The sequence below is a fragment of the Amblyomma mixtum genome, chromosome 1, assembly GCF_055824585.1.
Source record: "Amblyomma mixtum isolate Tamu chromosome 1, ASM5582458v1, whole genome shotgun sequence".
Classification (NCBI taxonomy): Eukaryota; Metazoa; Arthropoda; class Arachnida; order Ixodida; family Ixodidae; genus Amblyomma; species Amblyomma mixtum.
The window spans coordinates 7,568,850-7,628,352 of NC_143012.1; the positions used below are offsets into that span (position 1 = coordinate 7,568,850).

Here is a 59,503-nt window from a genome sequence, read left to right on the forward strand (position 1 = left end):
CGCCATTATTTTCATAGCTAATGTCACAATTCCATATCTAGTACCATTAAATTTCATAATGAGGGTACTGGCAGACTAGTTGAAAATGTTTACATGAAAGTAAAGTTCTTTTCAGAAATGCAAAACATTTTGCATTCTGACTTGTGCCAGCTTACCTAAAATCCACGTGAGAAGGGTACCTGACCGTGGCAAATGGTAGACGTAAGCGCATATGTGTCTGTGCTTCCTCAAGAAATGCGCTTTGCTGATGCAAGTGGTAAAGTAAACCAGGTGCAGAGCTTAACCCAGTCTGTATTGCTTTCTTACCTAGTTGCGTGTATTGCAAATATTTGCTTTTGGATTAAGCTTGATTTTCATTGATTACGGCAGCCTGAGAGGGAGTTTTCAGAAAATTGTATTACACCCTATTATGTGCCGAAAAGCTTGTTTTTCAACAAATGTTTTGTCGCTGGCTGCAGCTAAACTAACCTACCGTGTGGGAACTCTAAAACCAGTTTACAAAAGCCTTCACAACCAAATATATTAGTGTTCTATCTCCTGTTGTCCCTTCTTTAATCCTCTTTTACTCCTCCACACGAAAAACTGGATGCCTATCCATTGCTCTTAGGTGAAAGTGGTCTTGACCTGTATTTTTAGGTTTTTTAAACGAAGCAAATGTTTTAAAGTATAGATTGAAAAAATGTTTTTAAGTAAACAAACAAACAAACAGACTTCTAACCTTGTGTTTGTCGCATGGCGGCATCAGTCACTTATGTGGCATAAAACCCAACACAGCACAGCACGCCTTTCCATTTTTCAGTAAAAAATAACGCCCGATTCTTGCCCCCTGAGTGCTGAAAAATGTAATACCTGGAAATGAAGGACCATATGCATATACAACAATCCTTGAGCATTTAACAGTCAATGTGTATCGCTTGAAGCCTTGCTGTACAGTGCTGTTCCTCGTAAACGGGGAGCACTCAGTCTGCATTCACACAACTAGTTGTATGAATGCGATCTTCTGCTGGTCTGTCAGTTTTTTTTGTATTGTTTGTGTAAGAGTCAGCCTTGCGGCATTTGCCTAGGCTCCATGTAAAAGCAAAAAAGCATTTTCTTGTACAGGTAAACTCATATAAATTAGACGTTTCCTGCCATATTGCACCAAGCCTCAGGAGTTGCTGATTGCAGGCAATTCTCTGCAGACATGTGCTGCCAGTTGTAGTGCTGTTCTTGTGCATGAGCAATCATGCCCCACCAGGTGCTGCCATTCTTGTACCGTCTGGGTGTAGATGCTGTCTGGGTGTATCAAGGAGTCTACTGTACTCATCAACAGCTTTTCTTGGCAATTTAGTGAAGTCTACTGGGGGAGAGCATTCATAATAATGTCAGTCTGCCAGATATTTGTGCTTCTGCGCAGCGGTGTGTCGGGCACATTGCTTTCCCCACGATGCCCTTTACTACGGCGTCTCTCGTAGCTTGAGTCGCTTTGGGACGTTAAACTCCGCAAACCAACCAACTTGTGTGCGTTGCTGTAGCAGCTGGCGCCATCTATTGAAGCTTCTTGTAACTAGATGTGCCTAGCAAATTTGTTGTAATCAAAAGAACTGCTTTTTCCTTGACTTCCAATATTGAAAGTTGTTATTTGTGTTAGAAATATACCTTAAATATGAATATTTGTAGTATACTATGTTTTAAAGAAGAAACTAGCCAGTCTATATTCCACTGCATAGTAAGAGAGGGCGTTTTGGCTGCATGGTTTCCGTTCCATTGCCAGAAAAAGTCGTGGAGTATATATTTTTGATAGTGGCTTGTTCCTAGAGCTAGGGAAAGCATGTTCAGGGTCTTTTGATGGCATTCTATTGACCACAGAACTTACCCTAAAGTTTCGTATAAGGACCGACCAAGCATGAGAGGCACTGTTATGAATAAAAGACCAACAAATTGCCGTCCTGCTAGTTTCCATCGTGATGGAACTTCCAGAAAAAAATTTTTTGGTCAGCATTCACAAACCAATCGCAGATAGAAAAGAACCAAGTGCAGAAACTTGCAACCTGAGCCATGTGAGCCGACTGCTGTGCGAGACGTAGCAGGGCTGTCTTGTGCATAGCATGAGACACATTTTGAGCATCCCATGTTAACCCTGAAATACCCAGCACACCATGCATGGTGCAGCCTGTACTAACGTTAATTTTTGCCTTAGAGCTTAAGATAATACTGTATAATCTCATGTAAGGGCCACACCCCATTTTGAATTAGATAATTGAGAAAAAAATACGGTTACACATTTTTTCTTAATTCATGTATGGGTCACATCTTCAAAATTCACTCAGATTTAAAAAAAAGAAGTGCGGCCCTTACACAAGTTTATAAAGTATGCTTCACAGCATGATGTATATGTTTTGTGTCTAGCAGGCAATTGCGGAAAGACCGTGGTGTATCTTAGCTTTGCTCAAGCACCACTGCATTCCATTTCGGTCAAACCACCCAGCTGGCCAGGAGGACAGGAATATCGGAAGCTATGGATTGGTTTCATATTTGACCTGCCTTGTGTATTCAAATTGTGAAATCGAATTCACATTGACATCCCCAAAATGGCAGCACCTTGTGGGACACTTCCCTCGCATTTCTTTGTTTAGGGAAGTTTAGGGAAAACGCTTTGCAGAAACCGTGTGTGCCTTCCGTAGCCTAGCAGTGTGCTTCATTGTATTTGCCACTTGTTGCAACTTCTGCATCATTCTTTTTTCGCATTGAATATTTTCACGTATCGCTTGACCACTCCTACAGCGTAGGTCATTGCAGTGCTCATGCCTTGTCAACTGTTTGTATGTTGAGTGTGTGTGAAAACTATTTTGACTGCGAATGAATGACAGTCTTGCATCTTTCCCAGTTCCAAGTGGTGAACTGTTGAAAGGGCGCAGCTTCAGATGCATGGTGATTGCAATATGGGACATTTTGGCACAGTGACCTGTGTGATGGCTACCCTTCTTACCGCTGTCTAGGAGATTGACAAGGTTGCGAAGGAATACAAGGCAACGCAAAACATTGGGAGCGTCGGGGTTATCTATGTTTCACAAGTGTGTTCCTGCGGTTGGCAATATTTAAGAGTGTCTTTTTCTGCTCAGTGCTTGCTGGGCTTCATGTCTTGTGAGTGGTAGAAGCTTTATGCAGTCCAGACGAATCCGTAGGTGAATAAGCTGCTGCAGACGACACCTGCTGTGCCAATGGGACCCCGCGTAGCAGCCGGGTTGCATTATGTACTTAGGTTTTTGTTACTGTTTTTAGTGCGTTTCCTCACTTGGAGTGTTCCCTCCTTTGGTTGTGTCCGCCACCTTGAAAGTTGTGAGAGCAGGCAAAAGCTTTTGTCATTGAGAAAAGGTTCTTATTTTTTTAAAGACTTTCGAGAAAAAGAAACTGTTTTAAACGAGTGCGGAATGTGATAAGAATAGCGTTTCCACAGTGTGCTGTATATTACCATAACATCACTCTGTGGAAATGTGAGCACCAAAGTTATTTCTTGGGCCGCCTTGTCGTGTCCAACCTGTACAGCAGCAGATGCTATGTGAGAGCACGAATCATCTGTGTGACGGCCATTAAGTGCAGATTACTTTGCATCTGAACTGTTTTGCAGGCCAAGCTCTCATGTTGCATAATCTCAGGTACCGTCTCATCCACTAGATGCCTGCCATATTGGTCTAAGCATGGCTTGCTTTCCTGTTGTGGCCGTCCTGCCACAAGTTGCCAGCGGGCACCAAGAGATGGCACTGATCGCCGTCGATGCCAATGCAGTTCAAAGCTTCAAAATTAGTGGCCTAGGGATAAGAACAGACATAACCATCGCTCAGAAGAAGAACCTGGAAAATGCAAAGTGAAAGCTGTATTTTGCTTTAGATTACTCATTGGTCCTCAACATTCTAGTTGCAAGTGTCTGCCATAGAAGAGGCTAGCAGCCTGTCATTAGCCAGTGTGGCAGGTATTTAGGAAAGCAAGCATTGCTTCAACATGAGATAATGCTTAACTTTGGAATTTGTTTTGCAAGTCTTGGCCGGAGCTTGGAGGTGCTGTCGACCGGCGCGGCGGCTAAGGTTATACAAGCACCACCACATTGTTTGGCAGTTAACGCTGCTAGTTCTAGGTGTATGCCACATTTTTTTGCCATATTTTCCTAATAAAGACAGCCCACTTGCGATTGTTACTGCGTGTTGCTCTTTACCTTCATGGTTTAGTTCTGATTGCGCATTGTTTGAGTGCATAGAGACTTGCATTGTGCGCAATCGTTGTGCAATGCATTTACTAGCAAAGCATGCCGTGTTCCTTTGCTAGCCATGTTGACTTGGATTGAAGTACAGTCGATACAGGATATACTGAAATCGAAGAGGATAGCAAAATAGAACCCCTTTATAGTAAAGTCATTTGGATCAGCAAAAATCTTTACTACTGTATCAGGTTCTGTGTGGTATCAGTTGGTGATATGGCATGGCTCTGAGGGTGCTGTCCGGCTACTTATTGACTACAGTGTTGGCTTATAAAAGAAACAGCCTTCCATCCTGTTTTTATCGACTCTTTATGTGATAATCATTTCATTTCAATTATCACATTTTATGTTATCATATTTTTGATTATGTCTATGTCTTGTGGAAGTACTGTATTTGCATGAAAACAGGTGGCTACGAATATAATGCCGGTTTGATTTCATGTAAAAACCAAAGCTTTGCATGAATACGGCGTCGTCTTCCACAGCCTCAGCGTCATTTAAGAGGCAATAGTTAAAGGTGCACTGAAGAGGAATCTGAACTCGTAATAAGGGAGTAATTACTCATTGGCATCCACCCAAGCGCAGCCATACGGCTACAAAGGAAAGCTATACAGCTTTCTCAGAAACTTCGTAGTTAAAGAAAAATTCGTCCTGGTCCGGGGTTCGAACCCGGAACCACCGCCACACCGGAGCAGTCGCTCTACCAATTGAGCTAACCGGGACGGCAAGCTTATGGTAGGGCGAGAGCGAATTGATCAGTAACTCGAAGTGGGAAGAGTGTTGGTCAAATGTTTAGGGGAATCCCCCAAGGTGGAGTAATTTTCTAATAAGGGAGTAATTACTCATTGGCATCCACCCAAGCGCAGCCATACGGCTACAAAGGAAAGCTATACAGCTTTCTCAGAAACTTCGTAGTTAAAGAAAAATTCGTCCTGGTCCGGGGTTCGAACCCGGAACCACCGCCACCGGAACCACCGCCACCACCGGAACCACCAGAAAATTACTCCACCTTGGGGGATTCCCCTAAACATTTGACCAATCTGAACTCGTCTTTTTGCCACGGGAACTCAATCTGCACGTTCCGAGCATTCTTAGAAACTTCGATTTATTGCCCTGTGTGGCTGATTTTCCTAATTAAATCTAATTAACATCCGGCTCCCGCCTTTTTTTTTTTTAATTCTCCCTCGTACGGTGGGCGGAGTCGACGAACGCGCAGTTTACTATAGCAGTTTCTTGTAGTAAAATCTTTGCTATGAACGGGAAAGAAAAATGCAGTCGTCTATCGAAGGAGAAATGGGACTGCAGTTTCACTCTACTATATCCGAGTTTACTACAGCGGGGTTCTACTGTATAGTTCTTTACTACTGGAAAATGGCATTAACTGGCAGCTCACTGCTTGCTAGGCGGAGCTTGCTTTGCATCGAATTTGCCGCGGACAATGCTTTGTAACTAGCCACCACCCATCATAACAGGCCTAGTCCTATTACCGGTACACTACAAGTAGAAGGATCTTGCATTAAACTTAACATACAGTTGGTTTGAGCAATGCCTTTGGCAGCGAAGTGTTCCAGGTGAGGGCCGCTCCTAGGGTCCACGCAGCAAGGATGGCATCACCAACATGATAGCGGTGCCGTGTGAAAAACGAGTACGAGATACCAAGGGCTACCCTCGAGCACCTCGTATCCAATGTGACCCTCAACGGAAGTTTGATAAATACAAACAGTAGTGCTATGATTTTGCATGAAATTTTCAAGGGGATGTTCTGTTTCGATATAAGCAATAATTCAATATACCTGGTATTAAATGTAATCCGTTTCCTAGTGTAAGTGACAAATAAAGGCATCTTTAATAAGGTCTGTGGGAAGCCACAACTTTACTGCCACTGGCCCAGCTTTCACTGGTCAATGCTCCGATAAGTCGGCCAGTACGCAAGTCTGTTTTTTTTTGTTTCGAGATAAAGAGGGCCTGGCATACCACCTACCAGCCTCTTAGCATGACTGAGACGCAGTACGATGTAACACATAAATCACTAGACATTTTATTCGTAATACATAAACCATTTCTCTTCCCCAGTGAAGTGTCTGCATGATCCATTACCTATATACATATCTGTACAGCACACATGCACACAGAATCTGCCAGAGAGAGAAAGAAAAAAAAAAAAGGCCAATACTAGAAATAAAGGAAGCAAGAGTACGAGAAGGAGGAGAGCTTCGCGTGTTGCTTCTAGTAGTGCGCGTCTGTCAATGACTCCCACCACTAGCAGCAGCAGCGCGGTATCTCACCACATACACTTCATTGCAAAAAATCTTCCGGCGATGCAAAACGAAACAATTTGGAATGTCGCGTATTTACAGCTGTCCTCGGTAGAAAAAAAAGAGAACAGGCCTTCCAGGTCAATGGTCTCTCTCGCGACAGAGAGAGAGAGAGAGAGGGGTAAGGAGGAAAGGACTATGCCAGAGGGCAGCTTGGCAACCACCGCGCTTGACCGTTCAGTCTTTGTCATTGCCGTAGCTGCTGCTGCGAATCCTTTCCGATGGCGCCCCAAGTGCCGCGGTAAGAAGATGGGAGCGGTGGGGAGAGGGCGACCGGAGATGTACACAGGGACTGTTTCCGACGAGCGCGGGGCTACTTGGCTGAGTCTCCCGCGGCTTGGTCTGCGTGTGCATTGGATGCCTGTTGCTGTTGTTGGATGGGCTTGCGGGTCTTCTCCCCTTTCCTCCAGAGCACGATTTCCTGAGAGATGGAACAAATGCGCGGATTGTGGTCGAAAGGCGTAACTTAATTCGCCTGCCTCCGTGAGCTCCACATATGAAAATTTAGTTTATTCCAAATGTGTAAGTGCTACATAAGTGTTCAAGTACTGACTGTTGCATCAATAACGGAGGCAGAAATAACTGTGTGCTGTAATGATACGGGGTTTTGGCCAATGTCTAATTACTCAACAGTGCTTCCTCTTCGTTCACGGTAACCACGCATGAATTGTTCATTACTGATGACTACCGCTGCAGCTGTGCACTACTTGACAATGCATTTTATGCAATATAACCAAGTTTTGCAAAGGCATGCGGCTAGTTCACACAAAAAAAGAAAAAAAAGTGAATGCATAAGCATGGTATTGAAAGCAAATGACTCCTGGGCCTTAAAACTGGTTTTTAAAAAATATCAAAATGCAACACTGTCTGCAAGTAGGCTTCACTTGTGCTGCACAATTTCAACAGGCAAACAGGATTTTATAAAAAGGTGAAAACGTGTCTGGAAAGGCAGCAGGTACTTAGCCATTTTACTGACTGACTGCACATTCCAGCTAGCGCTATACAAGGTATATAAAATATTCAATATCAAGGTAAAGCTTGAAGGCAGGCAAGCTGCTACATTAGAAAATGGAAAGCAGTTATACCTGTATATATTAGCAATGCAATGGTCAATATGTTGCAAGCCTGCGAGAGTGTGGCAACTTTTGTTAAGGTGTGTACCTGACAGTACTAGTCTGCAGTTGAAAGGTGTTTTCAGGGCTCCTGGCACAACCATACATGACACTACACGGCCACCGCGATGTTGAGATTTAAATTTTCCTCGATGCGTCGTGTGCGCACTGTACGAGATAGCCCACTCACCTGCTGCTTGAAGTAGCGACGCTCTTCTTCGTCGACCAGAACCAGGTTGAGATAATAGCGGACCGAGAACTTCTTGTTGATGTCCTTCATGGTGGGCGTCAGGTCGTAGCCCGCAAGGAACAGACGGATTGGTATGGACTCTCCTGCACAATGCATTAGTTAACAGTTGTGGGTTAATGGTTAAAAAGGGTTTTACGAGCCAAAGGAACACAACAGAAATTGTGCTTTTGCCACGGTGGAATTCACGAAAGTAGGCACGGTATCTGATCACTGGCAAATATTAGGGATATTCTCGAATATCAATTTCTCAAATGGAATATGAACTGAATATCAAACATAATTGATTCGCATTCGACATTTCAAATATTTTCACAGTTCTAATTATGTACTATAACTCCATACACCAGCGTGCTAAACTTTTAAGGCGCGCATTTAGGGCATGCCTTTAATGCCTCATCGTTGTAAGCAGGAGTTGTCGACAGAAATGTCACGCTTTTCATTTGGTTGAAATCGCCGTGACGGCACAGTACGCGAATTTCAAACGGGACCAATTGTACTTTGGATAGTAACCATGCAACCAATAAAAGGGATGGTATAGTGATGCTCCAAATAAGTGGGACTCAGTTTAGTTAATTAGTTAATTACCTTTATAGTCAGACCAGACAAATAAATAAAACCGAGTACGAAATTGGTCGAATTGGGGAATCGAACGAGGCTCTCTGGAGTGTGAGACGAGCACGCTAACCACTCCGCCATGCCAGTTCAATGGTTTGGAATGAACTAAGGCGGGGTGTCTTCGTTCACTGCCATCTTCCTGCCTTCCCTTACAGGGAGGTTCAGGTGTCCACCAAGATATGTGGACACCAAGATATGCCAGACAGATACATTTCCTTTCCTCAAAAACCAGGCTGGCCTTCTGTGGACTCCTGGCAGCCTCCCAAGATGCTGTCACATTCCACCCTTAGCGAAGTTTAACATCTGAACCACACATCAGTGACACAAGCAGCAACACCGCACTTAAGGCTTTCGCCTCACCGCACTTTAGGTCAACAAAGTGCCCCCACCCCTAAATTTTTTTCCAGCATTTCTTCAGAAATACTGAATTCATGGGCATTTAGCAAGTTGGATGCACTACAGAAAAAGTTTAAATTCACCAGCCCAGTAGGAAAGTTCAGGAAGCAAAACTGCTTTTTGCCATACGGTATGAAATGTTTACCACGCTAAAATGAAGCAAGGTTTTTGGAACAACTTCACCTAATCTGAGCAGTTCTCATCAGACTTTTCATTTTTATCAGATGGCAAACAAAACAGCTGCTGTATGCAATGAAGTGCTCAGTGGTTATCGGCACTCTCATCAGCACACTCCCCATCTCACCTACAATGAAAATAAAACCCCCACCACAGTTAACAATGCTCTGTGAAATTTCTTGAATATCTTAGCTTCATGAGGCCAGTTTGTACCGACCTCTTTAGCGTTATCAGCCAGTTGACACAATATGCACTGCACTGATAAAAATGATTAGCATCTCAAAGTCTGCGGACCAACCTCCTTGAATACTTTTATTTTTGGATTTTTGGTGTCAGTCCACGAGCAAAATATGTGCACTTGTCAGCGTTTATCACTTATCAGTGCTCTGATAAGGCATATGTGCCAAGACAAAACAAAGCCAAGACAAAACTAGAGCGGACAGCTCCACACACTATCATTTGAAAATCAAACGATACACCCACCTCGCACGGGTGCGCCGTCCATGATTTCATACTTGGCGATGGTCTCATTCTCGTTGAAGATGTTTGGTCCCGAGCCAGTGGTCTCGCGCTTGATGATGGCAATCTCCATGTGTTTGATCTTGATGCGAACCAACAGGAAATAAATCTTCCCCACAATCACGTCCTTGAGGTGATACCTGCAGGAGTAATATTCAGTGGAGTTATCTTCTTTGAAAATCAAACGTCACCTGCGGAAAACAAGAAACTCGCTACTCATAATACTCCCTGTTTTGCCAATACTGCAATCCCCACCCCTTATGAGTGTATGCATCAACGCTACCATTTAAGCATTTAAAATGGCAGTATAAATAGGTTTTAATGACCACCGAATATCCAGATAGATGCTGATTCATTTTCTCACCGGTGTTTGTCGCACATATTACATCACCGCATAGGTTGTATTAATCTCTAGCCTGTACTGTGTGTTCATGTGTTCCTTATATTTTATGTCTTATGTTGTACTGTTCACAGGAGGATTCCCTGCAAATGTATTTCAAAGTCAACTTCTGTCAACTTCAGACAGGAGATGAGGCCCTGTCAGGCTTCATCATCTTCCTCTTTCATTTGAAAGAAAAGTGAACTGAAGTGAAGTGCACTAACTTGGACTTGTTGTACTCGAACTCAATGTGTAGGCAATCCTCGATGCCCACTTCCATCTTGATTGAGGAGTTGATTTCGGGATAAGATGAAAGCGTGTGGACCACCATGTCAAGCTCCTTCACCAGATCGGTCAGGCGACGCACGATGGTCACTCTCAGGAAATACCTGGGCAAAACAAGGAGTGAAATGCAACTTAGCGTAGCTGACCTCTGAATGTTGTGTGCCAAGTAAAGGATGGACCTTTTCTCACAAAACAAAATGTTAACCAAGGTGTCAAAGAGAGTAATACAAAATTTATACGATTTCAGCAGCGCGAACACGGTTAGGAAAGACAGAAGGCGGACAGGCTGTCTTTTCCTAACCGTGTTCGCGCTGCTGAAATCGTATGGATTCCCACCGACTAGCCCGCCAGATAGTGTTAATACAAAATTTGCAGGCGATGACGTAATGTGACATGTCTCAGCGTCGCCCGTCGAGGGGATCATAAGTTTAGGGGGTGGGGGGGGGGCTATGCATGTGTGCTGGAATCATGGCCATGAGCAAGAGGTTTAACGGATGGCATTAACTGTCCATAGGCCATATTATCCACTGGTTATCATCCACATAAAAGAATGCAGTCACTGGGGCCCAGAAATCTAGGCATTAAAAAAAGAATAAAAAAAAAGAAATAGGTCAGTGTTTAGGCCCTAAAAAATATGCACTTAAAAATCAAAAAAGGGGTTACTGAGTAATACTTCTATCATTCGCAGCAGATTGGAACAGTAATAAGAACAAAAGTTCACTAATGTCAGCACCTTGATACTGCTACAATAAAACAACAGTACACAATTAATTATGTCAGTTTGGAACAGACAGCTCTCATGCTCTTTGCTACACGACACAACAGATGGCTTTGTGCCCACCCGACTGGTCACATGACTTTGCTTGAGATATCAGGGACATCGGGCTATAACAGATGGAAGATGTACACAGTTATGCAACTAATGCCCACCTTAACCTGACGTTGGAGCCAGTGTACGATTCGTAGGGCTTCTCCACATTGACAAATTCAAAACTGTAACTCGCATTCTGGACAAGCTCCCCAGGCCGTGCAAGTTCCTTGACCAACGATGCGAACTCGTGGTGGTTACCACGATCATAGTAAAGCTCTGAAACACAAAATCAGTGAAGGCCACATTGAAGGGTATTACATCAAGTGCATTTGAGGTCAGAAACATTAAATATACACAAACCTGGAAACGGCACCTCTCCGGTAAATGTAAAATGTAATTCATGAAACTAAGAAAGCGGTGCAAACCACCGCTGAAACAAGCTAGCTTGTTTATAGCATCCCCATCACAAGCTGTCCGAACAGTGACATTTGGATATGTACATGAAAGTATGCTTGTGTTCAATAAAGTGACTTAAGCTATGTAAACATCTTCATGTTAGCATGAAAATAAATTCATTCCTTGTTGTCAAGGCGCAACTTTGAAGCACTGGGAACGGTACAAGCGAAACATTGTCTGCACTGTTAAAGTGTCACAACTAAGAATCCTGATTTTCCACATTAGTTAAGAGTAATTCTGTAATGTCCATACAGTTAAACTGTGGGATTAAAGTGCAGAACTTTAAGCATTTCATCATTACTGACACAGAAACAAAAAAATGACAGTTTTACCAAGAAAAATACACTATAATTAGTAAATTAGGCTCATTTCTGGGCAACTAAAAGCAACAAAACTGCATACATACTGGTACACGTAGAATAAACCAATAGTGAAACTCTAAATCACTGCATCACCTGCCAATGCAACAGTATGCCTGTTTGTATTTCAGGTTGCTTAGCTTTGACAGTTTTTTTACTCATTTTACAGCAAGCCTTCTATATCTCGGGCAGCTGATTACCTTGACACAATGCTTTGAGAAATATGTAGGTAAATGTGGCTTATGCAAAAAGGCTATCGTATTCTATTCTGAGCTGAAAAGAAAAGTGACAATTTTACAGCCCGTATCGCATGTAATATACAGGACATTATGGAGTTGACCTTGTAATGCGCTAAAAAATGACACCTACTAACTAAGTAGTGCATACAGTCCGCCAAGTGGCACTGAAACGTCGCATTTTCGGAAAAAGAAACAACTCGCCTATCTGTCCGATGAACTCTATTTTGATGCCCTGGTGCTCGAGCTTGGAGCCCGGCTTTTTGAGCGTGATGTTCACTTTCCCCGAGACGGACTCTCCATCGTAGTAGAGCAGGTGTTTTTCTTTCTTCCCGTCTTCCGTCTTGATCTCTGCCATTTTGCGATTCTCTGTGCCATTGAGGATTATGTCGATGTCGGCACTCTGTCCGAGCCCAAAGAACGCCTGCGAAAAGAACACGCCGGATCCAAAGGTGCGGCTACGCAAAGCGACAGCTTCGCCAGTGATAAGATAACTCTAATGCGAGGAATTTCATTTGCGACATTCGCTCCCAGTGAATGATACCGCGGCAACATGGGAGCGCATGCGATCGGAATTTTTCTCTAGCAGGGCTAAAGAATGACTACGAATAATAACTTAACGGGTACACCCGCCACGCCTTTAGTTTAAACGCGACAAAGTGGAGACCGAAGTGGAGGCAACGAATGCACTCCGTCACTCCCGAAATTCTTCCTGTACCGTTCACTCTAGCTCCTGCGTCCTGTTCTTCGAAGCGTCAGCGCAAGTCAGGGGATTCCCGACTAGCTGTCACTGAGAAGACACTGCGCTGTCTGTATGAGACAAGCAAACAATACTCGGCCGAAGCCTGTACATGCTGCCGGTGTAACACGAGAAGTTATGCACATCGCGTCGCCTTTACATTCTTAGCACGCTGGGCTCCGCTCGTCGACTCAGCGTCTCTCATTACATGTCGTCTGCAGCACTCGCGACTGCAAAACTTTTCAGCGCCTGCGAAACGGTCAAATCGCGACGACAAGGACGTTGTAACCCTGTTGACGGACACATAAAGGCAAACGCTTCATCCACGTCTCGACAAGTGCTGACCGCCAGCGCGTCACGGGACAATCAACGCTAGAACAGCCTCGGGTCCGTGCGAGACTGCGATCGCACGGACGAGGTCGGCCGCTCCGTGCCGACACGCGTAGATGGGAAATCTAGTCAAGAAATCGCTGCCTTAGCGCACACCGGCAGGGTTTCGGTATTTCGTTAGCCACGGTCGCAAAGATTACGAGCGGTGGTCAGAACAGTGGGCGTCGCTACCGGCTGCACAACGGTACTTTCGACAAGACGAAGGGGGGTTGCGAACCCAGAACGCGCAATACCGGGTGCCAGACTCTTCGGAGACTTAATTTAGTCATCCAGCATTGCTCGTACGCGACCGATGATGAGTACAGGTCCATCAAGAGCAAAAATAAGGAAGGCTACGAACCATTTGCACGGCTTTTGTGACACCAACACTTCACACCGCTTCACACGCACCTCGATCAGTCATGCACACTTTCTCCCTTTCCCAAGATGGCTGATCACTAGCATAAATAAAATGTTAAATTATGCAACTTAAACGTAAAACATAAATTATATTTTTTGAAAATAAATTATTATACCAGTCAATTGCGCAGGAAACTTTCACACTGTGCTTTGACTGACTACTAGCGCCATTGCAGCTTCAACTTGATCCGGCTGTGCAGGGCTTTTAGAACACCGGACTGCCGGCGAATTGATCACGTTAGTACACAAAGTTTTCAATATCTTTGTGTTTGCATACGGTTCGTTTCTCATAATTCTTAAATTGCAAGATGATAACTTCCTACTTGATAAGCCATTTCATGTTAAAACAGTTTTGTCTGTCGGGAGTGCTGCACGTGCCATGTGCCTCTTTAGTTATGTCGTTAGAATTGCCGGCGGTAACATTTCGTGAAACGTCAATTTGTTTCACGTGTTTCTCATTGCATTTATATCTTTTGCAGTATCATGATGGACATACGTCCGAACAACACAATCTACATCAACAACCTTAATGAGAAGGTCAAGAAAGATGGTGAGTGGCAATTGTTTGAACAGCGCTGACGGGCGGTGCGTAACTGTGAAGCGATTCTTTTTCCTCGCAGAGCTGAAGAAGTCGCTCTACGCCATATTCTCACAGTTCGGCCAGATTCTGGACATCATAGCCCTCAAGACTCTTAAGATGAGGGGCCAGGCGTTCGTCGCCTTTAAGGACATCAACAGTGCCACCAACGCTCTGAGGTCGATGCAGGGATTCCCATTCTACGATAAGCCCATGGTGAGAGCGGGTTTTGAGTGGAGGATATTTTAGCCGAATCATTCATGTGGAAGCGACTCTTATCACGTACTGAATTTGCCGCAGTACTTGTTTACATGTCGTGTTTCTGTGCCCAAAGCTGGCTACTACAGATTCCCAAATTGAATTCTGCCCCATAACGCGCACTTTTTGCGTTCATCAAATAAATGACCCTGTAGTAAATAAATCAGAAGTCAGCCATCGTGTTTACTCTTTGTTCAAATGGTTGACAAACACACGCATATTACTTTTACGAGAAAAATCGGAAGACTGCATTTTCATTTTTTGATGCTGAGAGAAGAGCTACAGTTGAATACCATGTTGTAGCACATTGGACCATTTTTTAAATTTTTAATTATAATGGAGGTGTTCTAAGTACTTTGTCTGCAGTGAATGCACCCGAACCAGTAGATCACTCTCTCTGAATAAATAGTGGCAGTGTTGCATACATTAGCTGCACAGTGTGGTGCTCATTGTTAGGGACATTGTTTTTAAGCCATGCAGTGTACTTGGTATTCATTCTGCTCTAGTGATGCATAATTTCTGTGGTTTAGGTAGGGATGTGCGGATTGCACTTTTTCAAAACCTAATCGAATACGAATAGCGTTGCTGAAAACCAGATTTAATACAAATCAGATAGTGACAGAACTGAATCAGATGTGGATTGAATGTATTTATTAATATTTCATAATTTTGCGAACATTCATAGAAAGCGGATATTCATGTGAAACGGCAGAGCTATGCTGCGATATGGCGCTATAAGTTGTGGAGTTCTAGCTGTAGCTGTCAAAAGATGCAGTACCATTTAGCACTAGATGGAATGCAACATGAATTCGGTGTCTAAACTGTGACCATCATCGTATGTATAACAAAAGTACCTTTTGCTGCCAATGATGACAGGGAATAATCTAGTCCTACCCCTCAGTAGGTGATAGGGCAAAAGCTATGTATGAGCCATTGCTTCCGAGCAAGCATCTGAGCAGTATTTCCTGATTCTGTCTGAGCCACTCAGTGCCACCCAATTATGGAACCCGCCGCGGTGGCTACGGTGCTCGGCTGCTGACCCGAAAGACACGGGTTCGATCCTGGCCGCGGCGGCTGAATTTCGATGAAGGCGAAGTTCTAGAGGCCCGTGTACTGTGCGATGTCAGCGCACGTTAAAGAACCCCAGGTGGTCGAAAATTCCGGAGCCCTTCACTACGGCGTCTCTCATAGCCTGAGTCGCTTTGGGACGTTAAACCCCAATAAACTATAAACCAATTATGGAGGCTGTGTAAAAGTACTATAAACACTGTGACTGTGCTGAGCCCTCCATTACATGCAGACTGATTGCGACACCATGCTGTTAGGTGTCAGAGTAGGCCATGATTTTGAAACAGTCGTTTTAGAACACTGTGGCGTGGGTTTTTCGAGCTTCTTGCTGATTATTTAGAAATTATTTGAAAACTTAAGGACATTCGATTTGTTTCAAATAATTTTGAACACTCACTATTTGGTTTGTTCAGCGAGTCAAATACAAAATCCAAGTGTATTTGATTCACTATTTGACAATTTTTATTATTTACGCACCCTTAGCTTTTTGAAAAATTAATAATGCTGAGCATTTACTTTCCCTGCTGCAAGGAATGACTGCAAATACACCAATACCATTGAAAACGTTTATGTAGCTACATCTAGAAAATGTGAAGTGGTTTGCTGTGGCTACAGCTAACTCCAGCAAAGTAGTTACACGAAGCAGGATGCACAGTTCACGTTGTGTGGAAAAACATGTCTTCATTTACGGTATTCATCTGCATAATGTTTGGTTTACGTTTGGTTTGGTTTGGTTTATGGGGCTTAACATCCCAAAGTGACTCAGACTGTGAGAGACTGCCATAGTGGAGGGCTCCAGATAGTATCGACCACCAGGTGTTCTTCAATGTGCACTGAAATTGCACAGTACGCCAGCCTCTAGTATTTCGCCTCCATCGAAATGCGACCGCCACGGCCGGTATCGAAGCCGCATCTTTCGGGTCAGTGGCCAGGCACCATAACCACTGAACCACCGTGGTGGCTCATGTACTTGTCATCTGCATAACGAATGCACTTGCATTAGCAGATCAGCTACATTCGAAGTTAGTAACAATTAATTGTCCTCAGTGTAAGTTTTATTCTGCATAGTAAACACAGTCTCCAAATTAACACCCAAATTTTTCTGACAAAAATATGTTCGTTATGTGGTACACAGTTACATGCAAGAGACGCTATTGTCATAGAGTTTCTTACTATTACCTAGAGGGAAAGCTGGCGGCCCGTCTATGGGAGTTTGCATGGCGACCCCTCGAGACCACTTCAGCCACCATGGGCGCTCAAAGCATCATGGGGCGGTGAGCTACTTGTTGCGGAACTGCAACTTCTGGCCAAAAAATAATCAAGAAATAAAGCTGTTTGATAACTACAAACGTCCTAACATTGAAAATCTTGTCTAATTATTGCAACAAACGAGCAGAAAAGCATTTAAGTGCAAAGTTTGCCCAAAATTAAAGACGACTCGCTCTCCTATTGGCCTAGTAATGAACACTATAAAAACTAATATTTCGTACTTAACAGGCGCACTTTTAAAAGTAAATATGTTTTCAAAAAAGATGTTGTTGCGTAAATACTATAAGAGGTTTTTTAATGGCATTTCGGAAAAGTGAAACCTTTTATTGGCGTCGTGTGTCGTCGCGTTTTCACTACTATGGGTTTTGCCCACTGCGTTCGCGCGAAAGTCGTCTGCGCACACACGAAAAGCGTTTTCGGAATGCAACCTCTTAGTAGTGCCACTCTGTGTTCCCGAAAAATTGCGACTGCCCCGCAACAAGTAGCTCACCGCCCCATGATGCTTTGGGCGTCCATGGTGGCTGAAGTGCAGCGCCGCCAGCTTTCCCACTAGGTAATAGTAAGAAACTCTATGGCTATTGTAGTGCGAAGATGTACAGCTGTTTCTGTGCTGCCCTCATGTGTGGTCTTTCCGTGCACAGCGCATCCAGTACGCCAAGACAGAGTCGGACGCAGTGGCCAAGCTCAAGGGCACATTCGTGGAGAACTCCCGAAAGCGCACCCCTGCTGAGGGTGAGGCAGCACCCAAGAAGAGCAAGAAGAAGAAGGCCCAGCCGCAGCCACAGCCGCAGCCTGCGATGATGATGATGGGAGGTGGCATGCCCATGGCAGCGGCAACGGGAGCACTACCTGAGCAGCCGCCAAACCAGATTCTCTTCCTGACCAACCTGCCGGAGGAGACGAACGAGATGATGCTCTCCATGCTGTTCAACCAGTGAGTTTTGTTTTAAGGCGAAAGCCTTTAACCCTTTGAGGGTCGAATTATTTTGAAGAAAACTTTCCCAGGTGGTCAAATTACTTTATTGCGGATCTTGAATCTACAAAATGTATATAATCGAGAATAAATAGTAAAAAAAAAATTAGGAACAGTACTTTGGTGACAGCATCACTCACAACTGGAAAATGTTCAATAGAATAGAATAGCAACAGTGATAAGCAAGCTAAGAGCAGCACCAGTAAAGATAGAAATCAACTTTCGCCGCCTCTGCAAAACAGTGCCCACAAAGAGAAAACACGTTTCGCGTGACTTCGTTGCGATCCCGCAGCGGAATCGAAACCGCGTAGGCGCGTTGCCACAGAGGGCGAGAATACCTCGCGAGCAACGGTGATAAGCAAGCTAAGAGCAGCGCCAATAAAGATAGAAATCAACTTCGGCAGCCCCTGCAATATAGTGCTGACAAAAAGAAAACTCAAATTTCGCGCGACTCCGTTGCGTCACAAACTACAAAAGGGGTGTTGCCGCAGTCTATGCCGCCGCGCTAAAGCTAGGCATAAGTTCTGCTTATCTCCGTAAGAAGGCAGCACAAAATTCCAACACTTCTTGTAAGTCCTAAGATGTGGCAGCACCCCCCAGTGAGCACGCATTGTTCTTTTGGCGCAAAATTTCAAACGGAAGATCGAAACCGTACCCGTACGGCAAAGACCTTGCGGGACAGAAAACCGCCGCCGTACATATACGGCAAAAACCTTCAAAGGGTTAATGGCTGCTGTCATCCGTTAACAAAGCATGTCACACACGTTTAACTCGGGAACTAAAAAAGATGAAAGAAAACCAATGGTTGCTTCAAGTAGAGGAGGAAAAAATGGTCTAGAAGCCAAGTTTAATGACTGTAGGTTAATTAGTTAATTGTAGGCAAAAATGGCGCAGTTGCGTCGAAATAGCGCGGATGTCAATATAGCTACGGGAACGGTTTGACATCACGTCTACCGAAAGTAGTTACGGCACAGTGAAAATTGTCGCAGAATGGTCGGAAAAACGACGAAATTATGTCTAATTAGATGGAGAAATGTGTAATTAAGCGTAATTAACACTTAAATCCCCGAAAGATGTACAATTTGGGTATAAGTATAGCCACAGGAACAGTGTGACGTCACATCCACCGAAAGTAGTTACGGCACAGTGTCCTTGGCTTTTGCCTCTCAACACTTTACTTTACCAAAGTGTCCACGCAATTTTTTTCTTTCTCAGCCTCGTTCGTGTGGCACATTGGGGTTTCCAGTTGGAATTAGGGGGGCCAAGAACATGTAAAGAAAACTGGATAATTGCTGTTCTAGAATCACATCATGGTGCCTAAATGAACAGTTATGGCAGATCATAGCCTGTGTGAGAAGGATGAGGCCTCAAGTGGGAGGTATTCAGGCAGGGGAGTTGTCATTAGATTAGCAAAATAGCTGACAGCATAGCAAGAAGAATCAACAAACCTACAGGCCATTATCTATCTAAGAATTTAAGAATATTTAGAGTTCATTTAACAAACACAACCAAGAAGTCTTGCCTTGCTGCACCACTAATTGTATATAATGCCCTTTTCTGTCCACAACTCCGCTACTGTATACTGCTTTGGGGAAATACCACCAAGTGAAACATCAATAAACTTTCCTTAATACAAAAAAGGGTCATCCGCATTATTGAAAACACATCATTTTTAGAACACACAGGACCCCTTTTTCTCAAACATTGCATTCTAAAAGTGGAAGATATGTACTCTTATAACCTGTTAAAGGTGCACTGAAGAGGAATCTGAACTTGTCTTTTTGCCGCGGGAACTCGATCTACACGTTCCTAGCATTCTTAGAAACTGCGACTTATTGCCCTGTGTGGCAAATTTCCCTAATTAAATCGAATTAACGTCCGGCTCCCGCTCTTTTTTTTGAATTCTGCCTCCTACGATGGGCGGAGTCGACCAACGCGTGGAGTGCCTTTCACCCAGTCCCGTGGCCGCTTGCCGCTCTGCCATCGGCGGAGTAATACGTAGTAGTCCGTAGTAGCAAATAGTCCGCGCGTATTTTTATTTCTGCGGGCTTATTTTGCGGCTATATTATCTGCGAATGAAACTATTTATTCATGGAAAGCTAAAAAACAAAATAAATCGAAAGCAAAGCCTCCACGGAGCTGGCTGAAAGGAACTTCACGCGTTGGTCGACTCCGCCCATCGTACGAGGCAGAATTAAAAAAAAAAGGGCGGTAGCCGGACGTTAATTCGATTTAATTAGGGAAATCGGCCATACAGGGCAATAAGTTGCAGTTTCTAAGAATGCTAGGAACGTCTAGATCGAGTTCCCGCGGCAAAAAGACAAGTTCAGAATCCTCTTCAGTGCACCTTTAAGTAAGTACAAGAATGCAATACAAGGAAAAGCTGAGACATTTCTGACCTTAGCTAGACTACAAAAAACAACAAATACCTATTCATTTCGCTATCAGTCACCATGGCTCATTCCATTTTCCCGTACAATGTACGGAAAACAACGACTAAAACACGCCATACCGCATGGGCTCAATGAACTAAATGAAAAACAGACATTCTGCAAATGTCGCACAAGGGAATCTTGTTTCAAGTGTCTATTTTTTTCATTGTTTCTGCACGTGACAATTGACTGCTGTTTTATCAATTTTTGTAAAACTATGTGCTGTGCAAGTGCTTGCTGTCTGGGTGGCGGGAGCTTTGTCAAGCTGCAACTAAGCAGCTTTTTCTTCCGTCACCTTTTTGCTCAAGCAAAATAAAGAAACTTCTTCTTCTTCTTCTAGTTTACTTGCGCACTGGCACTGACGCGAGCATGGCAGAGCACTGAAGCTCCTATGTGCACTCTTTCCCAGGTTCCCTGGCTTCAAGGAAGTTCGGTTAGTTCCTGGTCGACACGACATCGCTTTCGTGGAGTTTGAAAACGAGATCCAGTCATCAGCCGCCAAGGAAGCACTGCAGGGCTTCAAGATCACACCAACGCACGCCATGAAAATAACATTTGCCAAAAAGTAGCCCGTGCTGCTTTCTGGACACTGTGCCCACACTTTCTTTTTTTTTTTCCTCCACTGGCAAAGTTTCGTTATTTTGTCTCATGTGCACATCATGGGTTTTTTGTGAGCTGGCAGTAATAAACTGCTTCATCATCACATTTGTGAGAAAGTGCAAGTGATCTGTATTCTTGTAAGGAAGCTGCAAGAGCAAGCATGCCTAATTTTCAAAGTTCTTATTATGTTAAAACAGGGCGGCTTTTTGTGTAAGGGGCCACTGACATACGTCTGGTAAAAAAAATGATGGTTGATTTGCATAGTTAGGCCAAATGCAAATTTGGTGCGCTACCAATTCTGTTTTCACTTCAGTTCTGGCGTTTAGATTCAGTGGTCACAATGGCTTCAGGATAGCCATATTGGTCATTCTCTTCTTTCTTTCCCTTATATTCATAGTTCCCTGGGAGTCCTCATGCGCCACTGCCTTTCTATGGTAGGTGCTGACAACGTTAGGACGTTGGTTGGGTTGCGACCTAGGTTGCTATCCTGGAGCAGCCTCTGTTGTGGAACAGTCACAAAGTAGGCTTCAGTCAAACATATACACAGTGTTAAATGTGGGGAATGGCCACTATTAGGTCTAGCGCACTAAAAATTTCATTGTAGTACTGCTTCATTCATGACGCGTAGGCTAAATAACTTTCTTTCACAGAATTTTTCTCTGCATACTTTTGAATAGCAGAGTCATTCTTGTCGCAGTCACGCAGTTTTGCTCTGCTTCTTTTGTCTAAACCCTCCTAACCCCCCCCCCCTCCCATCATCAGAAAAAGCCACAGGTGCACATGCGCGAACTGGTGGCGCGTATTGGTTTTAAGGAAAGGAAAGGACCCCTGTCTCTCTCATATCTAGATGGGTACCTTGAACAGCGCTGTAAGGGCCTTAAGGAAAACGAAATGAAATGAAAATTGATTTTAAGGAAGAGGAATGTACGCCACAGTACATGTCTCTAAAGCAACCTTCTAAGACAGTACTGTATTCACTACACCGCTCCTCCTCCGCCTTGCCCCAGCTTGAAATGGGTACAGTTGGGGATAAGAGTTAATGGAGAATACCTAAGTAATTCGCGATTCCCTGATGACATTGCCTTGCTAAGTCACTAGGACATGAACTGCAAAGCATGATCAATGAATTAGACAGCCAGAGCAGAACGGTGGGGCTAAAAATTAACATGCAGAAAACCAAAGTAATGTTCAACAGCCTAGCAAGGGAACTGCAGTTCGCAATTGGTAGCCAGGTGCTGGAAGTAGTAAGAGAATGTCTATTTAGGGCAGGTAGTGACAGCTGATCCAGATCATGAGAGGGAAATAACTAGAATAAGAATGGGGTGGAGCGCATATGTCAGGTTATCTCAGATCATGAATGGCAGTTTACCAATATCCCTCAAGAGAAAAGTATACAACAGGTGCATCTTACCGGTACTCACCTATGGGGCAGAAACGTGGAGGCTAACAAAGAGGGTTCAGCTTAAGTTAAGGACAACGCAGCGAGCTATGGAAAGAAAAATGATAGGTGTAACGTTAAGAGAACGTAAGCGGGCGGAGTGGGAGAGAGAACAAATGCGCGTTAATGATATCCTAGTTGAAATCAAGAGGAAGAGGTGGGCTCGGGCAGGGCATGTAATGCGAAGGCAAGATAACCGCTGGTCCTTAAAGGGACAGTGAGGAGAGCTCTATTAATATTTTTTTAAAAGCAAAATCCGATAGTTCGGCATTTCATGGCTTTGTTGCCACTTGGCTGGCAGCGAAAGATGCATTTATTTCTAAGAAATTTGGATTCGAAGTTGAAAAAGTTTTCCCCACCGCTCTGATTCAAACTTGGGATTCTCCAATGACGACACAGGACTAAGTGACGTGAAACATGACATAACGCAGACTCCGTGATCTCTGGCGGCCAACAGAGCGGCCTAGCAGCAGCCGAAAATAAAGCTACCGCCGGCCGCACGTTGAAGGCATCTATCGGCTATTGCGGCCGTCGCTTCGTTTACGTTTGCACCGGCTTTTTGTCAGCGTGACGTTGGATCTCGTTCTCGAAGTCGTCAATGAAGTTATCGCAAATAGACACCTTTAGCATACCGTGTACCTTGCTACCGTTAGCGGAATACCGGGAGCCCGCCTACCGCCGCTGAGCAGGCGCTGATTGGTCTCGATGCTGCAGGCGCGCGCGTAGCTGCCGGTACGTGGCGCCATCTGGCGACGTCAAGGAGATTTTCGCATGCATTGGCTGCGCCTCAGTGATTCGTGTATCCTAGTGTTGCTAGAGCCAATGGTTCTAGCAACTGTTTTGTCCTATGACGTCATCACGCTTGTACTTGCGAGTTTGGCCTGTGGCGGCGATACCTGTATTTTGGTTCTTGCTCTTTTCTACGGTACAAGATCTTTGTTGTCAGTATGAGTGGCGTTTTTGTAATCAGGAGCTGGTATTCTGTCGATACAAGCTAACTTCAATTTCTCCTCAGTGTTAAGGGTAACGGAGTGGATTACAAGAGAAGGCAAGCTTAGCAGGGGGCGGCAGAAAATTAAGTGGGCGGATGAAATTAAGAAATTTGCGGGAATAAGGTGGCCGCGGCTGGCGAAGGACAGGGTTAATTGGAGACACATGGGAGAGGCCTTTGCCCTGCAGTTGGCGTAGTCTGGCTGATGATGATGATGAACCTTAGCTAAGCCACAGCCAATTTTTTTTTCAGAAAATCGTGTTCAAAGTTTTGGGAAATTTTCCACTCGCATTCTAGCGCTTTAAAACTGAACATACTGATAAACGCACACGTGTAAAGGCCGCACCCCGTTTTCCCGAAAAAAAGATTCCTGTAAGGGCCACACAAAAAATTTCTCACGACCAGGCAGCAGGATGCGGTACCCACCACCGCACAAATCTTTAAACAAAGAAGAGGCTGTCACATGGAGACAACTGCAAACGGGGTCATATCCAAATCTAAACACACTAAGTAAAATTCACCCCACACTTTACGCACACAATTGTCCGTGGTGCCATGAAAAACCTACACTGTATCACATCACATGGGCATGTCAGAAAGTCGACATCGTCCCAGTTATACAAAACCCCAGTGTGGAGCAATGGGAGGGTCTGCTCTCCAGCGACTGCCGCGATGACCAGATCGGTTTGATACGGCGAGCTCAGCTGACGGCAGCATCCAGCGGAGCCCTGGAATAGGGGCAACCGACCGTTGCGGATGGACTCATCTGACCACATAAAAAAAAAAGCACTTGTGCTAGAGCCAAATAAAGTTATCCTATCCTATCCTATCCTATCACGACCAGGCGGGAATAGCCTTCAGAATGCACGCGCCGTGGCCTCTGCGATCAACTCCGGCTGAGAGTAACGGAGCGCTTAATCTTGGAGGCCGCGCACAGGAGCTTCCAGGCGCTACCCAAGGATGGCGCCAGCAACCTTTGGCGCTTGTTTATGGCCTCCAAGATTAAGCGTTGTGCGTCCGGGTAATCTCGAAGGCTATGCCTTTTCAAAACGGGTTGTCTCTTGCACATGCAGATGGCGCCACCTTTCCACGTAGGTTGGGATTTAAAGAGACTATGCAACGAATTAAAAGTCGCTTGTAAATGTTTTCAGTGCTTAGAAATGATGCTAAGAAACATTCACACCAAGTATGAGTCTTCGGAGCTGAGCCAGCAATTTATTATGAGTTTTTAAAAACCATGTTTTTTTAAATTTAGCGGGCCGATTGGTGTTTTCGTAGTGACCGATTTTGAAACTAAAATCAGGAAAATAGACGTCACTAGTCCGGTGACGTCGGCAGGCCACCACACGCTGTCATTCGCTGGAGCCACGACGTCACGAGCACACTTCCGTAGCCGTGAAAAGCATCTGCTCGTGCTGCCGCGCGAGCCAGGGCACTGCCTTCGCGCATGTTTTCAATTTACCTATGCCGCCTCTTTCTGTCGGGGGTTCGGAAGCCACTCGCAGTGCCTTTGTCGCATTGACAAGCAAAGAAATCCGACACGCGCCGCAATCCATGAAGGCGAAGAGAGACACTGCTGTTGGGGTGCTGGGTGCAACAACCGGAAGTCGCAAACCGAACGTCAGCGAATGACGTAATCATGGGCGGGGCCCAGTCCCAGAGCTGCTTTCTTTATTTTTTTCTGGTGCTCCGCGTGTATGAGTAGAGGGGGGAGAGGAGGAGCGTAATTTTCAATCGTCTATAACTCCGTTGTTATTGATGCTAGCTCAAGAATTCTTGCGCTTGGGTGACGAGTGATGGATTGCCTATCTTTACGTAATGTCAATTAATTTACTGCATAGTCCCTTTAAGGCAGAGCGTGGTTGCAAACAACGAACACTGCGTCACGTGTGTCCATCACGAAAATTCCTCAGCGATCACGAAGGCCCGGCTACAACGATGTTGACATGGCTCTATGGTACAAGCACAGATGTAGTCGCACTGCACCTATGTTGTGACTTCTGGTTGGGTGTGGTTTGTTTTATTTTTTTTCTCGTTTTTTTATTTTTCCATTTACTTTGGCTAGGACGCAGGTTTAGTTCCATATAGTTAATATTTTAGTTCCCGCCTGCTACAAAGGGCAATGCCACACTATCATCATCATCGTGAACTTTTTTTCTCCGCCGCGAGCCCTCCTCTAGTTCACGTTACCCGCGAGCTCCCGCTATTTATCTCGGCATCCGTATCACCAGCGCCAACTTTTTGTGGCTGTCAAAGGCACGGCAGTTTCTAATCTAGTACACTATAGTTACTAGATTACCAGGTAACCTAGAAACGTTGGTTGTGGTAGCGTCAGTAGCGTGTTAGCAGTACTAGTTCGCCGTAGTTTTGGCTTTAGTGTGCTGCCGAGCGTTGCAATTTTAGCACGACGGGCAAGCACCTTAATACCTACACGGCTGGGAGTTTGCTCTCGAACACAGCAAGCGTGTGGCGGGCCAGAAATACGACGTAGCCGAGAAGGGCGGCAGCGACTGCGGCGTGCCTAAATTTTCGTATGTGACTCCAAGCGCCCAGGTTTTCGTGGGCCGAGGCCTGGAAGGTTCTGGCTGGAGATGAAGCTTTCCAAACGCGTGTTAAGTGAGCATCCCTGAAAGCTGTGCGCGAAATTCGGCATGCGCGGCTCTTCCACGCGATGTCGTTCACGTGCTGTGGGCAGCTGTGGGCAAGGGCGTCCGCAGAACTTTTTCCAGGGGGGTGCACCCGATGTCTGGGGATGAGGGAGGCGGTAGGTTTGTAGTTGTTTTCTGGTAGGGCATAAATAATATCCGTAATTCCAAGGGGGGGCAACCGCCCCCCCTTGCCCCCCCTTCCGGACGCCCATGGCTGTGGGTCCGCAGCAGCTGCGACGGCAGCAACACTAGTGAGGACTAGTAGTCATTTCAGCTAAAACTTTGTTAAAATAATCTTGGGTTGTAGAATGTACGTGCGTGTTTCTTTTTTTCACTTGAGATTGGGAGGAGGGGGGGGGGGGGTGTCGTCGGCTTGCAATCGTGTAAATACAGCATTGATCACAATGCCAAGTTCGGTGTGCGCCTAATATGCGAGTGCGCCTATTATGCGAGTAAATGCGGTGTTATTGATCAGAGGCGGTCAGGAGCCCGCTCATTACCATGTAGTGCATGCTGCAACTGTGCATTTTGTAGAAAATGCACTGTGTCAGAAAGAGTGCTAAGCAGACGTCACTTTCCGCGGTTGTCCAGGGCAGGCTGTTCTTTGCTTACCGGATGCCTTATTGATACTGCCTGTGGCGGTTACTTGGGCGAAGCAAAAATTCTACCATGGCGGAGCATGTGCCCGTAACCCCTAAAACTTTAAGTTCTCAAATTTTGGCTGCATGGCTTGAACTCTGAACCTGTGTTGCGTAAAAACTTTTTATTCCCCTGCGCCTGAAGGTAGCGATAGGTGCGACGCTGCCTGGCCACTGCCTGTGGCTGTGTCTCCGCGATGGCTATTGCCTGGCTGACATCAGAGCTCCTTGATCATACCCTTTTGCAAAACTCTGTTCGAAACTTTGCTTTTCCCTGTTGTCACTTTGTGGGGGTTGGTAAATGGGTTCTCCACCCATGAGCTGCAAATGAGAACTTCATTGCAGAAATTACGAAACATATATTGCTTGTAATGAATTTATCTAGTGTGTTAGTGCATTTACCAACCATCTCGGATTTTTCAAGTTGAACGCAGTGCACCTTCCAGCCCACAGGATTAATGAAAGTCTGCTAACGCTAGAATTTTGGCCCAATCCGACCGCCGGATTTCAATAGGGCCAACCCCGCCGTCATCGCTTCAAAACTCCCGCCATCGTGAGGGGAGAGGGATATGCTTTGGGCATTTGACGAGAGATGGCGCCGTTGTCTCAAACGTTTTAAAAGTCCTTTTGGGTGCTTTAAACCGCCGATGGACACCTCGGATTCTCCTTAGCCAAAGCGACGAATGAAGTACACCTGGTACCTCTTCTAAAGGTAATTTGTAAAGGTAAAAGTAACTTGTCGGAAAGGCATTGGGGCGTATACTTGTATGCAGGCAGGCCTTCTGGTCGCTAGCTGCGTACAAGCGATGACACACCCGACACTGTTCATTAGAAATTGTAGACCAACATTTATAAAGCAGCCGCGTCTGACAGCGTGCAGGCATATTCGAACTTTCGCGCCCCTAGTTCCTTCGCGCAGCTTCGCAGGCTGGGATCCACGTTCTTCGGCCCTTGCTCCAACTTCACAATCCAGCAGAATACGAAAAGGCGGGGGCTATAGAATGGCGGTAAAAACAAGAAATGGAGGCAACGCTATAACAGCGACGTGAGGAAAAAGTTTTTTCTTCCTCCATGACATCAACATTACTGTCACGTGACTAGACCGAGTCGTCTTGCCTAAAAGAACATGTGACCGCACGGCGCCGAGATCAACGTTTATAGATATACTTATATCTATAAACGTTGGCCGAGATTGCAATGTTCATTGACTTGGGGGATGGCGTACAAAAATAAGATCTTAGGATTCGTATTTGTGAGATATATTAAGTTACAAAGCGTAATTGCACGCGCCCGTCAGCTTTGTGCTCTTTGGTTGTCTTAAGTATTGAATAAAAGAAGGGCCTACTCGAACACTGACGATATTTGTAGTGCGCGCCAAGGCGATATCTTGGGGAGGCTAGGATCACTGGGATGCAAACAGTCGAGGGATGTAAACAGTCGAGGGCGGGAGAGCGTACGCGAGACGTGTTGGCATGGTGTCGGCAACCGCTCGCCCTTTTTTTCGGAGCATCAGATATCAACAGTGCTTCCGGTTAATGCGCCTGGCGCGTCTTGTTGTTGCTCAGCTTCTCGTTTGCAAGCCAGGCCGATTGGCTCGCTGCCAGTTTCTGCTGTTCATGCGTGCGGTGTGTGTAGTACGTGCACTTCAGCCTTGTGCTCCGTTCGAGACGGCCGCCGCACTCTCCAAAGCGCGGTAAGTGTAGTACATTCCACCGTACCTTCGTGGAGACAGGTTGCGCTTCTGGAGCATACGTAGAAGTTTGATTTCATTCGTGCGTTATCAACCGAAAACGGGTATTATGGGACTAACAGCGACACTTAGTTCTCACAACGAACTGTTTTAGTCCGCGGGTAGCGGAAATGTGGGTCGTGATCCCCTCTCGTGAGATGTGAATAATGGTTGGCCGTTTGAAGGAATGGAGGTAATTGTGTCAACGCAGTTATTCGCAGAGGACTATCCCTGTGACACTTTTTGGTTCTTAATGGCTTTGAGCGAATGACCTCGCTGAGTGTTTTTTTTTTTGGCCTGCAAGGTTTTACGATTAGTGCGAAGGCAAAAAGGAATAGGAGGGGGGGGGGGGGGGGGGTGATCTGCGTCAGGATCTGCTGCAGTTGAAAGAAAGCGCGGCTCCCGTTTTTCATCTCAATTCACACGACGTTATCAAGCTTGTTATATGCGTCTTTGCTTGTTGGGATCTTTCTCCCAAATTCGAACACATGAGATTGTCATCGTTCCTCCACACGCATTTTGCCAATGCGAGAGCGCAATTATCGCCACAGAAACGGAAGCCGCGCTTTCTTTCAACTGCCGCCCGAACCCACTGGCGCTTATCTTGGAACCCAGCACAACGCGAAGCTCAGTCTTGGGCAGCACGAAAGGCGCGAAGCGAATGATGCTCTTTACAAAGCACGGATGAGAGCGCTGTAATCGCGGCGCATTCGGGCGCACGGAGCGCGCTGTCACGTGGTATTTTTTAAACTCCGCGGGCTTTCGTTTTTCCCGAATAAAGACGGCCACGGAAAGTCTATCTCATCGGATGTGCCTGGGTTTGACAATATTTGTGGAGCTCCACAACTTTCCTATTGACGCTTGAACGTTTCAAGCTATAATTAAAAAGTTAATATATATATATATATATATATATATATATATATATATATATATATATATATATATATATATATATATATATATATATATATATATCAGTGGCGTAGCCAGAAGTTTTGTACGGGGGGTGGGGCTCATGTTGCAGCGCGGCCTCCTCAGAATTTGTGGAGGGATCAAACGCAAGAATAATAACTGCATTCGCATTGACAATGACGTTGTGTATTAGATAAAGCTACTCACTGTCTCGATAAGTGAAATATGTATTTTTTTTTAAATAAAAGAATGTATATTCGTATGTCTTAAAAATCATGGCAGGCTTCACTGATACCAATGCTTGTTTTTGCGTATTAACTAAGTGAAGGAAATATCACACGAAGTAGACAACTATATCAGTCTTAAACCAACAAAGCAGTGCATGCCACAGATATGAAAAACGTAAGGCAATGAAATGAGCAAGTAGAGGACAAATATTTTAATTAATCTTTGTCGTGCATATGCAACGGCCAGGGAAAAATCTCAATGACGCTGTCCTTCGTTCCAGTGTCATGCATGCATTGCGAGTAATTGCACCAAAATTTTAGTCGCAACAGCGAGCACATGAACAAACGAGAAGTTCTGCAAAATATGCATTAGAAGTGCGAAGATAAAATGGAGCATAAGAAATGCGAAGATACAACTTGACAACTTGAAATTTCGAATAAGACCACCTTGGCGCAAATCATTTCAAAAGGTCAAAATAGACGAGGAAATTGGGAAGTTATTTGCGCCAAGGTGGTTTTATTTCAAATTTTAAGATGCTAAACCAACTAGCCCGGCAACATGCCTGACTGAACAACTTGACAAAGGACAAAAAAGTATGGCTGGAAACAAAGCCACTGTATGTACGTATACACAAAACCTCGCAACAAGATATTTAAATACCCGCATGCCTCCATTACATCTACGTGTCTAAGCAAAAGTCTCTCGATATAATGCGTCAAACAAGGCAAATAAACATCTTGCGCAATCACAGATAGTAAACTTTACGCACGGAAAGACAGACGATCCAGGCAAGAACAAAGCTATGATAGCAGAAGTCGTGATAAGTACTTGGGCCATGCTGTGGTCGGTGACAGTTCGAAAAAATGTCGGGAGGGGAGGGGGCTGAAGCCCCATAAGCCCCCCACCCCCTGGCTACGCCCCTGATATATATATATATATATATATATATATATATATATATATATATATATATATATATGAGAGAAGCCAACAGCCACAGAAACCAAGGAACACAGGGGATTTTTAATTAATTTATTTATTTTGTGGTGTTGATCAGTGATCAAGGAAAGGGTGAAAGAGGTGATGGGAAGGAGGGACTTCGCGATGTAGGACATTGGATTAATTTCGACCACCGATCGGGTACTGTAACGTGCACTAACATCGCACAGCTACAGTGTACTCAGCACACGGGCATAACACAACATGGTTCAATCCGCCGTTTTCACACGGCTGCTCTGCGCATGCGCGCATCTCTTGCTCCAGCTCCACTCCATGCACGGTGGAAGAATATATGTTCCCGTTCGTGGCCTCCGCGATCGCCGCCGCCGGAGCAGATCGCGACGGCCACGTCCCGTTGATGTTAGTGACAGGTGCATACGACAGATGGCAGCAGCTGTCAACCAAAAAAAAAAAGAAAACATGCCATTCGCAGGCGCAGCTGGCCCCTTGTGGAACTCCACGTGCGTTTGTTTTCAATCAGTAGCAGACGAATCACCGCCACTCACCAGAGGGCGCCACATATTGTAAAAAAGGCGGATTTCGCCTCCATCGAAATGCCTGAGTCACTTTGGGACGTTAAACCCCAATAAATCAAATCAAATACGGCCGCCGCAGCCGGGATTCGATCGGTTTCCTCGTGTTCAGCGGTCGGATTAAAGATTGCGCTTGAACCTCCCCGATTTCTTCCACAAAATTTATGGCTCTTTATCACATCGTCAAAAGTAATTTTCCTCAATATTTTTTTTCCGGAAAAAAAAATTCCGGTAATGTGAGAGAGAGAGAGATAACTTTTATTTTTCAGCTCAAGTCCGAGCCTTCTTAGTTGCCCGTTTGGTGGGCGCTATTTATCGGCGGTGGCAGAGTAGGGCCACGTGTCCCTTGGATGCGTCGGATGTGGGCGGCGAGGAGCGGCCAGAGGGTGGGCTGCAGAGAGGTTGGTGGAGCGGTCCATCGGGCCCACGTGAGGTGAAAGGGGGGAGGCAAGGTATGCGAGGAAGGTATGGTGGGAGAGTTAGTTGCGCGGGGGCATAACCAATATGTATGAATGTTGGAGGGATGCTCTCCGCACACGAGACAGGCGGGTTTGCCCGGTTTATGAAGGATATAGTGGGAATACAGTTCGCAGGGAAGGGAGTTAGTCTGTGCCTGTCGAATTAGAGTGGCGTCAGCACGGCAAAGGAAATGGGAGGGTGACGGAAGGGTTCGTCGCATGTGCCGCAAATTGCGAAGGTGTTCGCGGCGGTCCTGTCGGTGTGTAGCGCGGTCTGCCTTGGGATTATAATGGGCTGGCCAGGCAGTCGGAGGGCCCGGTGGTATTTTTTCACGGGCCAGAGCATGAGCAAGCTCATTCTCCGGTATACCTTGATGACCAGGAATCCATTCAAGGCGGACATGGAGCGTAGGGTGGGCTGTTAGGTATTGCAGCAAAGTGTCTAGGATATGGGGAGGGAGTTTTTGAGATTCGAATGAGCGTATGGCAGCCTGAGAGTCTGCACGTATGGTGATGGTGGAGGATAGGTGGTCGTGAAGCGTAATCGCCTCTGCTATGGCCAGAGTTTCTGCGTCGGTTGAGGAGGGCACTCCTGTGTGGAGATGTGTGGAGGTGCTTCGAGGGCCGACTACTGCAGTAACTACTTGGTGCTCGAGGATATGGGCATCGGTATAGTAAGTATCGTGGCCCAGTACGGGTAAATGGTTCGCCAGTGCTTCACGCCGCCCGGGATTTATCGTTGGAGACATGTGGCGTGGAATGGGTTTTACAGTAAGACGCGGGAGGCTTTTCCACGGGGGAGCAGATGGTTGAAGCGGGGGTAGTTGGGAAATGGTGTGTCCGAAAAGGCTGAGGAGGTCTCTGCCTTGCTCGGAGGTAGAGAGACGGTGTATCTGGGCTCGGTGGTGTGCTGCTGCGCGTTCTTCGAGGGAGTTGAAAATGGCGGCGTCTGCGATCAGAGCATTTGCGGCGTAGATGGGAACTCCCATGGCTAATCGAGTGAAGCGACGCAGAGAGGCTTCCAGTTTGCTTACTTGAGAGGATGTGAGGCGTTGATAGGGGTAGGCGTAATGTGAAAACCTTTCGAATTTTCCATTGTGAATTGTACTTTGCGTATCTTGAGACGTCCTCAGGACCTTGGAAGATACTGAGGGAAGGCTACGATTTACCCGCCGCGGTGGCCGCATTTGCAAGGAGACGAAAGGCAAAAAAGTCTATGTGCTGTGCGATGTTAGTCGACGGTAAAGAACCCAAGGGGGTCGAAATCAGCTCGGTGGCCTCCACTACGGGTTCTATCAAAGCTCATGCTCAGTTTTCGAACTTAAACCTCCGGCAACCACTGTACGAAGGCGAAGTCCAACCTGATTCTAGATGGTGTCACCTTTAGGCGTGTTCCTAGAGGCACGGAATTTGTGCTAGCGCTGTGGGAGAGCGTCATATGGTACCGTGGGTCACCTATACAACCACGAGTGACAATAATGAGAAAAAACAACCTCATATTTGTTTATAGGTTATGGGGATATGAGGTTGGTCTTCCACCTCGCTCTCACTATGAGGATGCGGCGTCTTCATCCGCTAACCGCGGAGGGGTCCGTGCTAGAGATAACAAAAGGGGAACGACAGCACGTGTACACTGATATGCTATTTATTGCACATGCATATAATGCGAACAGTGGGCCAGCTGGCTACAAAACATGAGCGAAGCAATCCCCAGAAATAGAAGGCTACGTAAGAAGGGCTTCCGACTTGCCGACTGTGGTAGGGGTGCGGCTTCGGCGGCGAAAGTTTGCGCTCTCTGAGAACGGCGGCAGTGCGCTACGGGTTCTCTCTTGCGTGCCACATTATTCGGGCTAAGGCCACTAAGCCAACCCCGGGCGCCTTCCGCGGGAAGCGGCGAGAGCGTGCGATCACAGCCGCTGGCTTCGCTGTCCGGACCCCAGAAGCCTCAGGACTCGCTCCGCCGCTAGGGTGCCTCGACGGACCGCTGCAGTCATCGAGGCATGCCTATCCGCGGAAATCCACGTAGACTACTTCCGCTTCCTCCATGAGATAGCTAGTTACCCCCTCGCCCAGTCCAACCTTGCGTGATGGTCGGCTACGTATAAACGGAGGAAGAAAAGTTTTCCACAAGGTCAGCAGTAACATGGTGGCGTAGCACTTAAAATGCTCAGTGCCCAGGGCAACAGTTCGCTGTCACAGCTTAAAGTGAACGTTGGCTATTACACTGCAAGCACGTGGGGACCGCACTGCGTCTTATAGGCATTAATGACGTTAGTGTTAATAGGCTTGGTTCGTGGATTCTACCAAACTCTATTGTCGTGGAAATCGGTAATTGTAGAAGCTGTCTGGATGATAGACTGGTACATTATTAATGCTTTAGCATTAGAAGGGTCTGTGCAAGCGGAAATGGCGAGCGACTTCTGTCAGTAGCCAGTGGCGGATGGGCCGTGGTGGGCAGGTGCCAACCTGCCCACCGTGATACGAACTTAGTAGTCCAGCCCACTTATAACGGTCGCAGTTATGACGAACACTCGCATATTGCGAACGAAGGTGGTGCTGCCGTCACAATATCCATTAGAGCAATGGGACTGCGTCTCAGATGCGTACAACGAACAACCGGGGCGGTGTAACTCGGTCAGAACGAACGAGGAAGCGCCGTTTAAGCTTGGGTTAAGTGCGACGATGGAAGAGCGTCTCCGGACACCCGTGACGCCCTCCTTCGAAAAGTGCGTGAGGACCCAAAAACGCAGTAAAAAGAGGCTAGACTTTGCCAACAAAACGGAATTTTTTCCAAATGCTGCCGTCGAAAGCGCATGCCTTGAAAGACGACACCTGCACTGGTGACAGCCACGGAAAGCTTTTACGTTAACATCCTAGTGTGCACGAGGAGGTACGGCAGCAACCGGCAACGGCCCTTGATCGCCGACAAGTCTCGAGCACTGCGATGCTTTAGGAGCTGTGTTGTCGTACGCTACAGGCCGAACGCAAAAGCCTGGATAACGCGTGACTGTTTGTTTTCATGCGACGAGCGTGCAACCAAACATAAGGTTCAATGGCGTGATGGGCATTGCGCACGATTTGCTCGCCGAGTGGCTAGTTGAGTTCGGCTATGGCATAGCGAAAAGAATTTAGAGCTCCAACTCGTGCGTGATAGCGTCGCAACTTACCAGATGTTGCTTTCTTTAACTGTGGTGACTGCGTTCTTCTGGTCATCATATGACAAGAGCAAGATCCAGCCATCAGATATGGGTGTCTTTCCCGCGCCTTTTCATCTGTGCATCATCCAGCTCGTGCTGATAGCAATTCGTTCACAGACGGCGACGTTCCGGTTCGGATGTCTTTGTTAGTTGCTGTGAAAATTATTAAAGCCATCAGGGGGGTACTAAGTGTGGAGTGCATCAGGGATTCCTTCCGTAAAGCATGCTTTACGCGGTATTTAACGACTGAGAACACTTTTGGACATCTGCGTGATTAGAAGCATGTGGATTTGCAGCGATGTGTTGTCGATGCACAGATCGCCGTACATGATTTAGTCCGAGATGGCTTCGGCGGTGCGGTATATGGCGCAGGCATCGCAAAGTCGTACACTGACAAATCCATTGTAGCGAAACACGAGTGCTGCAGAATCTCATGACGATGACGAGGAGGCCAATATGGCACTAGTCACCGTAAGCGCTTTAGCCATGATTAGTTATATCCTGTTCTTAAAGCAGCCTAACTGTTGGCACATACGGCCTTGCCGAGAAACATAAAATATAACCGCCCTTGAAGGATTGAAAAGCGCCGTGTTCCGACGCGCATAATGAACTGTTGCAAGAAATCAACGCCAATTTCGTTGGACTTCGTATTTCTGACTGTAAAATGGAAAGTACACTTACTACGAACCTTGGATACAACGAACGCAATCTGCGCCACCGTCAGGTTCCTTATAAGTGGGCTCGAGTGTATACTACCTATGCGAACTTAGTATACCATATCGAATGCAACGAACTTTAGTATGCAACCTCGGATATAAGGAAATTTAATGTGTAAACCTCGGTTATAACGAACGTTTGGCTGCTAACGCATTCAAACGATCCAGCGAGGATCGCCTTAGGGCTTTTTAATTTTTTTTTTTATGTACGCCGACGCTTTATGGTGGCCAGATTGAACTTCGGAGGAAATTTCGCGGTCGGTGGGGAGCTGCCTAAAGTCCCTGGTATATTGCATTTATGTTAACTAGCTCATGAGTCGGAAAAAGCGAATTTTTATGTGAGTTAACTGCGTGCCACTCACCAATTTATTTTAGCCTTTCTGTTAGTAAAAATGAACTATTCCTACTCTATTTCGCACTGAAGTTTTTTATTTTTACCAGAGTCTTAATTGTGCACCTTTCATTTCTTTTTGTTTTGCAGGAAGCCATAACAAGGCCTTATGTATGGCCAGGGCCTTGAAGAATTCCCTTTCTTTCACATGCGTCTGGACCCAGAAGCCTACCGAAGATGCTAACACATTCTGGACAGCGCACAAGGAGTTTTTTGAAAAATATAGCGGGCAGGCGACACTTAGCACTGGGAAACGCTTGCAGAGATCATCCGGGAACGGCTGTGAAGACCCTATCTGGTCGGCTCAGTTTAGGCTCCACTTGTATTCACCGTTGTCAGCAATTCAGCTTGAGTCGTTGAGCGCAGATATAGCTCGACATTGGTGTACGAGCAGACCCACCCAACATGGCCAGCCTTGTTACCTACAGTGGCTGCAGCCTGACCGTAGGCATGGCTTCTGGCATGGTTGGTATGCCGCTGATAGGCAGATCAAGATGCAGTCCTTAGCTTTTGGCACGTTTGTTAGCCCGAATGTGTTCGCCGAGCGCCACTCCATAGAGAGTGGTTCCGGTTACTTAGGCTGCGACATCGAATGTCTGTTCATGCATGATTTAAGGACCTTGCTAATAACTTTACCTCTTTGCAAATGTTCTCTCACGGCGTATTATATCTACCGACTCAGTACGTCTTACAAGAACATCTTTCGTGTAATTGTACATGGTCCTGTTGGCGGGCCTACAGACGTCTTCTTGCATTTGCACACCCTTCCCTTGTTTTACAAGGGTTTGGACAGCCCGATTAGGAGTATTACGAAGTTCCAGAGAACTTTGGAGATTGGATGCAAAGATTGCGGGCCAGTTTTGGAAAGTAGAGACGTGGGCGGCTGCTTTGTTGTGAAGCTAACTTTCAGCAACAGCCACGATGCACGGCGTACAGTAGGCCGCCTCAGTCGTCGATGCCGGAGGGCTTGGTTTGTGTACGCACCCGTGACAACTCACTGCCTCGGCAACGAAGCCGAAAACCTTCGGCAGCACTTGTTCTCGGTGCTTGTGCCTAAGCTGAAGTTTGCATGCTGCTATGCGCTCAATGCCGTCATCCAAATGAGTGATGACATTGTTGTGCAACTGCTGCTCCTGGAGAAGCAGGAACTCGATGCTGTCTTGAGGGACCTGGAGTCGTTCGCAGCCCACAACGAAGGCGCTCTCGAGGAGGCACTTTTCGACATTGGAGCTGCTATTGAGAGACACTGCTTCGTTACGTTCGTCGCGGTCTTGCCAGCACTATTTCGAAAGCGCTGCAAAGCGTACGTGCCCATCAAGATGCCACAAAACTGTTCCCTCGTGCGAAGGTTGTTTGTTACGCCATCTCGCGTCTTTTTTCTGCCGCCTGGTGTTCACGCCGAAAACAGGGTTCTCCGCAAGTTTGATCCCAGCTACGCCCTCCGAGTTTCCTTCCGTGATGACCATTTTGAATTTTTGTCACACACACTAGCGTCCCATGAAGACAAGCGCGAAATGATGGACAAAGTGGTCGGGCGCTTTTTGCGGGACGGAGTCAAGATTGGGGATCGTCACTTCAGGCTCCTGGCCTGCTCTGTAAGCCAACTACGGGACCACGGAGTCTGGCTCTATGCAAAGGTGGGAAGGTTTGAATGAAATTTGAGTGGGGAGATGCTGTAATGGTACAAATAAGCAGCGCAGACTTTTTGATATTTGTGTTCTTCCAGTGTCTCTATCAATCAATCTGAATTGTGCATTGCAAGTAGAAGTTGCCAAGTGTTCAGAGCAGGTTTTGTCGTCGCCTTCCAGAAGGGAAGCCTGGCAGAGAGCACGTGTCTGTGGCTCCCACTATATATTCACATCAGCTGATCACATGGATCTGGCCTGTTGTGTATTTTACTATAGTTACCCCATACCAGCTTATTTTATTGGAGCTATATTAAAAGGATACTCTCGATGTGTGCAAAAGCTTGGCACGATCATAAGGATGTAAGGGAGATCCAATAAAGCAGTTCACAGGCACGAGCCAAAAATTTTTAAGCTTATGACACTTCGGTCTCCAGGAGCTCCGTTTTCTTGGTCACGTGATCAGTGCAGAGAACGTTCGTCCAGACCCTGAGAAGACTGCTGCTGTGACATCCAGAGATAATGTCCCTTTTGCATGGCACGAGGATCAAGAGGCCGCCTTCAACGCGGCTCCAGACTGTCGCGATACTCGTCCATTTTGATTAACAAGCTGCCACTGAAATTCATACCGATACCAGTAATCTTGGTCTCGGCGCTATATTCAGAAACCGATCATTCAACATTATTAAGCTTTCCTTACGAAAAAAAATAACGACAAACTTCTTGAATTTCTAAATTGTCGCCAAATTCACCTAAATTCTCCCCAAATGTTTGAATTAAAATGTTGCCATTTTAGCTCCTGCATGTTGGAAAGAGAGACGTGAACAAGATGCCCTAAATTCATGGTTATTCTAAAAGTTAACTGCAAATAAAATGGAGTAACGTGAACAGGACTGCAGAATGTAATGCTTGCAAAAACCCCGGAGTTATTAAAAGTGAAGAAGTGTCTTTTATATAGTTTGTGATACACCGTATGAAGGGGTGCGGCAAAAACATATGCACAACACGCTTCGGTGTTTGAGCATTTCCCATGCGTCCCGTTAAGAAAATATGAAGGTTTCTTAGGGGTAAAGGCCAGCGCACAAACGGCATCCGCTAACATACCAGGCTACCAGTTTCTAAAGATAGGGTTTTGAGGTAAAGAGGAGCTTATTGCGGCATAGTAGTACGAGTTTTGACGGGCGCCAAAAAAAGGCAAATTATGTTAGCTAGCAAAACGAATAAATTCTAATAGTTAACTTCTTAACTCATACTGAAGGCACTTGATTGCAGTTCGAGAGTTGTAAGCTTGCTTTTAGTAATAGCCATATCAGTTTTCAAAATTTCGAAAACGCGATCACCCTCACCGATCTGCTTCGACTAATTTAGTCCATTCTTTTTCGCCATTCGAAAACTGTGCCCCTGCGGGAGAGCGCAGAGCGACGTCAGTCAAATTTCGAAAGTTCGTGACACTCTCTGCCTCGCCCGCTCTGGAGCAGCGAACTGGTGAGGAGCGGGAAATTTAATTTTTTTCCCCTGGTCACGTGGGTTTTGGGGCGCCACTATTTCTGGACATCGGGTGTCGTTGCCGATGAGCCATACAATACTGTCGCTCGGGTGGCTACCCTACTTTCGCATTAAAAAATAGGAAGAAACACTTGAGCTCCGCCTTAAGGGCACGAAGCGATAGTTTAATTGGTTAATACCCATGCATGCAGAAGGTCCTTCTCTAATTCACACTCATAGATCCCTGGCAGCCATCACCAGCCACCATCACCAGCAGCCATCACCATGGGTGGTGGTGGTGGAAAGCGTTTATTTGCTCTATTTTACAATATTTTTTTGCGGCTTAAGATGGAGTCTTCCATCTTATCATCAGGGTCGGTTCCCATAGTCCAGGGCTCCGCTGAGGGCAGCTGCCCTGCGTGCACGCCTTACTAGTCCTTGTTGGACTTTCAGGATGTCGCTGGATAGCATCCTCTCCCACTGTTCCGCACTCGGGTTTTCAATTATGGGTAGCTTGTCTATTTTCTGGCATGCCCATGTAGTATGGTATACGTTGATTTGTCTCCACACCACGGGCACTCGCTCTTGTATTGTGTGGGAGCACCACTACTCTGCGATGTCAGGTGCTCCAAGTGGTGGGCCTTGTGTGGCCCAGATTGCTCTTCCCGAGAGACCAATCATTAATCTTACTGCTACCCGCCAAGGTGCGCAGTTTGCTCGCTATCCGGTTGGCAGGTTGTGATGTAGCACAGCACATGGTGATACCCGGCTTTACATAGCAGAGTGAAGCTATAGCTTCAAAAAATGTTGGTACTCAAAAGATGTCTAGAAGGTACTTGTACGAGGGCGATGCTTATGAACACTCTCAGGGTTAGTTCACATGCGACATAAGTTAAAGCTGCAAGTTGAAGCAACACAGACAATAAATAACAAGGTACACAGTATAAAGTGTACACCCCTCCCCTCCCGAAATGAGAGGACTGGACTGCCGCCGTCGTAGCTCAGTTGGTAGAGCATCGGACGCGAAATTCGGAGGTCGTAGGTTCGGATCCCACTGGCGGCATGTGGTTTTTAACGCGATAGCGCTAAGGACCTCGCGTCATAGAAAATCTGCCGTCTTCATCGGCGGCGACATCGTTGACAGTGACCGAAAAATCCCCAGAGAGGCAACCCAGGAGGCAGCTGGTCCACCTAGGTCACGTGACCTTGTGGCGTCATCACAACCTACTCACCGAATTGTGAGCAAACTGGACACCGTGGCAGGTGGCGGTTGAATTAATCACTGCTCGTGCAAGGTTACTCGGGAACTGGAACGAAACAGCGTGAGAACACGGGACTGCAGAAAGGAAGAACACAGACCCAGCGCTGTGTCTGTGTTCTTCCTTTCTGCAGTCCCGTGTTTTCGCGCGGTTTCGTTCCAGTATCAGGAACCAACTTACCCAACAATCGTCCCTTTTGCTCGAGAAGAGCAACCTGGATTGCACAATTTCCATCGGTGGCAGCACCTGCCATCCCAGGCAGTGGCACATCGCCTATCTGCAGCATCACCCTGCCAACAGCGGTATGAGGACTCCCAGGGAGTCTATGAATGCTAAGTAGAGAAAGACCAATTCTGCATATATCGGCATTAACCCACTTGCTATCGTGTCATACCCTTACGGCGGAGCTTAATTGTCCCATAAATTTTTTCTTCTGCTTTCTACTGAGTTATCTTTCAGCGATAAAACAATTACACTGTTAATTGCTCATTGGTCAACACAAATTATTAATAATAAAGGCAGAAACGTTCCCCTATGCTCCTTGCCTTCAGTGACTGTTGGCTTCCTTCCTATATATGCCATAACGAGCCCCTCATTACCCTTCCTTTCCTGTGGACATAGACATTTAGAGTCAATGCGGACGTCGCATGTATGTTTGTGGCATACAGGAAGCAATTCCGGCTATTTAAATTACTGAGCAGCCGTCTACCGGGTATATTCTATTTACTCGAGCATAGGTAAGGCTTTTTTTATAAATAGTGGTCCGACTGATGATTTTAGCCAAATATTAGGTGCGAACTTTAGTCATGATAGAAAAAAAAATGCGCCTGTAGTCAGAGGCAAACAAGATCTGATGGACCCGATTTAATCTTATCATCACTTCAAAATCCATCGCAACGACCCGACAGTCGTTTTTAGGCAGCTGTCCACTCGACTCACCTTCCCTGCTTCAAAGAGGCTAGAGAGGAAGTACTTACATCTGCTAATATGATCAGAGTATCTACAGATGTTCTCCTGTGATTTTATAACTAGAGGTTAGCATATTTTCGATAAATTAGGGTGCGTTTGGAAGTATGAGGGGCCGCACTCTAATCACAAGACCATCTACGCGTGCTGGCTGCTGTGCATCATCCTGACTGATGTGCATCATCCTGACTGAGTTATAAACAGTTATTTCGTGTTGACTTGACATATGCTTTTGCAGGATTGTCATGGCAATTCAGTGGAGTCGATACGAAATTGGATGGGGGACTTCAGCCAGATTCCCACCGTGGCCAAAAAGATTGCACGGATGGGCCAGTGTTTCTCGACAACAGAAGAGTCGGTTGCTGTGCCCCTACAAGGCGAGACAGTGGAAGACGCTGCGGACATAGAGGGCGGCGTACACCCTAAATCGGGAAAGCCATTTATCTTTTCAGATGGCATAGGCATGATCTCCGAGTCCCTCATGAAAAAGGTGCGCCTGTGCTCGTGTGTGTCGTCATCAGCGCACACATGCTATTTCGGTTGTAATGTATTCGCTTTTTTTTTTAACTTGAAATGATTTGCATTATTGTTGATACAGTGTGTATGCGATATAGGTGATTTCCTGTATCCTGTACAGGATATTACATGTTAGTGATAGCAAAGGCACACAACCATAAAAGTAACCGCTACTTTTTCTCCCATTTGACGATCATGTTTAAGAATTAACTGCAACAGAAATTAGGAACTACGTTAGTTTGGTTTATTGGTTTATTGGGGTTTGACGTCTCAAAGCGACTCAGGCTATGAGGGACGCCGTAGTGAAGGGCTCCGGGAATTTCGACTACCTGGGGTTCTTTAACGTGCACTGACATCGCACAGTATACGGGCCTCTAGAATTTCGCCTCCATAGAAATTCGGCGTTAATGTAGTAAAGTTCGATGCAAAGTCGGATTAATTCCTTGAACAGTCAGAACGTTTAGACCAATTAACACTTAACACTGATCAGTTCACAGTTTTCTTCTTTTCTGTTTATATTGAGGTATTTCTTTCATGTTCCAAAGTTACTGTTCTTCATGTATACGTGCAATTTTTTCTGGTGCCTGTCAAGTGCATGGATGCTCAGATATCGGAGAATAACGTCTCCAGTTGGCTTGTCCAAGAGAGGAATAAGCTGGTAAATGCCAGCAGTTAATAGTAACACCTGTAATGTCTCTGGAGATGTTGGCATATTGTCAGTTTGCGGGTAGCGTTCTATTCAACAACTGAAAAGATGTGGCAAATTTCCTGCCCTATTTTTATTGGTGCAAGAAGCAAAGACGGTGGACGGTACAAGCTTCGAGTTTTTGGGCATGATCTTCTGCTGCCAGCTCCAATATTTTGGACATGGTTTCCTGTAAAGTGGAAGGAGTGATTTCGATTGAGTTATTTGAACAGGGCCAAACCATAACTGTGGCCGGTTACTTCGAAACACTCCACACATTCCGTCGGGTAGTCGGTGATAAATAACGTGGAGGAGAAGTCGTCTTAGAGAATATGATGCTTGCTCTGACGCTGCTTGTTGGAAAAAGTGGGCTGGAAGCTTTTACACTCTCGTCTGTAGCCCTGATTTGGCTCATTCATACTTCCATATTTTCCTAATATGCGAAGGACCAAATGCAAAGACAATGCTGTGGGCACCATATATGTTTCAGGCAACATTGACTTGTTCTGGGTTTGGTTTGGTTTATGGGGTTTAACGTCCCAAAGCGACTAAGGCTATGAGAGACGCCGTAGTGGAGGGCTCCGGAAATTTCGATCACCTGGGGTTCTTTAACGTGCACTGACATCGCACAGTACACGGGCCTCTAGAATTTCTCCTCCAAAGAAATTCTAGCCGCCGCGGCCGGGATCGAACCCGCGTCTTTTGGGTCAGCAGCCGAGCACCATAACCGCTGAGCCACCGCGGCGGCTTTGACTTGTTCTCAGAAGAGAGAGATAGGTAAAGAGCAAGAGGGAAGGCAGGGATATTAATCATGAGGGTGTTCTGGTTGGCTACCCTGCACTGAGGTAGAGGGATGATGGGATGGGAAAGAGAGAGGGGCAAGAAGCGCAGTCACAGCTGGTCCTCAAGACAGTCGCTGTGAGGAAGCAAAACGAAGTGGGGAGAGAAGTCCTTGAAATTCCAAGACGAGATGAAAGGAATGATCCCACCGTGGCGGCGTGATGGTCGCTACGGGAAAAGAGGCAAGAGCAGTGCGTTTGCCCACTCCGGGCAACCCACAGGACAGCGCGCACCTAACTAGCGCGTGAGGATTACGAGGAGCCGCCACTACGTGACGGGGGATAGACAATTACCCCCTGAAGTTGTACACTGATAACATGTGTACGCCTATATGGGAGTAACAAAAGTGGGCTGCCCTCTAGCGCACTCCCTTTTATAGATGGGAGGGTGCTAGAGGACGGCTTACTCCCTTTTAACTCCTTTCTGTTTCGAGTGTATTAATTAAGAATGGCCATAAATATTCCACTAATGTGTGAGGAAGGCTGCAAGTGAACGGGCGTCGTAGCAGCCTTAACTTTCATTGTCTATGTGCTCGGCTGCTGACCGGAAAGACGCGGGTTCGATCCCGGCCACGGCGTTCGCATTTCGATGGAGGCGGAATGCTAGAGAGCTGTGTTCTGTGCGATGTCAGTGCACGTTAAAGAACCCCAGGTGCTCGAAATTATACGGAGCCCTCTACTGCGGCGTCCCCATAGCCTGAGTCGCTTTGGGACATTAAACCCTATAACTAAACGTGCTCGACTAAGCATCATGCCGACGTAGGACTGAGCCATAACGGACCCGTGGAACAGATGGGTCGACACTCTGTAGAAAGAATTATCTGTAGTCATGTAATCGAGACGTATCTTGCAGTGAACAGTGATTGTAGATTGGGTGGAAACGATAACGCTATCGGAACACTTCCTAGCTGCAAGAAATCGGGCTAGAATTCTGGGTTTTCTTGCACCTTGATACCATCTTTAGTTGCAGGCACGCGAAGTAAGGAACAGCGATCACAGGGGTTTATGTGTTGCATTGTGTTTCCCAGGTGTGTGAAAAGTTGGACATGGCACAAATCCCATCTGCCATCCAGATTCGTTACGCAGGCTACAAAGGCATGTTGTGCACGAGCAATGCACTTCAGGGCGACAAGCTCATTCTGCGCAAAAGCATGAACAAGTTTGCCTGTTCCACATCGAACAGCCTTGAAGTCATCAAAGTTTCTGCGCCATGTGAGTGTGGCAGTGCATTCCATAACAACAAAATGCTACAACAAGGAAATGGCAGCGAAATGGGTATTCCCCCTCAGAGTTCCTAAAAAGAAAACAATTGTTGCGCTTGAAATTGTTTGCAACTCACGCGAATATTTTCGCTGTAACACGCACATTTTACAGTTACTGATACGTTACAAAGCTCACAGATCTCACGTCAAGGAGCGGCATAGTAAATGGGCCAGGTAACGGAATTCTCCAAGTGCACCTCAACGCATCTTGTTTAACAGAACTGTGTGAAGGACAAACATGGGCACACTGCTTTTCTTGACGAGTGCAGAATCAAATTGGCAGTTCAGTTCATTGGGCGAATTCGGCATTGAAGTTAAAGGTGTCAAAGTTCACCTTTTTCTCGTAGAAAGTAATGAACTCATCTACATTGGCATTAAAGTGATTTTTCATGTGTTCAGGCTTTCAGGGGCTGCTACTGGCCCTGCCAGCTTTAATGTGTGCTGAATTTATCTTGCCTTTAACCCTTTTTCCTGTCTGCAATGGGTACTGGTTCGCACACTGACACGATAGAATATTCATATTAATGGAGAACGAATTTTAACCTTCATTTTTCAGTCGCTTAGTTTGTTTCATTAGAAATAAAGTCGAAAAGAAGAAATGCTTCAGTCTGAAGAGCATTATTACACCGGTTTGGCTGTTGCGTGCGTCAAAGATCAAGATAACCTAAGAAGACACAGTACATAATCTGGTAATGCGTGCACCAACGTAAGCGCTCATTTCTTGTATCATAGTAAATATCTTATCTCTGATGCCTGCAATGCATCGATTTTACGTCGCTGCGGTCCTGTTTGTGCGTATCTGCATATTGCTGTCTAAATGAAAGCACTGTAGTTGTCAGTAAATTTCGGGCCTGTGGCTTTTTGCTGCTGCCGTATCATCTTCGCTGGTTTATCTACTCGTTTATTTTTCTTACACCCTGCTCTTTGCAGCTCCTGTATTCCTGAACAGGCCGTTGATCACTATCTTAGAGCAGCTAGGTGTTCCGAGGACTGCCTTTCTGAACCTACAGCAGAGCATGGTTCTTCTGTTGTGTGACGCCCTTGTCAGCGACTAAAGACTAAAGACGTACGCGTACTAAAGACGTACGCTCGTACAAACCTCCTTTTCTTGAAGTTGCGGCCGAGTGGACTGTCCTTGAGTCGAGAGCCGTTCACTCGTTCTCTAATATTGGCTCTCTACAAGAATTTGGTTGGTAAGTACCCAGGTTTTCTATAACTTCTGCCTTGGGTTCAGTTCACAGGTTTTGGTTCCGTGCAGTGAATAAGGGTAGCAAGTTTTGATCCAAAGATAGTACAGTAAATGCTTGTCTCCTCGCATACAACTTATTTTTATTAGGGGATGAAATGAAAGTTTAAGATGGCCGCTTTCCTAGAAGCGCAACACTTTTAAACATGCAGGTCTGCCTCCAGTGCTCTATGCTCTATATATTAAGTTGCTTCGGCAACGCTACGGAAGCTACGGGCATCTTGAGTCTTCAGCCCATCAGTCTGGCGACCACGTCTTAAAATATTTCCTGCTCACCTTGTATGCTCGCGACATCTGCAGGTTGCAGTTGGAAAAAAAATGTTTGGTTTTGAGGAAAGGAGCGGCGCAGGAACTGTCTCACTTCTCGGTGGGCACCTCAACCGCACTATGAGAGAAAGGAGGAAGGAGAGAGTGGGAAAGAGACACCGTGGTAGAGGGCTGATGAAAAATTTCGACCACATCCCTACTGAAAAAAGTTTTATGAGGCAATAAACTCATACAGTTTATCATACAAATGTCATAGACTTATCATACAAATCACATAAAATTATCATTCAAATGTCATTCATTTCTGTGAAATTATACAGTCATCATAGAGATATCATAGAATATCATACAATCTATGCAATTCGTATGATATTCTATGATATCTCAATGATGACTGTATGATTTCACAGAAATGAGTGACATTTGAATGATAATTTTATGTGATTTGTATGAGAACTCTATGACATTTGTATGATAAACTGTATGAGTTTATTGCCTCATAAAACTTTTTTCAGTAGGGATGTGGTTCGTTAAAGCTCTCTCACATGGCGCAGTACACGGACATTTTACATTTCGCCTCTATCGAAATGCAGCGATCGCGGTCAGGATTGAACTCGTGTTCTCGGGCTTATACAGTTGGGAAAAAACAAGGAGGAACACCGTTTTAAACCAGGATACACTCAAACAATGTTAGTCTGACAGTGATATTTTTCCGTCAACAGTATAGGCCAACTATAAGCAACTAACCGTGAGTATACGGGTACGGTTTATTTCATGTTTCTTCTTCAGAACATGGGGAGGTGAAAAAAAGCCTGCTGAACCGTAGCTTGACAATGTCCCACCCCCCTCCTTGTTTACATAGGTAACATCGGGGCACGTACTATACACGTGTATACTATACACGCCGCGGTGCCTCAGTGGTTACGGCACTCGGCTGCTGACCCGAAAGACGCGGGTTCGACCCCGGCCGCGGCGGCTGAATTTCTTGAAGGCGAAATTCTAGAGGCCCGTGTGCTGTGCGATGTCAGTGCACGTTAAAGAACCCCAGGTGGTCGAAATTTCCGGAGCCCTTCACTACGGCGTCCCTCATAGCCTCAGTTGCTTCGGGACGTTAAACCCCAATAAACCAAACCAAACCAAACAGATCAGGATACACAGAAAAAGAAACGTGTCTTTGTGAACATTTTTGCATCAATAAATTAACGAAGGCGAAGTGCAACCTTCATGAAATGTGAAAGCACAAAATGAAGCGTAGATAGCCACCTTCAAAAAGACTTCCAAAATTTGAAAGAGCAGTGATAAATGCAAACAGACGAATTAACACGTACTTTCGATATGCAGATTACACCTGCGAAAAAAAAATCATAAACGGTAGTGCTTACACAATCATCATCATCACCAGCCTGACTACGCCCTCTGCAGTGCAATGACTTGTCCCATATCTATCCAATTAACCCTCTCCTTTGCGAGCTGCGGCCACCTTATTCCCACAAACTTATTAATCTCGCCCGCCCACTTAACTTTCTGCCGCTCCCTGTTACGCTTGCCTTCTTAATAATTGCAAAAAGGAATGACTTTTTCTTAACGCTGTTTCTGAACGACTAAAGGAATAACTTTCTGAAATCTGTTCTAAATACTGATCAGGTCAATTTCTTTGTGGAAAAAATAATTTAGTATACTTGGTCTGTGTGTCGTAACAATTGTTCACCGCAATAAGTGCGGCTACGCCGGACTTCGTATTGCTCAGGATGTCTAGTTATATAATAATACGTATTTGGTTGCAAGTTTGCCGGATTAATTATGAGATTAATGCCTTAATTCCTCTCATCCCGTAACTTTTTACAAAGGTGATAGTTATACAAGTTCTCTATGTAGGGGCTTAATTCTGCCGATCGGTTGAAACGCAGGGATGCCATGTGCTCTTGGGAGTTATTTTAATGCTGTAAGGATCCGGGGGTAATAAAGAACTGCTAACTTCATTGCTTACTACGTGATACTGATTCCTAGTAGCATGCGGCAATTTTGTGGTGATAGCAATGTTATTTCAAGTCCCACTGCCTCTCACGTCCATCGAATTGACATTGAAATTTGAAGGCAACTTTGCACAAATTTTGTGGGTACAGACAAACCTGAACAAAAATGAAAGCCGCATGAGTGAATAATTTGTCATTATGTAACGCGCATTTATTAAATAAAAGGCAAATTTGCTACGTTGCAAGCGGTTCCCACTTCGACTAGTGCTAACCGTACGCTCCCTAATGCTAAGAGCCGTGGCTAAGAGGCACACGCTACTTCTCAACCTTGGGTAGAGGTAGCAGCTGAACGACAACTTAAGTACTCTGTCTGGGTTCTATTCATGCCCCATGTTTATACGCCCACTGTTGCTGTTGTAAACCGTGCACTTCAGGCCCTGGTGTTCCTGACACGGCGCATATCCTTTGGAATAACTAACATAGCTTTGGATGCCACCGAATTTTTTTCACGATTACAGCGAGTTGCGTGACTTTTTAGATATTATCGACGCCCCGTTCTATACTTGAGATAAGAGCGTCAAAAGCTTGGTTTGGATTAGTTGGGTCGAGTTGTTTGTAAACATAGCGCAAAACTGTGGTTGCTTGGTGCCTGTATAATCCTCGTGTGACTTCTTCCGAAATAAAGTTGAAAGTTAGCGGCAGTCTTGTCTGTTGTGTTGTCCTTGTATTTTTAGCTCCATGTTTGCAAGAAAAGGGCAGTCGCTGTTATCCTTACCAGTTACTTCTCGAAGGGAGCATAAACAGGCATACTTTTCGCTTTTTTTTTTTCAGGAGGACTCAAAGAAAAAAGCAGAATAGCTGTTTCTCCGGACAGTGGCCGCAACATGCTTGGTGTCCTTGACGAGACTGACACCCTTGAGTATGGCCAAGTATTTGTCCAGTTCACGCATTTGGGTGTCGACTTCAACTCAAATGGTGATGACAGTAGCGTGCCTAACACCCAAGTGCTCACAGGTATGTGTGCATAACCACCGTTGAGCGCAAAATGTATTGGCTGCTCGTCGCTGGTCGCTGCCCATCAGCTCCCGTGTCGATCAGTGAAAGACGCTGGTCACTAGGAATCACTAGGGCGCGCTGCAGGGGCGCCGCCTAGTGGCGTTTGCTTGTAGGTGCGGCTGCGCGTGCTCAGTGGCCTTGCTGTTTAGGTTTGGTGCGTCGAGAGTGCCAGAATTTAATCTGCAACATCGAAGAGCTTAGCCGCCTTTTCAAGTTTTTAAAATGATATGGCTATTATCAGTGCCAGCTACATATTTATAATTGCCACCACGTGTGTAATAACTATGATAGTTTAAAACTGAACTATTGTATTTTTATAAACCCAACCACTATAATAAATACTATTAACCTGCTTTTTTTATGTCCGCCATTTCTTCTGTTCGCGAAAGCTATCTTTATACCTGAAAGACCCTATTAAAAAAATTACTGGCGGGCTTTGCTAGAACATCGTGTATATCCTAAACGTTATAACATGCAAAGGATATTATTCCCAATATTTACATAGTTCCTGAGACATTTGTGTAGATTTATAGTGTAGGAGAACAACGAGAAGCTCCGTTTTCACCTCCTCATTAATTCCTACAAAACGCGCATCTTGCACTTGTTTAATATATTTCATACAAGTCCGCGTTTAGCATTAGGCACGTCTCGAAATTAAGAGGCCATGTCTTTGGGTTCGCTTCAAGAAAAAGTCGTATTTTTGCATCAGAGCTGATGATCTCGGCCAATTACTAACCGAGTGATGTATGAAGTTCATACATGCCGGCATTCTTGCAGTGAACCATCACGGCACATTTTCCATCAAGGTAACTGTATTTAATTCTGTGGATGGAAGAAACATTCGGAAACTGCCGTTCCTTTTGATTTATTCACTTTCTAACCTACACCGATCCTCAACTCCATTTTTTTTTAAAGGCAAAAGTCCAAGAAATACGTACTTTAAATGAAGCCTCACCCCCCGTTCGCCCCTTAGTGAGCAGAAATAAAATCGTAGTGCTGACATAAATTTAGTAGCAAATCCGCAGTAATAAAAGTAGATATTGAAGAAAGATGAAATAGCCATGAACAAGGAGCATACAACGTTAGAAGCAGGCGATTAAGTTAACTTTGAATATGTACAGTAGTGAAACTTTTAATATCCAACAGAGAACGGCAACAACCCCCCCCCCCCCCCCCCCCCGAACGGCACGCGGCCGGCGGGGCAGGGGGTGCTGCTTTAGATGCTGGCCAGGGTGTCCTAGGTCACGGCAGCCAGTTGGACGAATCCGAGCTGCGCAGCAAACATAATTAAAGCTTACAATGAACAAATGCGGGATAAGAAGGAACTGTATCGCCAAATCAATCACAACGAGGCAGGCAATGTGATGCGCCCTGTACCAAATGAGGCTTCGCGCCTCAAAGCGCCTATACCCGTCGATGCCACTCACTGCAGGCACTGTGTTGGTGACAAAATGTCCCTGCCTTCACCCCGGAGACGTGCGCAAGTTCGAAGCAATCGATGTTCCCGCCCTGCACCACATCAGGGACTGCATTGTGTTCCCAGCCAAAGGGCCCCGGCCACACCCCAACGAGATGTCGGGTGTGTATGAGAGAAGCGTTGCATGTCTTGCAGTAAATAAGGGTGGAGAGCTGAGCGAGTCGGTAATAGTCGTTCATTTGGTGTGGTACAGCGAGAAATAGGCAAAAGTAGTAGACGACACAGATGAGCGCTGACTCGCAGCAAATTTTTTACTGAGAAAAACACATTTTAAACATCAGAATCATGTGACGCCAAAAAGCCCAGAGCACTCGAGGGATATAACTTTAACATGCCATCTGCCACAAGGTGAACGCGGTCAAAAAACCGGGCTGTTCCACTCCTCTTTTAATGATTAGATTTAGTCATGACCCCATTTCATGATTATGACGTGGATAATACGGGTTAAAAAAGGAATGGGGGGGGGGGGGGGGTCAGTTGCTATCGCACGACACGAAAAAAGCGCACGCGCGCTACTTCTAAGCCTCTGGCACGTGACCTGCCTGAGAGCGTGATCGCCACACATGATGCGTGATCGTCCTGATCGCAGGCGTATTATCTGCGTGATGGCATAAGCGAAAATTTCGAAGAAGAGAGAAATTTATCTAATATAGAAGCCAGTTTCATGGCAGAAAAAAATCTGCCGTCCGTTTGCCCATCTGCTAAAGCGAAATTGAGTGACAGATGGAATGGGGTAAAACACTGATGCCAGGAGAAGTTTTCAGGTTGAAAACTAAACATGTTGACAGGCTTGCATGTGTGGTTGCGTTTGATGACTTATAATAAGCTCTGAAACGTCTCGAACCAAAAACTTTTTTCAAATTTAAAACAACGTTTCTGAGCTGGCTCGGCTCGTTCTTCAGGGGTGAAGGGGGGCAGTAGCTAGCGTCTTTAAGTATGCATAAAGGGGAGAAGGAGGTCGAAAGACGGAAAGCGGTGATGCGTAAAGTGCGAGGGAGAGGTTCACTTCCATGCATACTTAAAGATGCTAGCTACTGCCCCCATGTTGCTTGCCATGTCAGAACAACATTGCCAGGCAGCTTTGTCGTGCTGATTTCGCCTTGTGGTCACATACAGGTTCAGACCTCGATGGAGATGAATACGTTGTGATTTGGCAGAAGGAGCTCTTCTTCCCGGGACCGAACAGGGAGGCCATGGTGTTCAGCTGCACATCAGATCAAGCGCCTTTAACTGGAAACCTGGCACGTACAGACTGAGCTCTTTTCTAAACGAACACTCGTCGTGCGATGTCGTTTCTCACATTCAGTGTCTGCTCCCAAGCTGGCATGGTCTGTGTACTTAGGGGTATTTATATTGAAGCAAATCAAATTTTCTCAGCACACATTCACGGTTAACGAGCGCAAAAAGACGAAGGCGAAGAGAGGAATACGACAACACGATACAAGCGCTCTGTAGTTGAAGCATGTATAATGCTTTAGAAATTTTGCCAAAAGTTTGCATTTAAAGCTGAGGAAACAGTTATTTTGTAAAATTAGTTGTGATTGTCGCTCATCCATGCGACTTTTATTGCGAAAGCAATACTACTTGCACTTTCAAGCCTTTGCCGTGACAAGGCGGTGCCACCATATTGACCTTTCGCATGACCTCTGTGTGAAGTCACGCCGAAGAGCTGGGCGACCATCTCGCGCCGTCCGTGTGCGACGGCGGTGCACATGAAGATTGGATTGGATTGGATGGGATGGGATTAGATTAGATTGGATTAGATTAGATTACATTGGATTGTATAACCGATGCATCACCACAAGTCTAACCACAAGCACCACCACCAGCTACACTACCAGCTGAACCATGGCGTAGGTACGGATATTGCTTTCGCAATTACCGGGCCTAACCGAGCTAAGCCACAGCGAATTTTTTAAACTCCTGTTTAATAGTCATTCATGATTTTTTTATGTATTATTGTTGGATATCCTGTCGAACTCAAAGCACTGTCGTATACAGACTCACTTCAGCTAGTCTAAAGCTTTCAGGAACTGCATTCAAAGAAGATTCAGTCTGGCTGGAGTTGCTGCAAAACAGAAAGTATAGTTTCAGAAAAAATTAATTATGACAGAAAGTCTGATCTTTGAGGCAAATCAAGTTGCCGCAGTAGCTAATTGGTTATGGTGCTGGGCTGCTGACCTGAGTAGCTGCTGTGTCAGGAGTGTTATGATGACTCCTTGGGATCTATAAATCAAACGTAGAGATTGGCCAATTCCGCATATACGAGCATTAATCTACTAAAACTATCGCGTCAAACTCTTGAGGCGGAATTTGAGTGTCCCCTTCATTTTTTTTTTAGATTAATGTTCGCATTATTTGAGCGCCCTCCTCCTTGTGGTGTCATATTTCCGTGGCTTCGTATCGCGCAAAACTGGGAATGTTTAGCAGTTTTTATAGTGTGGATGAAAGTAATTACTCATTGGCGTCCACCCAAGCGCAGCAGTAATTACTCACTTATTACAGAACTCCTCCACATAGGGGGATTCCCCTAAACATTTGACCAGTGCTACTGGCGTGTGCAACTGAAATATATATTTTGGTGACAGTTCCTATCTGTGCTTATGAGCTTACTTTCGCTGTACGAGCTACTGAGGTCAAATGCAAAAAGTGCTATGAGCGGGACTACAGATGCTACATCCGCGACACAACAGCCTCTTGTACCAACTCTTATCTCCTGTTCCATGTCATGCGTTGCTCCATATTTAGCACTGTTCTTTCGACCGTGCACCAAGCAGGTCAACTTAGCACTGTATTCTGGCCTTCCTGCTTCTGTTTAAGAGGCATTTCTTTATTTTGGGCAAATGAAAACTAGCTTTTTGTTCTCAGTCAGCTTTGTGCTGCAAATCGGAATGAAGCTACTGCAAATTGACTTTTCGCCTTCTACAAGCCCTGCTTCAAAATTCTCTCGTCCACTCTGACATTGCTTTTTAGAAACGCACATGTGTACCTTCCTCCAGTCTGATACACCTATTCTTTGTGCCGTGACGTTTTGCAGGATGATGACATCATTAAGTTCCTGTGCGAGTACATCTTAAATGACAGCGTGGGCACCATGTCCAATGCTCACTTAGCATGGGCAGATCGATGTCGGAATGGCATATTTTCCACCATTTGCCTCAGACTTACCGAAAAGATTTCCGTCTGCCTTGACTTTGCAAAGACAGGCATCTCTGCTTCACTCGAGAAAGAGGAAAGGCCCGTAGAGTATCCCGATTTCATGAACAAGCGGGGAAGCAAGCGAACTTACAAGTCTCCCAGAGTGCTGGGAGAACTCTACCGCCTGATCGATGCACTCGTGGGCAGCTGTTCTTTAACATTTACCTCGACTGACTTCCACTGCACACTGTTTGAATACCCTGGCTGGCAAAAGCATCGAAGTGCTGCAGAAGATGCCATGTCCACTTACGAGTGGTTGATGCTGAAGATCATGGACCAGCACGGCATCGAGAGTGAGGCCGAAGTGGTGACTGGCGTCATTAACAGTGTATCACGCTACAACAAAAGCAGGCAGGACAGGACCAATGTGGAGGCCCTCGTCGGGAAGCAGTATAAAGAGCTCGTCGAAGTGATGCGAAAGCGCTTCTTCGAAGACGTTGAGGCTGCTTGCTTGAGGGATGATAGCCAGCAAGTGGGGAAAACACTGTTCGAGATGGCGTCAGCCTGGTACATGGTGGCCTGCGCAAACCAGGACCAGGAGGAACACTTCTTGGGGCTCCCATGGTGCATTGGAGACAGTCTGCTGCTTCTTTCGAGAGATCGAGGCAGTGGAAGGTTGGCGCTGGCGCCGTCGTCACAAAACTTGTTAACCGCAAAGATAAATGACCTTGCGGGGTCCGTTAACTCACCGTATGACGCTGCATTAAACATGCTGAACGTCTGGGCAGAAAAGGAAAACTTGCTGCAAGATGGTGTCACCCGGTCCCTCAAGATTTGTTCAGCGTGCTTCTCGCAGGCTTTCCAGCACTTTGTGTCTGGCGGGCAGTCTTCAGCAGTGGCGTGCACAGTGAAGAGCTTCAACCTGCCTTGCGGAGGTGTCTCGCGGGCGTCGACAGTTGGCGAGTACGTGTGCGGGTTCCTCCGCTATATGTCCACTGCACCGACGGGACTACCACTCTGTGCCCAATGCGGCTCCACTCAGGTACACATGCTGACACTGGCCGCTGTGCACTGGTACTCGAGGCTGGTCATCACGAGGGATGTCTGCTGTTTTGATCTTCCTTGTGACCCCGACCTCCATGACAGCTTGCAGGATGAGCCGCAGGAGTCGGACCCCGTCCGTATCTGTGTAAGCAGCACGCTCTTTCTTTTCTTGCATTTAATGAGGTTGTGATCATTACAGGTTTAGCAGACATGAAGTGGTCGGTGTGGTTTAGCGGCATGTGAAGTGTATTATATGGGTCTATTAAACACCGGGACACCGGGGAATCTCCAAACTTTCAATGTCACCGATAAATTGAGCGCGCCCAAGAACGGCGAGCATTCGTAGCCTGACGACCGTGCAGTGCACTTAATCCTATCGCCGCCACCAATTTGTAGTTCTTCAATAATGGGACATCAATCAAAGTAGAAGAGAAACAGCACATGTCGCCGATGGGATCCGAACCCACGAACTCTGAATTTCGCGTCCAGTGCTCTACCAACCGAACCCACGGCCTCCGAATTTCGCGTCCGGTGCTTTCCCAACCGCTACATTTGGTAGAGCACCGGTCGCGAAATTCGGAGGTCATGCGTTCGGATGCCTCCGGCGGCATGCGGTTGTTTTTCTTCTGATTTTATTAATCTCCCATTAATGAAGAACTGCAAATTAAAAAAGACATCCCCTGTGCACCTTTGTTTCTGTGGCTGTTGCCTTCGGTCATGCTTCTCTCACTTTAGTCCTTCGTGATATGAGAGTCTTGCACTCTCAGTGAACTTTAGCGAACCAGTGAGCAACAAGAGAGCGGATGAAGGAATGAGCATAAAAACAACGTTACTTGCTGCCGCTGTCATGTAAACACTTCTCTCACTGTTTTTTTTTTTTTCCTCTGACCGACTGACAAACAAATGTACCACTCATAACTCCCACTTCCTCTGTCTGCTCTCACTCCATAACAGGTTAATAATCCCGCCTTCCTGCATATGGTGCGAGAGCGGAGAGACCAGGTGAAGAAGCTGCTGTGCTGCTGGACAGGAGTTGAAGAGGTCAACATTCGCTGGGATAGAGACCGCTGGAGCGGTGATTACTACGTCGTGGCCTCCGCAGTCGGGAGTCAGTGGCAGCTGTGTTACTTTGATGACGTAATACTTGAACCTTGGCTTCAAACTGCCATTGTCGATGGAAAGTTGGGTTGATTGCCGTGCTGCAGCCTTACATCGTGCGTACGCGTACGCAGTAGTTATGGCGCTCGGCTGCTGACCCGAAAGACGAGGGTTCGATCCCAGCTGCGGCGGTATAATTTCTATGGAGGCGAAATTCTAGAGGCCCGTGTGCTGTGCAATGTCAGTGCACGTTAAAGAATCCTAGGTGGTCGAAATTTAAGGAGCCCTTCACTACAGTGTCTCTTATAGCCTGAGTCGCTTTGGGAGGTTAAACCCCAGTAAACCAAACTAACGTAGTACCTAATTTCTGGCACAGTTAATTTTTAATCATGATGGTCAAATGGGAGAAAAAGTTAATCCTGTTAACCAAACCAAAACACTGCTTCTCAGCTGCACCTGGTTAAATTCTTTGTCGGTGAAGCATTCATGAGGCGGTTCATGGCTGAGCCTCCTGGGACATCTTGCGATCTAAACTGCATAGGTATTGTACGCAGATATATTTATGCTAGTGGTGTATGAGCTTTGAAAGTTACAATATTTTGTACTCCGCATTTTCGAAAATAAATGTTTTGGCACTAATCTTTTGCAATGTTTCTTAATGTGGCAAAAAATCAACTGATTTTCCATTGTCCGAAAGCAAGAGCCGCGGCCGCACTCCCGTGCACACCCTCTCCACAGTCTAGCTAGCCGTGCTGGCAGCAGTTATGGTAACGCCTCTTGATAGCCTACTGCTCTGAAACGGACCAAATCCTGAGCGTACTATTCTGGCAATAACGTTCTTTTAGACAATGCTGGGTTTTGCTTTCAGATCACGGCATCCTAATCGGTGCTGTGATGGCCACTACAGACCAGCGTTGAAAAAAAAAAAAAAACAGGCAGCATTTCTGCACCGTATTTAAGTCAGAGGGGCTCAGAAATACGGAGGTATATCCTCTTTAAATAGATTTTAACTCTTGTTTAAGCAGTGGCTCATTGATCCTGTGTCTGTATTTGTGCAAGAGTTCTTGGCAGTACCATGATGGCGTCGCATATGCGGCCAGCATAGCATTATCTCCGCTCTCTACACCTTTCATATGTGTTGTCAGATCGATGCAACAATCCCGCCGCTCGCTGGAGTTTTCCCACTTCAAAGCCCACGCCGTCATCATCAGCGATATAGTCTGAGTTTGCTGCATTAAAAACGTCTGGCAATGATCTCCAGTTATGCAGGTTTGTATTCTTGGCATTAATTAGTTTGCTTGTTCATTCCTACATTCATTCACCCAAGACGGAGAGAACACAGAACCCAAGGAAAGGCTTGACAACAGTGTGATGCAAAGGTTCAGGTGCGGAATTTCAGGTCTCTCTTGGAAAGGACGTTTGGGGAGGGGGTTGCAATTTCATCTGAACTATATACTTCTTCGACTTTGGTCCTGAAAATTAGCTTCGGCATAGTTTTCTTATGTAAATGGGTAAGGCCCCCCCCCCCCCCGCCCCGACTTTACATGCGCCTCTGTAAAGGTATGACATCAAAATATCGCATAGGAGACAATTTCTCCACCCTGAAGACATATAAACCGCGACACACGTGATGAGATCGTACAGCTACGTTTCACGTTCAGCCAGTATATGTAAGGTTATTAGGAGTCATCTGAGCTTTAAAGACGGGAAGCGAGACTTCTATCCGGCTACACTGAAGCCCACCTACAAGACGATCACAACTGGCATTCGTTCTGCGCCGCGTTACTTGGCTTGTTGGTGGAAACTATACCAGGCTGAAGAACCAATCTCACCATGGCGAGAGAGAGAAAAAACTCGATTAGGCGTCTCAGGTCCGGGTCATTGCTTCAAGTGGATTGTCTGAGGCTACAGCTCGACCCGATGTGATGCTTCTACTTAAATAGTTTACTTTAAAAAGCTTGATGCTTAAGTAGTTCTATATTTCTGCTTCTCCAACGTAACGCCCCAAAATGTGGAGAATGGAATGCGAAGTATATTCTTCCTGTTCTTTGTAAGAAACGGACACTTCACTGTTCTACCTTTCGAAGAAATTTCTACTATATAAAAAGAAACTCTAGTTAGCACGCTGAACGCCATATCTCACTATAACGGATACATCTCAGTTTTTTCATTCCCGCATGCAATATCAGACTACAGGCGTTCAAGTATAGACACGGAACACGATATGATCCTAAAGTTATGTTATCATGCGTTGCTAGACTTAGCTGCGTTAATTTTCATTGCAACGAACTGACAGGCGCTTCTTGATCAAATGAGGCCTATACTGTAGTGCGCGTGTACAGTGAGGGACCCCAAGTCTAAAACTATTATCGATAAATTAGAGAAAGTCGAAAATTTAGCTGTCTGTATTGTTTTGAATAATTGAATTCGAGGTTATGAATTTGAGGTTTTTGAGGTTATGATCAAAGAAGTGTTTTTTAGGATGGGACACACTTCTGAGACGAACGTATGTCCTTAGACTAAAATTCTGTTTGATATATATTCCATTCAAAAAAGGTGTTGATCGTAACGCATGTTTGTTTCAGCCTACTACATATCAGCCAGAAGGGGCTACTCCTTAGAAGTAAAAGAAATAAAATTGAAAACATATGTACCAAGATTGTCATTCTTTCCTGAAACCATTACTGAATAGGTTGTTCCTGGTGGTAAAATACACAAGATCTGACAAACTTTTTGTCTCATATTTGTGACATTCGTATTTCTTGCTTTTCTTATTGCTGGTCTGATTAATTTAATGGTTTATTGTTGTTGTTTTTGTTTATTATTTACTACTTGCGACTTTTTTTGTGTTTTATCCCTGTCGCTGTCGGTACCGTAAGAAATAAAATAAAATGCCCCCTTCCATACGTGCGCTTTTTCTCTCAGCATTTGTCGATGTCTGATCCCATCATGATCAGAGCAGGCAGATGCTTGTTTCGCCGTCGTCGCGAACAGCGCGTTTTTATGCGAAGCATACTACTTTAGCTACCACTTCAGCCCTTCACCGTGGTTATGCGCCTCCAAATCACGTGATACATGACGTCACACCACGTGACACGATGACGTCACGACAGTGGAGAAACGGGGGCCCACCTCGCGCCGTCGCTGTGGTTGTGCGCCTCCAAATCACGTGATACATGACGTCACACCACGTGACACGATGACGTCACGACAGTGGAGAAACGGGGGCCCACCTCGCGCCGTCGCTGTGGTTGTGCGCCTCCAAATCACGTGACACGATGATGCCACACCGCGTGACACGATGACGTCACGACAGTGGAGAAACGGGGGCCCACCTCGCGCCGTCGCTGTGGTTGTGCGCCTCCAAATTACGCGACACGATGATGCTTCGCATTCTCCGGGCTTAATCAAGTTAAGCCTCAGCCATTTTTTTTTAAAGCACATAATGCTTTTACCTTCTATTTTCTTCGAACCAAAGCTAAACTTGTCCGGAAAACCGCAAAAAATTTAAAGTTGAACATGAGTTTGAGCGTGAAGGAAAACATGATGCCGCACATTTCACAAACTTGGCGAAAATATAAATGCGCGAACTAAAGATACAGAAGAAGCAAACAAGCCCAGCAACAAGTACCGCTCATTCATGAAACATTCTGAAATTTTGTGTTCAGATGGTACCCAGCAGAAAAAAAAAACAAAACAAAAAGAAACAAACTTGGAGGTACTCTTAACGCACTTTTGGTTTGGTTTGGTTTATGGGGTTTAACGTCCCAAAGCGACTAAGGCTATGAGAGACGCCGTAGTGGAGGGCTCCGGAAATTTCGACCACCTGGGGTTCTTTAA

The 59,503-nt window shown here is 45.8% G+C and overlaps 2 protein-coding genes and 1 pseudogene across 4 annotated transcripts; 2 read left to right on the forward strand and 1 right to left on the reverse strand.

The window, feature by feature from the left end:
* Positions 1 to 6,246: 6,246 nt before the first annotated feature.
* Vps26 (vacuolar protein sorting 26) lies at positions 6,247 to 13,705 on the reverse strand. The gene is made up of 7 exons (XM_089542130.1): positions 13,611 to 13,705; positions 12,346 to 12,565; positions 11,210 to 11,366; positions 10,219 to 10,383; positions 9,580 to 9,755; positions 7,849 to 7,991; positions 6,247 to 6,967 (listed from the first exon to the last, which is right to left on the reverse strand). The coding sequence occupies exons 1-7, from the start codon at positions 13,611 to 13,613 to the stop codon at positions 6,860 to 6,862; spliced, it is 972 nt and encodes a 323-aa protein (XP_089398256.1). The 5' UTR covers positions 13,614 to 13,705; the 3' UTR covers positions 6,247 to 6,859.
* Positions 13,706 to 13,857: 152 nt separating this feature from the next.
* snf (U1 small nuclear ribonucleoprotein A snf) lies at positions 13,858 to 20,968 on the forward strand. Of its 2 annotated transcripts, none has more exons than XM_089542141.1 (5): positions 13,858 to 13,906; positions 14,149 to 14,219; positions 14,290 to 14,462; positions 17,483 to 17,775; positions 20,656 to 20,968. In XM_089542141.1, the coding sequence occupies exons 2-5, from the start codon at positions 14,153 to 14,155 to the stop codon at positions 20,813 to 20,815; spliced, it is 693 nt and encodes a 230-aa protein (XP_089398267.1). In that variant the 5' UTR covers positions 13,858 to 13,906; positions 14,149 to 14,152; the 3' UTR covers positions 20,816 to 20,968. The 2 variants fall into 2 exon arrangements, with proteins under 2 accessions (XP_089398267.1, XP_089398275.1); XM_089542149.1 differs by lacking the exon at positions 13,858 to 13,906 and adding an exon at positions 13,922 to 13,947.
* Positions 20,969 to 28,016: 7,048 nt separating this feature from the next.
* Positions 28,017 to 55,789, forward strand: LOC149365391 (uncharacterized; annotated as a pseudogene). Its single transcript, XR_016282670.1, has 10 exons — positions 28,017 to 28,254; positions 35,818 to 37,364; positions 41,301 to 41,552; positions 44,131 to 44,314; positions 45,295 to 45,557; positions 48,682 to 48,864; positions 50,339 to 50,485; positions 51,500 to 51,624; positions 53,421 to 54,710; positions 55,520 to 55,789. The product of XR_016282670.1 is annotated as an uncharacterized LOC149365391 (transcript).
* The last annotated feature ends 3,714 nt before the right edge of the window (positions 55,790 to 59,503 follow it).

Bases quoted from the DNA above. Each gene is read 5' to 3' on its own strand.
- Vps26 (XM_089542130.1), bottom strand. The intron at 7,992-9,579 runs GTGGGTGTATCG...TGCATTGTGCAG, and splicing joins GGACGGCGCACCCGTGCGAG to GAGAGTCCATACCAATCCGT. The intron at 6,968-7,848 runs GTGAGTGGGCTA...TCCATCTCTCAG, and splicing joins GTCGCTACTTCAAGCAGCAG to GAAATCGTGCTCTGGAGGAA.
- snf (XM_089542141.1), top strand. From the start codon at position 14,153: ATGATGGACATACGTCCGAACAACACAATCTACATCAACAACCTTAAT. The intron at 14,220-14,289 runs GTGAGTGGCAAT...TTTTCCTCGCAG, and splicing joins TGAGAAGGTCAAGAAAGATG to AGCTGAAGAAGTCGCTCTAC. The intron at 17,776-20,655 runs GTGAGTTTTGTT...ACTCTTTCCCAG, and splicing joins CTCTCCATGCTGTTCAACCA to GTTCCCTGGCTTCAAGGAAG.